Here is a 55,215-nt window from a genome sequence, read left to right as displayed (position 1 = left end):
GATATATTTGAGTCTTTAATTTATATCCTGAATTTATATATGTCTGTAAATCTGCTTTGCATTACATTTACAGCATTTGGCAGATGCCCTTAACCAGAGCGATGTACATAAGTGCTTAAGTCTCTACAACTGGATACATTAACCCTGGGTCACTAGGTTACGTACTTAAGATACCATGAGTCTAAAACATTGTCAAAGTTTTTTGTTTGTTTGTTTGTTTTTTATAAACATATATGCAACAAACAAGGAAGGAAGTTCTAGTTGAAGTGTTTCATGAATAAGTAGGTCTTTTGAAAAGTGACTCAGCTGTCCGGAGCCCTAGAGGAAGTTCTTTCCACCACCTTGGTGCCAGAACAGAAAAGATTCTTGTAGTATACTTGCCTCTTACCCTGGAATTAGTCGGGCAGTGCTGGTAAATCTGAGGGTGCGGAGTGCAGTGCGAGGCGTAATGAGGGCTTTGAGGTAAGAGGGAGCTGGTCTGTTTTTGGCTTTGTAGGCCAGCAGCAGTGTTTTGAATCTGATGCGTGCAGCTACCGGAAGCCAGATGTGGAATCGCAGAGAACATAGGCAGGTTGAAAACAAGCCATGCAGCTGCATTTTGGACCATTTGCAGAGGACAAATTCCGTTCATAGGTAGACATGCAAGCAGTGCATTGCAGTAGTCCAGTCTTAAAATGTCAAGAGATTGAACAAGTACCTGAGCAGCCTGTGTGGACAAAAATGACCAAATACTTCTAATGTTGTAGAGAAGGAACCGACATGAGCAAGTCACATTAGCAACATGAGAGGAAAAGGACAGTTGATTGTCCATGGTTACCCCAAGGTTGCAAGCTGTGACTGAAGGGGAGATCAGATTGTTATGCAGGGATATTGCAAGAGCATGACCTGGGGATGAATCACCTGGGATGATCAGCAGTATCATTTTTGCTAGGATTGAGCTTTATCCATGATGATATTTCTGACAGACTTGCTGAGATCCGATCAGAAGCTGTGGTATCTGATGGTGGGAAAGAGAACATAAGTTGTGTATCATCAGCATAGCAGTGGTAAGAGAACTCTTTTGAGGTAATAACTTCACCAAGAGAGTGAGTACAGTGAGAGAAGTAGAGGACCAAGTACTGAGCCCTGTGGGGCATTAGTGGAGAGTCTGTGTGGAGCAGACGTCACTCCCCTCTATGTACCTGATATGAGTGTCCTTCCAGGTAGGAAGCAAACCATTCCCAAGCTGATCCACAATTCCCAAGACTCCTGAGGGTGGACAAGAGAGTCTTGTGGTTGACAATATCAAAAGCTGCTGAAAGGTCAAGGAGGATACAGATGGATGACAGCTGAACTAGCAGCATGTAGTTTCTCAGAGACATCCAAAAGGGCTGTTTCTGTGGAATGAGCTGCTTTAAAGCCAGACCGGTCTGTAGTTATTGATGTCTGATCGATACAGAGCAGGTTTCTTCAGGATAGGAATAACCCTTGCTCATTTGAAAGTAGTTGGTACCTGACCAGATGCTATGGATCTATTAGTGATAGTGGTAATGAAGGGCAGAAGGTCTTGCGAGATGGTCTGGAGCATAGTGGAAGGGAGTGGATAAAATGGGCAGGTGGTAGGATTGTAAGACTCGATGAGTTGTAAAATCTCTGCTGCTGCTACAGTTGAGAAATGCGACAACGAGGGAGTAGGGGAATCCAGACTGGGAGATGTACAGTAAGTGCAGTTGGGGCAGAAACGTTGTCCAATATTAAAAGTTATAAACGATTAAAATTGAATTGAATTGAATTGAATTGAATAGATCCATATACCAGAAATGTATTGACAAGTTGAACAGCTCAAACTGATTTTTCAAATGACTTAAAAAATATATATATATATATATATACTGCATATGTGTATTTCTCTTAATGGAGCAAAGTGTCCTGAATGTGTCTGGTAAAGCAATGACAGCTACATAAATAGTAATGGCAACATTCCATTCTTGAACATTTGAAGTGATCACAAACAGATACAACTGTCAGTGTTTAATTTATATTTCAGCAGTGCAGCAGTCTCAGACCCCATACACCCACAACTTCATGACATGCGCATCCCTGTGCAAATGCCTAGCTTACTTTTAGCTTTATCTTTACTGTGAAACAAAACTGGAGTCAGCTTTTAGCCATTTAGCTGCAGATTGCTCATATGCACCCACTGTTAACCGAATAGGCAGAATTGAGCAGATATACAGGATGGAAAAAGTGTTATTTGTGTTCATGACTGTAAGAAAAATGTAAAGACATAAATAACACAGGCAACTCATCAAACCTGACAAGTAAGCTAGACTGTTGGCTTTTCATGCCTTTTTTTTAACCTCTTGACAGTGTTGTGTGGAATCAATAACTGTCAGTTATCACACCTCTTCTCTATTCTGATGTTTCACATCATATGTTGTGCTCTTTATCAAGATGATTATATACATTGTGCTGCTGCTATGTCAGCTGATTAGTTAATTGCATGAACATGTCAGTGTATAAGTGTTCCTCATAAAATATTCATGAGTGTCATTTCTGGAAGAGGCATAATGCCAATTTTTAACCTTCATACAGCAATATTTTTAAGATATCTCCTTCTGTATCCATGCAAGATTAGACTAAAGAGATCTAAAGACTGCCTTTTTGCTAGAAAATGTATGTTTGCAGATATAAGCTTGTTTTATGGTTCTATTTGGATCAAGTGGTCTATTTGGGGGCAGTGGTGGATCTGGGGTTAAGGTTGTTAACCAGAAGGTCAGGGTTCAAGCCCATCACAACCAATCTGCACCTGCTTCACCCTTTAGCAGTTCCCTTAACCATCTCTGCCCCTCGCCTGACCCTGCGCTCTGACCCCAACATACTTAGCTGGGATGTACTGTATAAAGCAAATCATTTTACTGTGCTGTGTTGTATATGTCAAAAAATAAAGGCTTTGTCTTTTCCTTTTTAAAAGAGTGGCAGTAATTCAATCAACATTGAGAGCTCAACTGTCTAAATAGGGAATGGTGAGGTTTTTATATGGGATGGTGGAAGACCATATAAATGACACACCTTCTCCAGATTCTAAAGTCAACTGTCATGACATTGGGGCATATTTGATCAAGATTATTATGCTAGTTACGTCTAACTGTGATTGTATTAAAAGAAAAAGCCAGTTGCTAAACAATAATAACTGACTTCAATGAGTAACTGAATATAAGTGAATATTATAAGAATGAATAAAATAAGTCTATTTTAATTAGTCAACTCTAAACAATAATTATAACAAATCTACCAATATAATTTCTGTTAATAATACTGCAGCAACACAACACTAAAACACTTACCACATATACTCCCAGTACACTGTGGTGCAGTGATAATAGCAACATTTAAAATAGGACCGGTGAGTTTGTGAGCAGCATCCTCTACTTCTCACAGTGAAAACACCTCAAAGGTCAGGTGCATGTGTTCTCTACATTCTCTACAAAGTATTATACAATGTATTTTTCAATGTATGTTGTGATGTTTAGTACACAGTCAATTTATGTAAACTGAAGAAGGAAATGTCAAGTAGATAGACTGATGTAGATAAGTACATCATGAAAAACACTGCAAGGTTTATTCTGCAAAATAGGCTGCAAGATTTCTTTTGACTGAAAAGACATCACGAACAGCTACACATATCAGAGTGATAACAAATTACAGATATTGCATGATTATATGATAAAGTTCCTAAACATGCTGCTTTGTTATGGTACTTAATTATCTAGTATTGAATAGGAGTGAGATGACACTATTGCTATCCATATATGTATTCCTGTAATTCTTTAAATACATGTCATAGGTTTCCATCCCACTTACTGAATCTGAAAAATGTTAATAATTTGAAAGAAATTAAATGGATATTATAAATTTTTTAATTAAGCTTATTATTTTGAATAAGCTCATTTACATAACAGATGTTTATATCTATTCCACAACATAAAATAATAACTCAATTTATCCAAATGAACCAGCTCAAAAGTTTACATCTCCTTGATACCGTATGTTGTTACCTGGAGGATCAGGGACTGTTTTTATTCATTCATTCATGACTACCTCGTGTCAGGAGTCATCGGGCATCAAGGCAGGATACACCCTGGACGGAGTGCCAACCCATCGCTGGGCACACACACTCTCATTCACTCACACACTACGGACAATTTTCCAGAGATGTCAATCAACCTACTATGCATGTCTTTGGACTGGGGAGGAAACCGGAGTACCCGGAGGAAACCCCAGATGCACGGGGAGAACATGCAAACTCCACACACACAAGACGGAGGTGGGAATCAAACCCCCAACCCTTGAGGTGTAAGGCAAACATGCTAACCACTAAGCCACCATGCCCGGACTGTTTTTATGTTTTGTGATAATTCTTTATCAGTCTCCTATTTGTCTTGAGCAGGTAAACTGCCCACAGTACTTTAGAAAAATCCTCCAGTTCCTACATATTCTTGTTTTTCTGAGATGGCAAAAATTTGAACTGGTTCATTTATTTATTTATTTATTTATTTATTTATTTATTTATTTATTTATTCGTATGCCCGCAAATCTTTTTAATAAAGTGATTTTCCTGTTTATATCTACACTGAGATCCATTCAGAACACATTATATTGTATTCACTTACATCCTGGATCCAAGAGGACAAAGAAACAAGAGTGTATATTTGGAATGCAGCTTTATTGGCATAACAATGAGTGGAGTTTGGATGTCCATAAAACAAACTCTCAGTCAATCCGTCCATCAGCATTCAAGAGGATTCGGTGTCTGCATCACTGATGACCGAAGTCTCTGTGTGCTCTATTGGTATGATAAAAAGTATTGTATGTCACATACTGACAGATAATAGTCACAAACTGAATAGTCACATCTTTAAGAAAGGTTAATGTAAAATTTGTCATCTTCTTATATGAAGCCATGTCAGACCTGTGACCATCTGTTATGTTGAGCAATGCAGTGAAATAAAATAATTATCTGAATGTGTGCCTCATACAAACCTGTGATTATCTCTTTGACTTGAATCCCACCTCCTCCAGCTGGAATGAAAAAATGCACAGAAATTGAAGTTTATGTTAAAAATGCAAGTGGTACAAACCATACTGAACTGCATTCTGTGCTACCTTCAATTTACCAGCTAACTGGACCCATCTTAATATTACTCAGTAACTAACAACAATTTTACAAAGTTCTTAATCTTTTTGTCAGTGTGCCTCACTTTAAGAAAATTCCATGACCTCACTGCTCCCACCCAGAATGTTATATGGATAAAGCTCAATTATGAATTGTTTATGACTACTGACTCAGCTGGATGGTTGGACTGGGACAGCAGATGCGAGGCAGTTCAGTAATGGCTGAATAGTGCTGAGGAAAGGACGCAAACTATTTTGAACCAAGACCCTGTCTCTATACTTGTGCTTGATCTTGACATAAAATCACTCCCTAATCAGCAGTCTGACTATAAACCACAAATATAACTATACATTTCTAAGCCCATGTGACTCTTTCAGGGGTTAATGAGTATTTTATACACTTGTTCATATGAAAGGTTTCCTGCAACCTCCCCGCAACTGCTTTGTGGCCCCCTGGAAACCCACTGTTACACTATAAACAATGACAGTTATGAGACAGAGACAAAAGCAGCCATGCAGACGAACACTTTACTATTGTGATTGGTAGGCATGTTGGTTATCTGCTAAAAAGCCCCTGCCTATTGTCCAGTACTCTATATTTCATGTTTGGTAAAAGATGTTTATTATATTATCCAGTTTCTTTTACTGTAGTACATCTATTTGTATTTTACAGATATTCTTACAAGGTGCTATGATTTGTGCACACAAAAGGACATGGAGCAGTGAAGTGAGTACACGTGAACTTTCACATGTGAGAGCACTTCAGTTGTGCAAGCAATGAGCACTGAGACACAGAGACTTCCTTTCCAAGTGCAGTTCATGGCATCTTGCATTCATTTTTATTACTGATACTGGTACACGCTCAGATAAGGTCACTTGCCTTTGCGGATGTATCTAGTGTGTATTTCCATGGAGACCTGGGGTGAGTCCTGGGGCGTGCTGGTTTTGGGCGGGGCACTCCCTACAAGATGGAAAAGTGTAGGTAAGAGAGGGCCACCCCCACTCCACGCCCCAGGACCCTCGTCAATTTTGTCCCCTTCACAAATGTGGGTGAAAAACTTGTACAATGTCGTAGATTTAAACATATTGCAAAGGCAAAGCTGAAAAGTGTGTAAAATGTGATAGCTTTAGTCCTTAGCATCAGCATTTTTATGAATGTTTGGGCCTATTGCATTATGGAATGAAGTCTAGAGTACTGGATTCATTCTTACAAATATGAGTTGAATTTTAAAAAAACTAGCTGTAGGTCACAATTAATGACTGTGTTTTGTATAAATGTGTTATCAACAAATGATACAGCAAAACAGTCAGCTAAAATGTTGCGTATCATGCTACTGTTAGGTTGTTGTTTTTTTATTGCTGTTGAATAATGGGTTAAAAGAAAAAGGTGGTTATTGGCACAGAATATGTTCCATTAGCCGGAGGCTGGAGACATTACCTGAGAAAGTGTAGGATGATTCTGTAAATTCTGGCAATCTAAAATAAGAAAGAGATAGTTTAATGCATGTCATACCTCAGGATTTGGTTAGCAAATGATAAAGCCTTCACAATTCTATTGGTTTTATGTTTTGAGTCAATTATAACAAGGCTTACTTGAAGTCATCTCCCTCCAGGAGTTTTCTGTAGGTGGAAATTTCCACATCTAGGGCAAGTTTGACGTCAAGCAGCTCTTGGTAGGCCAGAATCTGTTTGTGAAGGTCAGCTTTAGCTGCCTCGATGGCAGACGTGAGGCTGGCGATTTGAGCCTGGTATTCAGCCACACCTACACTGGACTGGGCATTAGCTTCTGCCAGACTCTGCTCCAGGGCCATGTTCTGGGATAACAAACATAGAGCATTATAAATTCTTTACTTTCAATTCAAAAGATGTCTCAAGAACATGGAATCAAACAAGTTAAGGAATACTAAGAAATTTGTTAGAAAGCTTGTTGTCTTATCCTGTGTGCATTAACCTGCCAGAAAATACCGTGCTTCTAAACATTTTCTGCATGTGGTACAATCGAGTCAGTAATGCAGTCAGAATGTTTGTGAGCTACATTTGCACTTTCTCTGAGAGAGATCACTGTGAAAAGCAGCTCTGCTTGTCTTGTGGTACTGACTTTAAAACCACTTCCTGTGACTTCTGTTTCCTGTACCGGTTAACTGTGATTTATGGTAACTCCACTAATCGATAAAAATTAAGCTGTGCTCTCTTATGTGTGCAGTATCTTTGTCTCATAACTGCACCTACACATGCAAAGAAAGTGTTTACTTTCTATTCTGTTGGTTTATAGAAATGCTAAAATCCCCTGAATGAAAAAAAAATCCCCAAGAAAATTCAGGAAATTACGTATAAATGACAGGGGATAACCAAGTCGTACTTGGTAACTGAAGGGATTTCTGGCTGATTCAGAAGTCTGATTAAAGCATATCTATTACAATACAACAGCCATCACATTCTGAATGACAAAGTCACTGTTGTACCAACTGATAGTAGTTCTCCCTATCATATAGTACTGTATATTTAAAAAGGTGTTATTAAATACATTGCAGTTGTTTTTATAATCAACATCAGTAAGAAACTCTATAAGACTCTACACTGTAAATATATTACAAATATAAGATATACTTATTAACCACTTCATTATAACACATGTATTACTGCTGGTACATGAAATTGTCCAAACCGCCAATCGTCTGCCCAGCATAATGCAGTTATGGGTTAATGGGTTAAAATCAGATCTCACAGATTTTGAGAGTAGAATGGGTGCCAGATGGGCAAGATTAAGTATTTCGGAAACTCCTTAGCTGAGATTTTCACTTATCACAGTTTCACACTCACTGGTGGATTTGTGTTTTTCACATTTTTAGGGAAACTTTAGAGACTGTAGAAAATCCCAGGAGATGATCACTTCCTAAACTAATCAAAGCAGTCCATCCAGAACAAGTAACCATGCTACAGTGAATATATCAAGTGTATCATATAAGTGTATCAGATAAATGGAGCAAATGGAAATATTTTACACAAATGATTAATTTAGCAACATTACCTTGATTTAATTTCCATGATGTTGTGCGTTATCAAGTGCTACTGCTTTCATTTAAGTTTTAGTAAGTTTAATGTAGACCTTTGACAATGAAACAATTTTAAAAATGTCTGTATGTAAATATGTATGTATTAAAAACTCACTTGTGTGACAAGACCTTGTAACTCTAACCCGAGTGCCTGAAGCTCCTTCCTGGCCGCTCCAATCTCCGATTTGGTTGCTGATACAGCTTCCGTGCTCTTTGCATTGGCAGTCTGCATTTCATCCATCTGAGCAAGGGAGAGAGTATGGTTTGTTTCTGGGCTCCGAACTGGTTTAATTCGGATCACCAAATTCAAATAGGCAGTAACATAACATAAATTGTAGAATTGCACACAAATATACTAGCCTTGAGTTTGTAGTAGGCTTCAGCTTCTTCTCTGTGTTTCTGGACAGATTTCTCATACTCCGATCGCATCTTATTAAGCGCTGTAGAGATGTCAAAGGACTTGCCAGTGTCCACTTCAATCATGGAGACAGAAGTGTCCATGGTTGTTGTGCCCAGTTTGGACTGCAGTGAAAAGAGCTCCTGCAGAGAGATATGCAGTGGGTAGAGATTTATTATATATTAAACAAACAAACAAACAAACAAACAAACAAACAAACAAACAAATAAATAAATAAATAAATAAATGTATTAACTAAAAATAGAAACTTTAGAAAGTGTCAAAAGCAGCTGAATCTTAACTAATAGTCTACTGTATATTTTGGTTTAAAGTACCTCTTCCTGTGTTTTGGTGACAAAGTCCAGTTCATTCTTAAGGCTGGAATTCTTGGCATCCAAATCAATTCTTAGATCAGATGCTGCTTCAATATCCTAAAGACAGAAATAATGATAACTAAAGATAACTGTGCACACAGTAATGGAAATTATTCACATTTGTTCCCCTTACCTTTTTCATGCTACCGATGTCAGACTCAAGCTGAAATCGGACCCCTTGTTCAAAGTCAAGCCTTTAAAAAAATATATAATAATATTGTTAATAATAAGAAAGAAAATGTAATTTAAATATATTAAATATACAAAAACACTATGCAAAACATTTCGATTTTTTTTTTTTTCGTTCTTTATAAGAAGACAAACACATACTTGGCCTTAAGCTCATGGGCAGTGCCACGCACATTGTCAAGCTCTATCTCCAGTTTGATGGTGTCAAGTGTAAGGTTTTGCAGAGTGGCACGATACTCGTTCAGCTGGGTCTCGTATTCCACCGTAGTAGTGCTTGAAGATTCTGGGGACATATCGGTTCCGCCTGTCAGCTGGGATAGCTTAGCCTCCAGTGCAGCGTTCTCCTGCTGCAGTGCACGTACTTTGGCCATGTAGGTAGAAAATCGGTCATTCAGGCCAGACAGCATGGTTTTCTCAGCCGCACGAGATAGAACAGGAGCCAGGGATGGGACCATTGCAGAGCCGGCAGACATAGCAGCACCTGCAGTCAGACCACCAGCTGCCATGGTGCGACCCATGGCAAATGCTGGGCTTGCAAATAGTGCTCCTGCACCTCCACCACCACCACCACCCATTGCGAACCCTGCACCACCTGCACCCAAGCCCAGACCAAGACCAGAGCCCAGACCAAGACCAGAGCCCAGATCAAGACCAGAGCCCAGACCAAAACCAGAGCCCATTCCAAGTCCAGAGCCCATTCCAAGTCCATAGCCTAGTCCAAGTCCAGAGCTCAGACCTAGACCAAGACCAGCTCCAGCTCCAGCCCCAGCCCCAGCCCCAGATCCCAGACCCATACCAAGCCTCATGCCCGCTCCAGCTCCACCAAGCCCTAATCTGGCTCCACCACCTCCAAATGCTGAGGCACCAGACCTCCTGGAAGAGTATGACACAGACATTTTAGATAGATGTGGATCACTGGAGCTAGCACAATATGAATGAAATGGTGAACACAATAATGCAGGGAGCTTGCAATGGTTTAAATAGAGGCAGTGTTGAATAGGGAGGAGGAGAAACTAATCTGTATCATGCCCCAGGACTTGATGCTAAGCTTTCTGTGCCTCCTCCCACATTCCATTGGCTTTGAATTTCCCTGAGGAAAGTGTCTATGCTCTCACGTACTGAATGATTAATTATGCGCATGAACCTAGTCAAGCACACTTATGATGGAAATTTTCCTCATATATATTATTATATATTATCCACAAATTGCGAAAACCTAGGAACAGTGATAAACCTTCCCAGGAGTGGCAGGCCGACCAAAATTACCCAAAGAGTGCAGCGATGACTCATCCAAGATGTCACAAAAGACCCCACAACAACATCCAAAGAACTGCAGGGCTCACTGCAGGCCGCCAACATCTTGATGATCCCAAGACTTTTGTGAAAATACTCTGTGCACTGATGAGACAAATGTTGAACTTTTTGGAAGGTGTGTGTCCCATTACATCTGGTGTAAAAGTAACACCACATTTCAGAAAAAGAGAAATCATACCAACAGTAAAGTATGGTGGTGGTAGCGTGATGGTCTAGGGCTGTTTTTCTGCTTCAGGACATGGAAGACTTGCTGTGATAAATGAAACCATGAATTCTGCTGTCTACAAAAAAATCCTGAAGGAAATGTGGCCTAGTCAAAGTCCTGACCTGAATACTATTGTGATGCTGTGGCATGACCTTAAAAAACCCAGTTCATGCTCGAAAACCCTCCAATGACTCTAAATTACAACAATTCTACAAAGATGATTGAACCAAAATTCCTCCACATTGCTGTAACAGACTCATTGCAAGCACTTGATTGCGGTTCTTGCTGCTAAGGTTGGCCGAACCAGTTATTAGGTTTAGGGAGCAAGCACTTTTAAACACAGTGCTATGTAGGTTTGGATTTTGTTTTTCCCTTAATAATAAAAACTGGACTGGTTCCACCATCTCTCAGGGTAAGAGGCAAGTATACTACAAGACTCTTCTCTGTACTGGCACCAAGGTGGTGGAATGAACTTCCCCTAGAGGTCCGGACAGCTGAGTCACTGGCTATTTTCAAGCGGCGGTTGAAGACCTACTTATTCAGGAAGCACTTCAACTAGCACTTCTTTCCTTTATCTTTTGCATTTAAAAAAAAAAAAAAAAAAAAAAAAAAAACTTTGACACTTTTTCATTGTAACTTTGAACAAATGTTTTAAACTCATGGTATCTTAAGTACGTAACCTAGTGAACCAGCATTAATGTATTCAATGTTAGAGATTTAAGCACTTATGTACGTCGCTCTGGATAAGGGCGTCTGCCAAATGCTGTAAATGTAAATGTAAATGTAAAAACCTTCATTTAAATACTGCATGTCATGTTTACGTGTGTTATCTTCAACTAATATTTAAATTTAATTTGTTTGATGATCTGAAACATTAAAGTCTGACAAACATGCAAAAAATTTATCAGGTAGGGGGCAAACACTTTTTCACACCACAAATAAAAGTCTTATGTGCACCTAAACAGAGTTCCGAAACAGTTTTACTTTATAGAATAACTGTCTTTTATCGGGATCTGCTGATACATCAGAAATAGGTCTCGACAGAGTTGTTCATAAAATCTGGAATTTGATGGAATTTAACAGGTTCTGCCTGGTCTTGAAATCCTAAAGTGGAGATTTGAGGTGTGCTTGCTGCCTGAAGCATTGGCATCACCTGTTTATCTCTCCGTCAGATGAAGCATAGCGTCTCTCCTGTCAAAAACGTTGGACCCTGCCAAAATATAATTATATAACTTTTCAGCCAGCCAGAACTTGGTAAGGAGCAAAATCAGTAACTCTATTCGAGTGAATGCCACTACTTCTACGTCTACATTTGTCCACTTCTTAAAGTTCATTTTGATCTTTAAATTACTTTGCTTTTGATGCAATACTGATTTATATTTTTCTTCAGTTTTCTGCAGTGTGTTAGATCACTCAGAAATTTAATTGAGCTAAAAACAGCTGGTAGTACACATGCCATGCTAACTTTCTTAAGAATATCATAATAATACTGAATATGACAGTGGAAACTGGTGCATTAAGATGGTTTATTGTGGAGTCTCCTTAATTTGTAAAGAGTATTTAAAAGGTTTCATAGGTGGTACAAAAGTTCTGTATACGTTTTGTCAAGTCAAGTCAAGAGTCAAGAAGCTTTTATTGTCATTTCAACTATATATAGCTGTTACAGTACACAGTGACATGAGACAAAGTTTCGCCAGGATCGTGGTGCTACATTTAACAAAGACAGGGCTAAGGACTTAGTAAGTAGTCCTAGCCACATAAAGTGCATCTGTGTGACCTGGTGCAAACAGTGCAGGACAAGACAGACAAGACAGTGCAGGACAAAAGACAATACACAAAATACAAAAAAGACAGTACGCAAAATACACAAAAGACAGTAAACAAAAAACAGCGCCGACCGACCAGTGTCAATACTGTATGTAAATACTGTAAGTTCAGACAATATTGCGTGCAGTAATAATAGAATGAACAGTTTCTTAGCAGCAGGTCCCTGAGATAGTGTATAAGATTGTGCTAAAACAGCAACAACTGAAATATTGTACAGTACGAGCAAAATTACTGAAATGTTAGACAGTGTGTGCAAAGAGCAAAAAAAGTAAAAAGTGTGCAAAACAGCATGTAAACAGTTTGTAAACAGATAGCTTGCAAACATTTCGATGAATGTAAGCAGCAATCTGGCATCTAAAACCAGTTTTCACTACCTTCTAAACATGGCCTTTCCATCGGAAGACTTGTCACTCAGTCAATGTTATGTTTGTTTTTCCCCCCTACACCATTCTGTGTAAATAGTTGTGCTTAAAAATCAGAAATTTCTGAAATGATCTACCGGTCACATCTTCTTACATAACAAGTACTTAAATGAATACATAAAAGAAGAAATGGTGAGTCATGTTAAGCAGCATTGCTTTTGTTTCTTTTTGTGATGCTTCTGCAGAATCAGCAAGAGACTTTTTGCTTTTAGACGGAGAGGCAACGAGTGAAAATGGTTCTAATTGTTATTATTTCAAATGCAAAATCTGTTAGCTTGTACAGAATTTAGTTCATGATGTTTGCTGATCATTGTTCTCATTTTGCCTTACACCCTTCGGTAAAGTGTGTGTGCTGCAGATCCGAACATGTTGCTGTAAGCAGTGCCACATCAGCAAGCTTTCTTCACAAGTACCACCTGCAAAGCAATGAACAGGTACAATGCCAGAACTTGCACTTGGAGATGATGTGTCTCTGCAAGTAGCAATGAAATTGGCTTTTTTAGTTTGTGTGTAGAGGGCAACACAGTATCGAAAGTGTGTAGCAACATGCAAAACAAAGACAAACAACTTTTGCTTTTGTTTAGAATGTAAATGTGAATTTTTTCAGCCACAGCAGTAGCCATATATATAAAACATGCAGTTTGGTATTTAGGTGATGTTTAAGGATGTACAATAAAACCATCAGTAAAAGATAGACAAATAAACAGACTAGTAGTAAGGAACAAGGATTGGGCTGATTTCCTTTTGGCCCAAACGGTATGCATTGATGCATTACATGAATACACAGAGGGGGGCACGGTGACTTAGTGGTTAGCACGTTCGCCTCACACCTCCAGGGTTGGGGGTTCGATTCCCACCTCCGCCTTGTGTGTGTGGAGTTTGCATGTTCTCCCCGTGCCTCCGATGTTTCCTCCGGGTACTCCGGTTTCCTCTCCCGGTCCAAAGACATGCATGGTAGGTTGATTGGCATCTCTGGAAAATTGTCCGTAGTGTGTGATTGTGTGAGTGTATGAGTGTGTGTGTGTGTGTGTGTGTGCCCTGTGATGGGTTGGCACTCCGTCCAGGGTGTATCCTGCTTTGATGCCCGATGACGCCCGAGATAGGCACAGGCTCCCCGTGACCCGAGGTAGTTCGGTAGTTCTGAAAATGAATGAATGAATGAAATGAATACACAGAGTAAAATGCCTCTTAGATTTGTGTGCATATTTTTCAGCCCATGTTGCTGACATGTCCAGAGTATTCAGACCATGCACATTATTTGGCCAAAGATATGTGGACACCTGATCAACACACCCACAAGTGGTTTCCACACAAATCCCCACAGCTCCATTCTAGTGGAGGTAGAAATCCTTACCAGAAGTGTGAAGCTTATCATAGCAGCAATCATGGGCGACGTGGTCAGGTGTTGACAAACATTTTGGCATATAGTGTAGTATGTATGCACTTAACATATAAAGTGTAAAACGAGAGGTTCTCACGATGTCTACATCCGCCGTATGTTCAACTGTTTCTGACACTCGTCTACTTTCAATTTGAAGCAATACTGTAACAGTCAACGAAAGTTTCATAGTGTCACTAGAGTTTACTCAACCACGTCTGAAACCAACAAAGACTTAGGCTAGCAGCACTCTTCCTTTCTCATGGTAGAGTCAGTTCTTCTGAACAGGAAAACAAGACTTAGTAACGATTCTTTGAGAGACGTTAAGCATAACAGACTGTGAGCCATTATTTCTCATCACAAACTGACAAAAAACCTCAGTATGCTTTTTGGTGTTGTGTCTACCACAAGCCCTGAATGAGCAATGGGGAAAAAAATAGATGAGAAAATGTCACCTGAAACCCATAACTGATAAAGAAAAAGAAAAGACTTGTGTCCCAGCATTCTCAGGGTAACCTCTGTCTCCACCACAGAAAGGACAATGACGTATCTGAAATTAATGATTAACTTTAAAAAATTTTTATTAATTTTTATATAAGGTCAATGCTTAGTTCAATGCTTGTGTGTATTGTATTATGTGGCGTTCAGTGAATTTTCCCTGCGGAAAAGAGACCACAGCGTACTTATGCATGGTACCATGGTATTTGTAAGACCACAGTTTCAGGCTTTGTATAGTTCCATGAAATGTATTTAACTCTCTGACATTTCATATCAGCAGTATAGCCATTTTTCCTGACCATGTTTTTTTTCCACAAGGTTTTAGAGTAATCTGAAATCACAAGATCACAAGTCATCAGACCATCAGCTGTCACTAAAAGTTTCCTTAAACCTTCTAGAGAATTAGGAAGAAACCTTTAAATGAACCAAGGTTTAAAAGGTGAAATCCAGTCCTTATGTATGGCAGTGTAGTTTTATAAGTTTTCAAAGCTAGATTTTATGATAATAATGCTTCCAGCATTAGTTGTTTTATGTTAGTCATTACTTTTTACATTATAATGATAAAGCTTAAGTAGTGTTTTAAAGATTCGTAAGGGATCACAGGGTACCATGGACACACATTCATACACTCAAACAAACCAGTGAACAGTGAGAGAGAAAATCTGGAAATCAGAAATTTGAAAATCTGAAGGAAACCCAGGTGAACATGTGAAATTCTTCACAGACAATAACCTGACCTCAGGAGCTACCACAGACAAAAATAAAGGAACATAAGAAGCAAAAACAAGTAAGCGAAATCATACTTTCTAATACTTATGTCATGCTAAAAAGGATGAGTCATTTAGCATGGGTATAAGTCAGGTGGTGTTTACTGGCCCTGGATGTGGTATGTGATTTGTTGCACAATGGTCTCTTGCGCACACCAAACCAAGGGATATGATGACTGCACACTTTCCACTTTTATTTATTTACCCCATTTGAAGCATGTGTTAGAGTTTGTGGCCTGAATTTGTCACGGGGCCTGTAGAGCTTTCCTGAGAAACACACAATGCTTAGGCAGCCAAAAAAATCATTCAGCCTGTATGGACAAAAAGTACAGGCCACTGTTACAATGGTGCTAGAACAAAGGCTCTACTTTCTGGAAGCCCTGGCCACCATAAAGAGGCATGTGATAGAAGCTGTTGCTGTCTTGTTAAGTTAAATAGAAGTGGTGTGCTTTTCAGCAATGCCTCTGAGTGCATAGTTGGTTTGTCAGATACCAAATCGGGAAAGAAATGCCTCTGCCAAGACGCAGATCGTCCATCCTGGGCCAGGCTGGTGCAGAAAGACTAGAAAATGTGAGCAGAATGAGCACAGGCAATACCACAACTCGTAGGAGCACGTTCATGGGCTCAGCAACATCTGACAGCACCAGCTACCTGGGGGCCCGTGTGTCCCGCAGGGCACTGGGCATCAGCAGCATCTTCCTGCAGGGCCTACACAGCACCAGTGCCCCAGTGCTGCCCAAGCATGCAGAAAGGGGTCACCTGTTGGGTTCTGAAGGACTTAACAGCAGTCTGCTTGAGTACCGTGAAAAGGTACATACACTTGAGCAACTCAATCAGCAGCTGGAAGAACAGATTCATAACTACCTGGATCGCAAGGCCTCCAGCCCCAAGATGTGGGCCTCACTGAAGCAGGAATGGGAGGACATCTACAGACAGGTGGGCAGAACTGCAGATCATGAGGGAAATCATTTTAACTATAAGTTCAGATGTAGTACAGTATATCAAGGTAGTTTAACATGTGCTGTTGATCAACAAGGCTATGGAAATTGGAAGTTGTATATGTTTGAGATTCTCTATCACAGTTCCTTTCTGCTACGTATATCTGAATACAAATGTTACATCTTTGAAAAGTAAGATAAAGAAAAGGTATCAGACTAATAAATGCTTGCCATCTGGCAGGTGAGCGAGGCCATCCTGGACAATGCTCGACTTGTACTTCAGACAGAGAACATCCAGGCCAATGCTGAAGATCTTAAAGAGAGGTATATGGGGTTTAGAAAGACTCCAATAAAACCTGGAGCTATCATCATCTAAACTTTCTTATAAAAATGAAGAAATGACATAATCTAAAATCTCAGTCTGCATGTGATTATTCAGGTTTGAACATGAGCAACCTTTCTGTAAAGCCATAGAAGAGGAGATCAGCTCCCTCTCTAAGGTGATTGATGATGCCAACTTTATGAAGGTGGATCTGGAGAACCAAATTGACAGCATGAATGCTGAGCTTCTAGAACTGACCAAAACTCACGAAGAGGTAAGATTTCAGACTACAGCAAAATATTAGTCTTGTTTTTCATTTGGCTCCAAACCTGATTTGAAAAACCTGTGCACTGGAATCACTTTAAAATCGCAACCAACACAAACTCTAACATTTTGTAGGAAGTGAGGCAGCTATATAACCAGTTGGCTAGCCATGAGGGTGATGAACCTGATCTGCCTACTGAGACCAGCCTGGAACAGATATTGAATTGTATCCACTCCCACTGGGAAAAGGTCATCGAGAAGACACGGGCAGAGACTGATGCTTACATAGAGTTCAAGGTGAAATAAAAAGACCTGAAATGCAATTCACAGGAAAACAAAAAACACAGCTCACTGTGCATGTATAGTTATGGTGATTGCCACTCTGATCAAGAAGAGGCAAATGGGTTTTCATAGATCTACAAATGATGCAACATAGCTTTAAATAGTGAGCTCCTGAAAGTATATTCACCTCAAACAAGGATGGACTGTTTTTTCCTTGTATCATTCTTAAAATTATAACTCTGTATGTGCCTACAGAAGGAAGGCAATGTCGACAAAAAGCTGAGTCGGGAGGAAAAAGAGCTGGAGAACCTGAAGACAGAATGTACTGATGCAAATGCAAAGATCCAGAGCCTGCATGCTGAAACAGAGTCCATGAGAGCACTGGTATGAATCTTTATTTTCATTCACATCTATGCCTTCATTTATACAGATGCTATCTGATCATTTTTGCTTATGAAGTCTTCAAAAGGTTCCTCTGTTTATTGATTACCGGCCCATTTAAATTGCACCATCGATCTATGTCCCTACTTACAGAAACGAGGGCTGGAGAATTCCCTGAATGATGCAAAACACTGGCATGACATCGAGCTTCAGAACTTGGGCTCGGTCATTGGGAAGCTAGAGGCAGAGCTCAATGATGTGCGTGGAGACATTGAGCAACAACAGCGTGACAACGAGACACTTATCAGCAAAAAAAAGAGGCTTGAAATTGAGATTGAAATGTATCATGGGATCCTGGATGGAGAAGAGAACAGATTTCAGCCATCAGTGTAAGTTTCTGAGCTATTATCCATATATACTTTGTCACAGCCCACATATTCAGAATTGGTTAGATTGATTATGCAAAATTGCTCCAGTTGTGAATGTGTGTGGTGTATCCATGGTGTATTCTTACCTCACACCAAGTGTTACTAGATTGACCACCACACTGACCAAGATCAAGCAGTTCCTGAAGATGAATGGATGTTGAATTCCTTTCACATTTTACTTTTTCTCACACTCCTCTTTCTTTATTCCTACTTCCAAGTTAAAGGAGTCCCAGTGATGTTCCAGTGTGGAGAATTTGGTTAAGACTGGAATGTTCCCTGACACTGATCCACAATAACAATTAGAGCATGCTATATTGTACTTGTGTCTCCCCCTACAGGTCCCTGTGTGGTGGAGCAGAAGCTGTTGGAAGAACACAGCATTCTCTTGAACAGCGGAAAGCTACAGATACTTATAGTACTGAATGTACCTTTTGAAGCACTGTATCAAATCCAGCTAAGAGTACACTCTTGGAAAAAAAGGTTGAAACTTTGGTTGAATTTTTACACCTTCAGTGTGAACTTTATAAACTGTAAAGTGAACAACGATACGAACAATTTTCAGAGGAATAAAAAAGGACAAATAAAAATATTAAAATAACATACTTGCATAAATGTACATACCCCTAAACTAATACCTTTTTTTTTGTTAAAGAAACATTTGATGTTCTATAAACTGACACCATTCAGTCTGTTTGGGTAAAAATATATAATAACTACTCAAAGTTCACAAAAAATTCTTCACAACATTTTTGGTAAACAAAGAATTGCAGTAAACTGTAAATAAATAAATTAAATAAAGAGGCAGTTAGCTAAATTCAACAATAATATTTTGAACTTATTAACTTCCAGTAATTAATAATTAACTTCTATGCTACAAATTCACTTAATATTTCTGGCAGTACAATTGTTTCTACAGAAGTGATGAGTTTATTTAACAAACATAGCTGATAAAACGATGTGTAACGTTATTATGTAGCATTGTGTTTATTGTGTAAACCTTTGGGTGCAAATCGAAAACAAAGTCGGTTTATCGAAATGATTAATAAAATCATTCATTCATTTTCTACCACTTATCCGAACTTCTCGGGTCACAGGGAGCCTGTGCCTATCTCAGGCGTCATTGGGCATCAAGGCAGGATACACCCTGGACGGAGTGCCAACCCATCGCAGGACGGACACACACACACTCTCATTCACTCACACACTACGGACAATGTTCCAGAGATGCCAATCAACCTACCATGCATGTCTTTGGACCGGGGGAGGAAACCAGAGTACCCAGAGGAAACCCCCGAGGCACGGGGAGAACATGCAAACTCCACACACACACAAGGCGGAGGTGGGAATTGAACCCACAACCCTGGAGGTGTGAGGCGAACATGCTAAACACTAAGCCACCGTGCCTGCCCCCCCCCCACTTTAATAAAATCAATATTATTATATTCTTTCAGTAGGTCTCTCTTAAGTCATTTTAGTTTAATATTTTCCCACAGATTCTGAAGTGAAAGAGGGGGAAAAGGGCAAAAGATAAGAATTGGCCTTTATAAGCATGGCTTCACCCTGCACTTGCAATTACAGACACTTCAGGAAATATTTTTATAAAATGTATAAATTTCACTTGTACTAATGGCCCTTTTGCTCCATGACTTGAATTAATTATATATTTTAAAAAAGTGAGATATATTTAATGACAATAATAAACCACATGGATGTAAGTCACACTCCAAAACATGCCTTGCATTTTAATTGTATACATTTAATTGTATACTAGATGTTTTGAACAATTTCTCAGAAAGTAAGCAAAACCTCTCCCTCCAAAATTACAGCCTGGGATAGAAAAAGTGTCCAACGTGAAAAATGACTGGTCAAGGTGGGCTGAGAGAATAATCGCCTTAATTGTCGCAGACCACACCTCCAAGCATCATAATAATACTCTGTGGTCGTAATGACACAGCGCCAAACCAGTCGCTCGGACGTCAATCTCTAATCCATGTAATTACGTGACAGTTTAGGAAATCCACAAATTACAGGTGCAGTAATGCTTTGGTTGCAATGAAAAAAAAAGAACAAATATACATCACATAAAAGTACAAATACATAAAACACTAAAAAAAACAACACTTTTTTTTAACAGAAGATGATAAACAGGCGTGTTTTATTCATCAAAGCTAAAACTTAATAGTTGTATACATATAAAATACTCCAAGTAAAAAAAGTTATAAAATAGAGTCAAATTGTTTTTTTTTTCCTCTTAGGTTAGTTACTGCTGTGGTCTGGTTGGGTCACCGATGACAGAGAAGCAGCCAGGACAGAAACGGTCAGGTGTTTTTGAGATGATGAGGGTCTCTCTTCTCAGCCGAACACCAATAGACTGAGCTATCCCATTCTGTAGAAGACGAAATGCAGTTGTCGTTTTGTTTTGTTTTTGGAAGAGTGAGCTTCTATCCTTCTCCTTAAACAGCTTTTCTACATTTATTTCCTGATCATAACTGGTAACTTGTGATTCTATCAGATTTACTCGAAATCACACCAGTCCAGTTCAAAAGGCATTAGTAACAAGTTCACCCATGTCGCTTCCAGTTTAGAAATTATAAACTAATTTCAAGAGAACAAATTCTGTAAAGCCTGTATTTTATCATGCTAATATTTTAACAGGTTGATAATCTGTGAATTCTGTGTTTCCTAGGCAGACTCCCTTCTAAGGAAAAGTATATTACATATTTTATAAGCTCACAAAGCTAAGTTTCAATTACTAGTTGAAGCTCTGAGGCTCATGTTGAAAACATTTTCAATTAAAAGTTATAAAGTTCTAATAAAAACGTATAAATATAAACTTTATCGCTTTAACTGTCAAACTCACCTGAGACTCATCTAAAGGTCCGGTCTCCACAGCTTCTGTCTGGATTTCTGGCTGAAGTGTCAAGAAAATGAGTTTAGCTAATATCAACTTATATTATTGGATTTTTTGTAAGGATTTCTTTTTTCGCTAGGCTATTAAATACATTAGCAGAATAGATTTTACCAGGAATCCAATTCAATTAGTAATTAATAATAGTAATTAAGCAACAGCATTTAAAGTGCCTCCATATATAAAACACAAATGAAATGAAATAAATCATCGTACCATCTGAAGCCTGTCCAGGGGCCCAGCGAGAGAAGAGCTTTGAAAAAGGCCAATCAGGAACAGAAGGATAAGCACAGCTCCTTTCATCATGACTGTTCTTTCTGTCTACCTTAAGTCGGGGTGTTAATGTTATATTTGTCCCTGCGCACATGAAAACACCCACCGACTGACGGGCGCAACTCACCGCTCTAATGTCACTCCTGCGTCACTCAGTCTCGGAGGCCTGTCCATGAGATGAATGACTGATTAAAGACTTGGAGAGACAACCACATTACTAAATGTTTGTTTCTATGGTTTCAAAGTATCTACACGTCAGAGATAATATGCAAATAGAGCAACTTACAAAGCACTTTTTTAAAAGTATCCTATACATTACAGCTCAGTAAAATAATTTTTTTTTGCATATCCCTGTTTGTTTCGAGGTTAAGGTCATAGCACAAATTCAGCATCCTTTTATCATAGAGGATTAAGGACCTTGCTCCAGAGCTCAAGACTTTCTTATTGTTTATGTATTTATGTATGTATGTATGTATGCATGTATGTATTTATTTATTAATTATTACACAGTTCACTGTAAGACGTCTGTCTGATCTCAGATTGTGATCATGTTCTGCGTCTGATCCACGTAGATATTTAAGATTCCAGGAAAGTTTTTTAACCATATCACATGACGTTCATCAAACATTTCTTAAACTAAACTCTAAAGTACACTGCTTGGACCCTGATGTCTCACTAAACCTTCACTGCCTGTAATCATCTTGCAGTTCTGCTCCACCCTGTACAATCTGTTACAGTACATCTTCTCTACTATGTATACAACTACCGATCAAATTAAACTATAGAACATAAACTGTACATAACTGCAAAAGTCTGCATAGTTATTACACTAAATGCAGGATGCCATTCAGTGTGTCAAGTATGACTTATGTTCATTAGGATTGCCAAGTGACCAGGTTTGGTGTATACAGAAAATTTGGTGTAGGAATATGCCATTCTGGCTATCATTTTGATTCTCTCATTCTAAAACCTGCTTTTAACCTCCTGGTAGAGGAACATTTTGCAATTACTATTTAGATGCGAGGTTATCATTGCTTTTTTACCCTGGGTTATGCAACACTTCACTTAATCTTGGTTAACAATTCCTGGGAGCACTCTAGGCACACTAAGGTCAGTATAACATACCTATGGAGAATCTAAAGTCATTATAACATAGTGACACTCTAAAGCCAAAATAACATGCTTGGAGACACTCTAGGTACAGTCTAAGGTCAGAGTTACATACCTAGGTACAGTCTAAGGTCAAAATAACATACCTGGGGACACTCTAGATACAGTCTAAGGTCAGAATAACATACTTGGGGACACTCTAGGTACAGTCTAAGGTCAGAATAACATACCTAGGAACTCACTAAGGTAAAAAAAAAACAAAAAAAAAACATCAGGCTAGGAACTCGGAACACCGGGAGCGGCATATATAGCTTGAAAGAGAGAAAGAGAAAAATTGCTAGGTATGACTGTAATCAGTGATGGACAGTGTAAATTATGTGCAAAGTGCAGACAGGGACTCTGGCAAGACTAGCTATGACAGCATAACTAAAAGGCTAGGGCCAGAAGGTGTGACCAACATGAGAGCTTCCTGGGATGTAAAGCATCCCACCACTCCACAGTCTTCAAACCTGAGCGACCTGCGAGGGTGGTAAGCTGACAGTATACAGGCATCAAACATGCCCATGAACCCTCCAGATATACTACTTTATCTAAGAAAAGCTATTCATAAAAAGATAGACTAAACAAATGTGTTTTTAGCCTGGACTTAAACACTGAGACTTTGTCTGTGCCCCGAACACTAATTGGAAGTCTCTTCCATAACTGTGGGGCTCTGTAAGAAAAAGCTCTGCTCCCTGCTGAAGCCTTTTGTACTTGAGGTACTACCAATTAGCCTGCACCTTTTGTTCGAAGCAGGCATGATGGATGATAAAAAAAAAAAAATAAAAAAATAAAAAAAGATCTCTCAGGTACTGTGGCGTTTAGGTTTAGGTGGTGCTTTATAGGTTAATAATAGTATTTTATAATCAGTGCAAAACTTGACTGGGAGCCAATGCAATGAGGATAAGATATATCTTCAGGTGATATGTTCATATCTTCTGGTTCTAGTTAGGACTCTAGCTGCTGCGTTCTGGACTAACCGGAGCTTGTTTATGCTCCTACTGGAACATCCAGACAGTGAGGCATTACAATAATCCAACCTAGAGGTAAAAAAAAAATGCATGAACTAAGTGCACCAAGGGGTAGCATATATAGGGAGAAAAGCAATGGGCCTAAAACAGAACCTTTCGGAACACCGAACATTACCTTAGTTTGTTTAATGTGGTCACCATTTAGATCTAGGAACTGATATCAATCTTTCAAATTAGACCCGATCCAGAAGAGGGCTGTCCCTTTAACATTAACATGTTCTAGCCTATCAAGTAGAATAGCATGTTCAAAGCATGGTCAAAGAGACACAACCTTGATCAGAGGCCAGTAGCAGGTCATTTACAACTTTAACCAGTGCTGTGCTGGATGAGGCCTAAATCCTGACTGATGCATTCATGAATATTATTCCTATGTAGGTATGAGCATAACTGCTGAGCTACAACCTTTTCTAGGATCTTGGAGATACAGGGGAGGTTTGATATTGGCCAATAGTTGGACAGCTGGGTTGGGTCGAGGTCAGGTTTTTTAATCAAAGATTTGATAACTGCTAGCTTAAAATATTTCGGCACATAGCCAGTGACAAGAGAAGAATTTATTATCTTTAGAATGGGTTGGATAGCTATTGGTAATATCTGTTAAGAAGCTGGTAAGAAGCACGTGGGTAAGGGATCCAGCAGGCAGGTTGATCATTTTGAAGAAGAAACCAGTGAAAATAAGTCTTCTGAAAGGGATTCAAACAGTGTAAATACAGAAATATTATCTATTGACATTATCTTTAATCTTTAAAGATCTAGCAGCACTAAGAGATTTTTTCTTTCCATGCAAATCAAAATACTGATAATTTAGATTGACACCATTTACATTCTAATTTCCTAGCAGATTGTTTTAAAGTTTGTGTGTTGATGTTGTACCAGGGTGCAAGTTTTTTCACTCTAATTAATGGGTGTAAAAACGGGTGTAGCTTGATCACCTGATCAAGTTCTGTGGGGTCAGATAGCGATCCAATCATGGATGATGATTCTGGAAGACTGTTGGTAAATCTCTGCAGTAGTGGGTGTAAATGTATGTTTAACAAGGTGACGTGGCAAATTGCAAATATCCGAAGCACAATTTAAATGAAATGAGATAATGGTCAGAGATAGCTTCTGATTTAGGCACTGTGACTATATGTTCGATATTTAATCTGAGGGTTAGCACGAGATCAAGTGTGCGACCTCCATTATGAGTGGGTCCTATTACATTCTGATTCACCCCTACTGAATCTAAGATGGAAACAACTGGTGTTCTCAGAGGATCTTCTAACTTATCAAAATGAATATGAAAGTCTCCAACAATTACTGCTTTTTCTAAAGAAAAATCTAGGTTTAAAATGAAATCTGCAAATTCACAGAGGAATTCAGAATATTTTCCAGGAGGTCTGGAAATAACAATAAGAGGAACTGACTCAGTACTTATTTTTGTAGCTACATATATTTTAGTATGAAGTGTCTAGATCAGTGATGTCCAATCTTATCTGGAAAGGGCCAGTGTGGGTGCAGGTTTTCATTCCAACCAAGCAGAAGCCACAGAAGCCCTTTGTGGATAAGATTGGACACCGGTGGTCTAGATTCTTGTTTGACATCAAGCTTTTCATCATGAATAACTGCATCACCTTCTCCCCTGCCTGTTAGACGTGACCTGTATAAAACTATAACCGGGAGGACAAGCTTCGTTTAATGCGACAAACTGCTTTGGTTTGACCCATGTTTCTGTTAAACACAGAACAATAAACTTCTAATCATTAATCAATTCATTAGCCATAAGAGCTTGAGATGCAAGAGATCTTATATTTAACAGTCCTAGTTTCAGATCAAAGGTGCTGGCTGTACATTCACGATGATCTAATTTTATTAATTTTTGTTTAGCACAGGAAACAGACACAGTCTCAAGATTGTGAACCCTGGGTGACAACTCAATGTAGTTAGGAAGCGGTTGGATTGGCCTGCTTGTCTGCTCCCTGGCCCTGGCTCCGGATTGTCACTGATTAACTAGGCCTGTTATTAAACTATGTGTTATGCTGCAAGAAATGAGAGCAGCACCTTCACGAGTGTGATGGATACCGTCCCGTCCTAACAGGCCAGCCTTGCCCTCAAAAGTGCTCCATTTATCTATGAAGCCAATATTGTTTGGTGACCATAACCTGCTGTAAGCTACATCGCTACACCGCATTTTGATGGGGCCAGAGCATACTTCAGCATCAGACAACATCTTTGCCAATTTACATACCTTTACAATATTACTCTTAGTAATCTCTGACAGATGAAGGCATATATCTTTAGCTCCTACATGGAAAAGTACCTTCGAGTATTTATGCTTGCCTAAGACCCTAAGATTACCTACTATGTTCGGTGCCCTGGCTCCCAGAATACACCTAACCAGTGCTGCTGGAGCCCCTAAAAGCCTAGATAAATTCACATGCCTTAAGATAGAGTCTCCTATATTCCGAGCTCTTTCAGGCTTCTCAGCAGGTGCTTCACTGAGGAGAGCAGACCTGTTAGTCAGGTGAAGCAGAGAGGAGTGGTGCTCCCTTGGGCAAGCGATAGTGTTAACTTTGGCTTTGTGACTTTGCCGCCAAGTCATCACCCAACCGCTCCACTGTGAGGGCTCTAATGCTGGAGTTGGAGGGTTCTACCTCCTCCTAGGGCATCCAGATGTTCCCCTACAGTAACTACACTACTACAGCTATCCCTCTCTAGTGTCTGGATGTGCACCTCTAACACTAGTATCTTCTCCGTCGGAGAGCTAAAATACACTTATCACTAGTAAAATTAACTCTAATGATGGAGGAGGAATTACTAAACATGCTGCAGCTCATACACTGGACAAGCAGAAAGTTTGCTTAATGATTATGTACCTTTGACTTGGATCAGATCGGAATATTAAAAAGAAGCGTTTCCTCCGCTAGCTGTTTGAAAACAGGAAACAAACAAGTGTCTCCCGAAGAATAGGAATAAAATTAACTGCGATAGCAAAGTAAAGAATTTGAAAAACTAAAGCACCAATGTAAAGTATTAACCAAAAAGACAAAATAAAAAACAGTATAATTTAAACTACGAGAAAAGCACGAAAACTCGAGGCAAACAATTCAAGTACAGGAAGTGACGACTACACCTTTTTTTATCTAATTCCATATCACTACTGTCAACTAGCAATGCCTTCACTTTATTCATCCTACCTGTGCATACCCAAAGCTTTCATGTAAGTATAGCAATAAGGGATGCTCCACATTGCTCAACAATTTCATTTTGGGACATTTCATCAGTCATTCTTTCATAATTCTCTGAATTAACAGGGAACAATATGCACATAAATATTGACTTTTTGCAACAGAAATAAATAAATGCATTTCCCAAGGTTACTCACAAACTGAGGACATTCTAAGTACACACTGTGGTCAGAATAACATAGCTGGGGACACTCTAGATTCACTCTAAAGTTAGAATAAGATACCTAGGGATACTCTAAGGTCAGTGTAACATACCTAGTGACACTCTAGGCACACTTGGTGGTATGAATAACCTACCTAGGGTCATAATAACAACATACCTGGGGGGTCAGAATAACATACCTGGGGGCACATTAAGATCAATATAACATACTTCAGGGCACTCTAGGGACACTCTAAGGTTAGAGTAAGATAACTGGGGATACTCTATGGCCAGTATAACATACATGGGGACACTCTAAGGACACTCCAAGATCTGAAATAGAATAAAATGCACACATAGCTCATCCTTAGACCAGAAAAATGCCAAAAGAACCAAAAACAGTTCCTAAAGTTTGGGCTTCTGAACATTAGATCACTTGCACCCAAGCACTTAATGTAAATAGAATCATCGTGGAGGTGGTGTTACCACTATCGTTAGTGATTTCCTTACTGTTACTCAGAAAACACGTTATAGATTTAATTACTTTGAAGTGCTTGTTCTTAATGTTGAACAAGCACAAAAAAATCCATGATGTCTCTTGCTCTAGCAACCCTGTGTAGACCCCCACTGATTTGCTTAGAGAATTTGCAGGTTTTCTTTCAGACCTTTGGGTTTATATTAAAGTGTTAATTGTAGATTTTAACATTCATGTTGACAATACAAACAATGCTTTAGGACTCAGATTTATGGACCTACTAAACTCATTTGGCCTTAAACAAAACATCACTAGATCAACACATCGTCTTAATCATAAGCTAGATTTAATATCACAATAATAATTACATATCTAGTTAATTTATCTATGCAATTATTATTGTGATATTAACTCTAGCTTATGATTAAGATGATGTGTTGGTCTAGTGATATTTTGTTTAAGCCCAAATGAGTTTAGTAGGTCCATAAATCGGAGTATATCATACCTCAAAGTGATGACATCACATACCATTACCTTATATTGTACACACTACCTATAAGACAGACTAATCTTGTCTCACCAAGTTATTGACTTGGTAGAACTATTATTCCGACCACCAAAGACAGATTTACAATATACCCTTAAACAAAAACGATCTAAATGTAATGACTAACAGCACAGGAACTATTTTCACTAGCACATTAGTCACATTAGGCACTGCTGCCCCCATCCGATTAAAGGTTAGAGACAAAACACCTGCACCTTGGTATAATAGTCATATTCACACCCTCAAGAGAGCAACCTGTAACCTCAAGCGAAAATGGAGAAAAATTAAATAAGAGGTTTTTAGCGTATAAGAACAGTATGTCCAGATATAGACAGGCTCTAAAAGCTGCTAGGGTTGAGCACCTGAGCAAACTCATAGAAAATAACAAAAACAATCCCAGGTTCTTATTTAGCACAGTGGCTAGATTAACAAAAAACCAGAGATCTGAACACGCTATTCATTATTAGTGCTGCATTCGACACTATGGAATACAACATTCTAGTAGATCAATTACAAATAACACAGGTATCCAGGGACAAGCTTTAAGTTGGTTTAGATCCTACCTGTCTGATCGATACCATTTTGTAGAATTACATGGTGAATCCTCTAGGTTATTGGCAGTTAATTATGGGGTCCCTCAAGGATCAGTTCTAGGACCTCTGCTTTTCCTGATATACATGATTCCCTTAGGGGGAAGGCATTATTAGACACATTATTAGAAGGCATGGGGTGAGTTTCCACTGTTATGCTGACGATACCCAGTTATATATCTCACCAAAACCCGATGAAATAGCTAAATTGTCCAAATTTACTGAGTGCGTTGAAGAGATAAAAGATTGGATGACCTGTAATTTTCTGTTGTTCAACTCTGGTAAGACAGAAATACTACTTATCGGTCCAAAACCAGTACACAGAAGCTCTTACACTTCAAGTTCCATTTAGAGGGATGTACTGCTACTACTATCTCAACAGTAAAAAAACCTGGGTGTTATATTAGACAACTTGTCTTTTGAAAATCATATCACCCATATTACAATAACATCCTACTTGCACCTTCCACCTCCTGCATTTTTAATAAATAGGCTACAGTCCAAAATGCAGCTGCCAGAGTTCTTACCAGGACAAGAAAAATTATCATATAACCCTGTCTATCATCTTTACACCGGCTACCTGTAATGTACAACTCTTAGTGGTTTAGCTCATGTATCTAGCTAGTCTTCTAACACGTTACAATCCTTTGCGCCATCTGAGATCACAAAACTCAGCCTTTTTGTATTTAGCTCCCAAACTTTGTAATAGTCTTCCTGATGGTGTTCGGGCTCAGACACACTTTCCCAGTTTAAATGTAGATTAAAAACTCATCTCTTTAGTCAGGCATACACATAATACTTCCCATAATTTTGTGTTCTATTACATCAGACCAAATGCACATTAACATCTAGTGCTTGCTAATATTATGAGCAGCAGCTACATTAATCCCATTCCACTGCTTCTCTCTTTCTAACCATCCCGAGCCATCCAGATATTTTACCAGCTCCGATTGTCTTCAATGCAATGAAGATTTTGGACATCCACTGAGATGAGGCTGACTCTGTTAAGATCCTGAGGCATCTAGAGATTTACCAGCTCCAGTTAGACTGCTATACTAAAGAAGAGATGCCAATTCCATGTAGTCTTTGAGGACAACAATCTCCTCATCAATACAACATTTGTCGGACTGTATATTTATATTCACACTTTAGGGACACTCTAAGGTCAGAATAACATGCCTAGGGACACTAAGATAAGAATAACATTCCTGGGGACACACTAGGGACATTCTGAGGTCAAAATAATATACCAAGGGATACTCTACGAACATTCTGAGGTCAGAATAACATAACTAGTGGCACTCCAGAGACACTCTAGGATCATAAAAACATACCTGGGGACACTCTTAAGGACATAAAATATACCTAGCTAAACCCTAAGAAGTCACAAACTAACACTCAAACACACAAAAAAGACCTGGGGACACTGACAGGTCACAAAAATAGATCTAGGGACACACTAGGGTATAAAAAAAACTTGTGGACCCCCAAAGTCACAAAAACATAATTGGGACATTCTAAGGTGACAAAAACAGTAGCACACACAAAAAAACCTGAGGACACTGACAGGTCACAAAAGTACAACTTGGCACACACAATGGAAACATAAACCTTTGGACACCCTAAGGTCACAAAAACAAACATGGGGACATCCTAAGATTAGAAAAACAGCTGTGGGAACACCCTAAGCATTCAATAACAGACCTGGGAACAAATCAAGGACACAAAAACAAATCTGTGGACACTCTAAAATCCCAAAAACAAACCTTGGAACAGACTAAGGTCACAAAAACAGAAGTTGGGTCACATCGAGGACACAAAAACATTCATGGGGACATTCTAAGGTGTCAAAAGCAGATGGGGGACATTCCATGGACACAACAGAAAAAAAGGAAAGGGAGACAATCTAAGATCACAAAAGAATACCTGGAGACACTCAAAAGTACTAAAAACAGACCAAGGAACACCCCAAGGATACAAAAAAAAAAGACCTGGGAATAGCATAAATATACAAAAACAGATTTGGGAAAGCCCTATGGACACAAAAACAAACCTTAGGCACCCTAAGTACACAAACACTAAGGACACCCTGTCTATACAACAGACTTGGGGACAGTCTATGAAAACAAAAAGACTTGGGAAGACCCTGTGGACACAAACAAACCCAGGCACAATTTAAAAACGGTCCTGGCGACACTCTAAGGACACAAAAACAAATCTGAGGACAATCTAAGAATATCACAACAGACATGGAGATCCCCAAAGGACACAAAAAAAAGTTTTGCTCTTACAATTTTTTTCCTGAACAATTAAGACATTTATTTGTTCTGTTATTTGGCAGGAAACTAATGAATGATAAATGGCAGTCAAAAGATTTAACTTTTTTCTGAAATTTGTATTTTAATGCTTGAGAAGGAATCTCTCTCTTCAACCCCGACATGCAGTTTAGATTTAATGCTCGGTGTTGTGGCTACACTGTAAAAGCTGAAGCCTAATGCATTTGACAGGCTAGAGATTTTAAAAAAAAAGAAAGAAATACAGGAACACAGATCAGATAAAGTGAGAAGCAGCTAGATATTTTGGTCTTATCCAGGTAGTCAGTTACTGAAGATGCAGAAACCTTGTTTTAATAAATCATAAATGGGGAAACACAGTACTTCCCCTTTTGTCATTACACCACTGCGTTATTACTATTTAAGCATACACGTTAATGTGCATTCTGTGGTTTGGAACAGAGCTCGTTAAATTAACATTATGAAACAGTATTTTTCGAAATAACAGAGAGGGAAAAATTAAATTTCATTGTGTAGTTTTCGCTGTTGTGCTGTTATCCTGTTATTCAAGCTGTTTGTGAGCATAAATTCATTAGGGGAAAAAAAAAATCACGTCTTACCAAATGTTTGTTCAATAATAAAAAAAACAACAACATGATTTATTTCGGAAATTTACAAAACGATGTCCATGACGTGAAAAAGACTCACAAATTCAAGATTTCAGTCACTGATTTGGAGATCCTTCAGTCGAAACAGAAACGGTGTTAGCAGAGCGACTGCCTCCGTCTCCCAACTACGCAAGCTCGAGCTCTCCCATCTGAATCAGAGGTAGCTAAATATGCTCAGAGAGATGTCAAGACCAGAGATTCATTCACTAGGCCTTATGAACCTATAGATATATATAAATAATATCACACTATAAGATCTATAAACTTCGTTCTCAATATTAAGATAGATTACTGAAGTCATAAAAAAAATAATAACCTAAAAAAATTGTGATCCGGAAATAAAAAAAAAAATAATAATAAAATAAAAGTAGTATAAAATACTGCACCATGACTGAACGATACAATACATCATCTAGGCTATATTTCAAATTAAACATCGATCAAGATCAGCAGAGGAATGGGCAGGAAAGGAGGAAAGGTACAGACAGACATCAAATACTCTAAATTCACAGTCAGTTATCCCAAATTAGTTGTTACTTGTAATTACACAAAGCAGCTGGCTGGGAATTTAAAAAAAAAATAAAAAAATACAAAGCCCATATTTGCACACCCAAACCTGGGGACTTTCCCCACTAGGAATTAATGCCACCTTACAGATAAAGGACATAATGCTGACGATGCTGGTCGTTGGTTAATTCCACATCACCACCGCGTTTCACGTCTTTTTGGTATAAAATGCATTGATTTCTATCGGAATGTAGAGCTATTCAGGAGGTAAGACAGGTCTCTGTTATCGACATTCTCGTCAGTCCCAAAAGATTCACCAGGAGGCACCACGGTGTCTCAGAACAACGCAGCCTCTTCAGTGAGAGCTCAGAGAAGTGGTAGATTATGACCCTGGAGGAGTCTGGTGTGATGGCTGTATGAAATATGGCACGTCTGGTGGATGTTTTGCACAGTTACATCGAAGTACTTTTGGTCTGCCGATGCTGCGTTTATTGCGACGCTCTGAGCAAAATATAACCCCCCCAAAAAAAATAAAAAATCAAGCACACACACAGTAAGTAATCTAAATAAGCTTCTGATATCCCTATAAATAACGCAAGTATACTCTCCCAAAGAACATATCTTTTTTTGTCAGTGGTTAGCTTGTACCATCCTGCAGATATCAAGTACGCTTTCAGGTCATAAAGCGATTTCATCCCTTAATGTCTCTGTCTCTCTCTGACACACACACAAACACACACAAACACACACACACACACACACACACACACACAGAGTGGTCTGTATCCTAAACTGAAGAGCCCTAATACACAAACTGTCGGTCTTACGGTCATTACATCTTTTTCTCTCTTTCTTTGTTCTTTCCCTTTTTTCCTAAACAAACTCCCACTCATTCTGTTCAAACTTGCCAACGTCTCAGCAGAACGTAACCGCACAAGTGCACAATTTAATTTGACGACACCTGCCAAAGAGCTCCCCAAATGAAAGTACGTATGACTTTAAAAAAATTTGTGATCAGAATAAAGACATTACACCACGTCGCTATCAAAATGCTGCACAGTGGGTACGCTGTGTGTGTAGGGTTTTTTTTTTTTGTTTTGTTCTTTTTTGGAATGGCAAGTACAACAGCACAGCCCTTCCAATGCAAATGTGAGTTGGGAGAGGAGTGCATTATGAAAGTGATCAGCTTAGGAAAAACTAGGTTTTGGCTAAGCTGGTTGCAGGGGTATACAGCCCACCCCGACACCACCTTCATGGCACACCATGGGTGCCATAAACATCCAGCGGTTGGTCTCTGGGTCATACATCTCCACCGAGCTGAGGTTGGACTGGCCATCGTAGCCCCCGACAGCGTACAGATGGCCACAGTTGGCTACCAGTGAGACTCGACTGCGTCGTGTGTTCATGGCCACTAGATGGCACCACTGCTTGGCTACAGAGCTGTACACTTCAGCACTGCTCAGGAAACCAGAGCCGTCATAGCCTCCCACGACATATAGTTGACTTCCCAAAGCTGCTGCGCCATGCCTGCACCTCTTGTTCAGCATGGGGGACAAGGGATGCCACTGCGATGTGTGCTGGTTGTAATACTCCACCTAGTGGACAGGAGGAACGAATGTTACGCTTTGGATAACTCAAGCTACGGTCACACATACAGTGATGTATGTCACTGTACTATGATGTCAGCAGTTGGTGTTCCTACTAATGATCGTCATAGATTCAAAATATTTATCAGTGGGTGGCATCAGTGATAAACTAGCATTCAAAATCATTTGCTACTAAAATAAAATATTCTGGACAGTGATTTGGTGTTTATAAAATTCACTAGTGTATAAACATGCATCATATCATAGAAGATAAAGGAATGTCTATACCCGTATTGCACTCAGTCATTACATTTCTGCGTAAAGTTAAACTTTGCTTAATTTTGTCCCATTGCTATAGGTCCCATATAATCGCCAACGGTTACTAGCAATCAATAGAATTACATTACAAACCAAAAATTAGAAAACTTTATTTAAAAAAAAACAACAACAACACTTGTAACACTAAAATTGAACAAAGTTTTAATCAAGTAGCAAATTTGAAGTTTCACAACACTTTTCCATTTCACGATTTCACAATTACGCAAACAGATTCCCATATTCACAATCGTTTAGAGTCGCCGCACTGACCGTGTTGAAAATCTGCAGACCGTCGTGACCACCGGAAACATGAATCCTGCCTTCAAATATCGTCACGCCAGCAGCACTGCGACTTGCACTCATCTCTGTTACTATTGTCCATCTGGAGAAAACGCACACACACACAAAAATGACAAATTTCATTCCGATGTTGTGATCATGCATCATGACTAAATAACAGTAACAGAAGGTCAGGCCAACCTGTCCGATTCTGGAGAATAGCACTCTACTGAATTTAGTGAGGACTTGCCGTCGTAGCCACCGCAGACGTATATGTAGCCATCAACCACCACGGTTCCCATCGCACTACAGACAGAGAGAAAACATAAGCAATGGTCATAAGCAATATCAGTAATCAATATTCACAGCCGTGACTAAAGTGCTTTATCTCCACTATGACCAGGAGAACATACTTACTAAAGATAAATAAATGCTGTAATGAATTATATAAGTCAGAACTAAATGTTGTGGAATGTCTTGGAAGGCAAGTTCATTCTTTTCACTTGTGCAATCAAACTACAAACATGACTTTCATAAATGTCAAAAACGCAGTTTTTCACACAAGTTAGAAATTGTAGAAGTGCAGAATTCTGTATTGAAAGCGTCCCCTGAACAGTTTTACCCTTCCTGAAGTTCCCATGCTGGATGGAGACTCCTCATTTAAATGTAAAAAAAAAAATGACTGTGTACTTACAGAAAGCTTTAGAATATCAGCTAGACACTAACAAGCTTAGATTATGTTGCGAGTCCACCGTTGGGGTCCCTGTGAATTAGCGGTTACTATAGAAGCCATAACATGTCAGCATGGGCATGAAGATAAACCTGATTACTATTCACTATAGTTGTGATTTTGTAGAATATTAAACAGACAAATTCTGGCCAATAAGAATCAATAATTCTGCACTCATATATATGTACAACTTAAAAATATTTTTCCCTGTATACTTTCTTCACTTTAACGTCTGTATAGTTAATACTATATTTAGCTCCCAGGTGGTCCAGCAGCAGGATCCCTGCGCTCTCATTGCCGAGGCATTGGTTCGATTCCCGAGCAGGAAGCTAACCCGGCGACTGACTCTCAGTGCCGGTCCAAGCCCGGATAAAAACGAAGGGTTGCATCAGGAAGGGCATTCGGTGTAAAACCCGTGCCAAAGCTAATATGTGGACAACACGACCTGCTGTGGCGACCCGAAAAGGGAGCAAACGAAAGAAGAAGATAGTTCATTGTATTTTTAGTATCTATTTTTTGCTGTATTCACTTAATAATTAATTAAATGTTTTTGTATTAAATTGTTTCATTAAATTTTATTGTGTTTTTTTTTCGATTCTGTTATGTAAGACACGGACCATCAAAAACCATTTCACTACACACTGAATATGTCTCTGATAGCATCTGTTAGAGAAGAGGGCTTTGGGCAGAAAAATATGTGCCTTATATTAATATTCATGTTTAAAATCACACGCCTGAATCTGTAAAATACAGCTGTGTGAAAAACCTGGCACTTCTACAAAGCACGCCGTCCCCACCTGCGCTGACTGTTCATGCTGGCGACTTTACTCCACGTGTCCGTCTCCGGGTTGTAGACTTCCACCGTGCTTAGACGCGACTGGCCGTCGTAACCCCCGATAGCATACAGTAGCCCGTTGACCACGGCCACGCCCACTCGACTACGGGCCGTGCTCATTTGCTGACAGCGTTCCCAACAGTTAGCGATTGGATCAAACACTTCCACCACATTTAATGAGTCACCTGGAAATATAACAAAGAGTTACGGGAACTCACAGGTTTTAACTAGTAACGTCTGAGCGTTCACTGCTCACAGTCTCTATTACATACACGTAGCAATCTCTTTTGAAACAGAATTTTAGTCAAGACTGTCACTATGAAGCAGGAAAGCACCTGCACTGTTGAGACCTCCGACAGCGTAGATTAGCCCGGCGATGGACGTGCAGCATCGTTGCCGCGTCTTATACGCAGGCAGGTGTGGCCGTCGCTCTGGCATTAGGTGATAATCCTTTGCTTCATCGACCAGATCCCTGTTGGAATAGCAGCCAAACTTAAACTACATGCAAACGAACAGATTATTCAAGATGTGGCGCTCTTTAAATTAGCGTTTGTAATTAATTACGAAACAACATCCGAGTTCTTACCAAAAAAAAAAAAAGTCAACCAAGGAAAAGGAATATTTAATCATAAGCAACGCGAGCAAAGCGGCGCCATCCATTAACTAGTGTAAAAGTAGCACGACACTTTGGATATTTTTTAGCAAGAAGGGTTAGCTAGTAAGCTCAACGTTTAGAAAATAAAATGAACCGTTCATAGTTACCATGACAACTGGCTGCAACAAATATACCAGAGTTCCTCATTTATTCAAACAATTTGTTTTGATTATAATTATAATAAACTCCCCGTTTTCAGTATTTCAGCATCTTTCAAGCTGTAGGAATCTCCATTCAGCTTTTCCTATACACGATATCTAACATTTCCACTACAGTGAGCTCTTCAGATTTAACAGGGGACTTAAAGCAGTCTCTAGGTACTCAGCAACTCCACAGAAACAAACCTGCATTTGTGGCAGCAGCGCACCAGCTCGTCCTGTTGGACTCGATCAGCCAGGAACTGGGGTCGGCAAAGGGGCAGTCGGGTCTTGGAAAGCAGCTCGGGTAAACAGGTCTCGCGGTCTTCTCTCTGGTGTCTCACCCATGCAAGTACTGCTTCAAAAACCTACACGCAGACAAGTGTAGCCATGGTAACAGAGCACACTTTGTTCCTTATCTCATGCAGATTAATAAAAAAAAAGAGTGACGATAGGCGTTTCCTTGTTTGGAAAACATTTTACATAAAGCAATTGAGCCAAAATGGGGAAAAACATCGAAGTCGCAATATTATTTAAAAAAAAAAAAAAAAAACAGCTATAGCAACTATAGCTCTTAACTCTTTACCATTGGTCAGGAGATTTTGATTATTTTGCCTAGAACAGCACAATACAACAGCTCTTACAGCGATTCAGTTATGTTATCTTAAACTGTACTCAAATAAGTTTCTGCCTTATTCGTAATATATTCTAGTCTATACATTGGAATTGTAATGTGTTATACAATTAAAGGTGGGGTCTCCGTTGTTTGAGAAATGCCGACAAACTAAACAAAAAACAAAACTAACGTGTGGCCAATGAGCAGAAAGGGGCGTGTCTTGTCAATATGGGCGGAGAGTGTGTTCAGTGCGCATGTGTGGCGTTAGCAGAAAGCGGTATTAACATTGACATGGAGGATAAAAACAAAGAAAGAAAGCGAAGAAAGGCTTACGATAAGGCAAGAAGTAGAACGTGTTAATATAGGATCAGCTTTCCAGCGCTGGAGAGAACTGAAGGAGCAGGAAGTTGGCGCATATTCACAGACTGGAGTTTCCCGAGTCAATAACTACTGAGCTAAACGCTGTTACTACACAAATAAAACCTCTTTTCTATCGTAGTAATGTAGAGAGGCAGCTACTACCGCGTTTTGTGTAGTAACAGCGTTTAGCTCAGGAGTTACTGACTCGGGAAACTCAACTTAAGACGCCGAGACGCTTTTTTCCTTCTCGATAGGTGAGTAGCGTTGGTTTTTCTTTGTTACACAGAACTAATATATGCCTTTGTCCTTTATATGATTATGCTTGTGTGTCATTTTTGCTTGTTTGTTTATCTGCAATTGTTTTGTTCTTCCCTTCAGCTATGATAGACACATTTCTTTCCATTAGTTGCCTGGGTTACATATGTATGTGTGGGCGGAGCTATCGATACAGGGGTGGGACCCATTTGGGTTAGGGGCGTGTTTGTTTTGGTGATTTTATGTCAACATTGGCTTTCAAACAACGGAGACCCTGCCTTTGACTGCTGTGACAAAACAGTTTCCCTCAGGGACCCATTTTTTCTCTCCCATGTATTTTCTCTCCATTTCTCCCTGTCTCTTTCTGTCTCCGTCTGTTTCCCTCTTGGTCTAATGAGGTGGTTATATCAGTGCAGTGGTAAGTAAAATCTAAAATCAGACCTGCTCCTCATCCTTGACATTGAGCTCATCGCAGCCCACCAGCTCGAGCACCTCATCTGACCGCAGGCTCAGAAACTCCTCCGACACGGAAACTTCCACAAAGTGCTGATGAACAAAGCTGTTGGCTGCATCATACAGCGTCGTGCACATCATGGTCTCTGCGAACTGACGCACACCCAGGCAGTTCTTTGGATGCAGCCTGGGATTTCAGTGAGGAAGAATCCCTGTTTGTCTATAAGCACGAAAGACCGACACTATGCACGTTAAAATGTTGTGTTTGTGCAGTACTACCTCTCCTGGAGGAAAGAGCAGCAAGCGTCTTTAACGTTCTGCAGCTGTAGGAAACTGGCGCCGATCAGGAGTGCTTGGACGTTCTGCTGGTCTATGGCTATGTGTCCATTATAGGCAAAATTGATCAGCGCTTCAAGAGCACTTTGAAGGGATATAGAAAAAGAAGAAAAAAAAAAACACACACACACAAATCACTGTATTGTCAGCTGTTACAGACAGACACACACACACTAATATATATATATATATATATATATAGATCTCAATCCACTGAGCTTTAAGCACATCAAGACCTGACAGTGTTTCCTGTTTGGCTTTAATGGTTTTGGAGATTTCTAAACACAAATGAAAAAGTCATTTTAGAGCAAAACAGATGCGCAAAGGGGAAAATGTTCCCTCCGGTTTTATAACCAGTTACCTGGGATCCATGCCTTGCATGACAATCTCATCTTGTTTGCACTCAACCATGTCGTTGGTGAACATGGCATGAAAGTAGGGAATGGAAGCAGCCAGAACAATCCTGTGGGCACTAAACTTGTGCTCTCCCACCTACAACACACACACACACGAGAAACATCATCATACGCGCCTACATTCACATATCCGCTTTACTCCTCCTACACATCATGGAGTGTTCGATTTCTCTGAATTCAGTTCCATCTCATAGAAAACTTTCCATTTATGTCACAAACCATGAAACAGATTTAATAAAATATATCGGTATTAAATGAAGACAAAACATATAACGATTTTTCGTTCTCTTTCCAACAAGAAGTCTCTCGAAGAGATCGACTACTTCACCGAGGGATCGTTTAGAAATGACACAAAAGCTGCATCAAAGAAAAAACAACACCACAATTTTAAAGCAGCATGTTTGTAAGCATGCACGTTAACAAATGTAAAAGTGTGAAGGGTTTTGGCTGTCAAATCTGTCTTGTCAACAAAAAATGACAGGTTAATTTACATTTGAATAACGTGACCAAAATATGTATCAGACCTCCTCGTAGTGGTTTAAATGGAAAATCTTGCTTACCATTAGACTTTCATCTGTAGGTGTGGATCATTTCCATACATGTATATTACTTTCCCAGATACTATTTCCTTTCCAAACCAATTTTGTCTAAGATTACTGAGTAAGTACAAAACATTTAATATATAAAAACGCTGCTTTTCACCAAAAAAAAAAAAATTTAATGATACAGAAAATGATTGAAGCAACACACAACAAATCAGGCCATTTTTCAGACAAAATTAAAACTACTTAGCAACATTCGGTTTAGCTGTTTTTAAAGGCGTCTTTGCATACATGCTGTAGACATAATCCGTAAGAGGATAACATTTATCAGACTGTATATTTATCATCACACCCTCTGGTGTCACTCATATGAGGATGAGGTTCCCCTTTGTGTCTGGTTCCTCTCAAGGTTTCTTCCTTTACCATCTAAGGGAGTTTTTCCTCCCCACAGTCACCTGAGTCACCTCAGACTTGCTCATTGGTGAGAAATACATACACATTTAAATAGATATCTAATATTAATCTTCATTATAGTTTGTATTCTATTAATCTTTGTATTAACCTTTGGTTTTATGTTTCTGTTCTGCTTTGAGACAACGTACGTTGTAAAAAGCGCTATACAAAATAAATTTGAATGGAATTGAATTGAATAAAACAACCTAGAGGAGCTCAAAGAATGTTGTTTAAAGAAAATATCGTGTTTGTTTTTTTAAATCAAAAAGCTAACAGAGTTCAACCATTTCTAGCATTTAGAACATTCTAGGCTGCATGGCACAACAATAAAGCGCACACAAACACACACACACACACACACACACATATATATGCAGGCTTTAACAGACTCTCAGGAGTAAAGTCGCCGCTTTGGGTGATTTACATAATCCTCTCCCTGGTGGCAGGTAGGAACGACAAGGTCATGGGAGCAGTCAGGTGAGAGACACAATTACAGGATTAATCAGCACACAGCCTATAAAATAGACTTTGGGTTCAGTTGGACAGACACAGCTGGAACAAGTAGACAAGGGTCATTTAAGCGTTTTAATCCAACACTAATCATAAACCAGATTAGCACAAGGACATCATGTCACACGCATCGCCCTGACCGTGACAAACGTACGAGCAGATATAAACAGCAGACAACCAAAAATGAAATATTTTCATAAGCAAATCATCGGTTGGGATAAACAAACGACTGCTGCGGAAGCATGAGGCATAAGCCAGCAAACCATAAACAAATATCTGAAGGGTAAAAAAAAACATATGATTTTAAATATTAACTCAACAGTGCAGGTGCTTTCTTATAAAAACAACAGATGAGATGAAAGCATTTTAAAACTGGACAGTTTTTTTCATCATAAAACAAAAAAAAAGTCTTTTTTAGAGATTTTATTGATCATCTTTTGGTCAGTTTAACCAAAACAAAACACAAAAGTTTTTCTCCTAACCACAGAATTGTATTATTTGTCCTGCTGCTGAAGTGTCGTGTCATTTTAAACATGGAATTGTTTTTAAAATGTCAAGGAAGCTGATCCCAGATCTGGTTATCATTGTTTGTGATGTTCTCATACATATAAATCCTATCACTTACTAACGTGTAACTTTAATAAGAACTATAAGTGACAGTATTACATTAGTGTAAAATCAGGCAGCAGCTCAGGCTGATCTACAGAAGAGAAAAGCAGCTCGTTATCTTTTACATTTCAACCCAATTTGTTTATTTTTATCCGGAACAATTACATAAAAAGCACGAATCTGATCTAAACGTTATACAGATACATTTACACCGACGTTAGCTCTGGGTGTTAGCAGTATGTTAGCCGATGCTAGGCTAGTAGGATAAACACATGACCCAAAACAAATAAGCACATATCTGTCATCGACATTTTTAACAACGTACAAATCTACAGTTACTGATCTGTAACCCTTTATATGTTTATCTCCCTCGCTGTCGCTAGGCTTCCTCATGCTGACAAGCGGATCATGTAGCTTAGCATAAACTGGGAAATAAGCAATTAGCTCAAGACACAACAAAATATTTTGTACCTTCAGGGTAACATCACAGAGTTTCCCCTGCCGTCGGATTTCCTCCATGACCGAATAACCACGAGTTGGTAAATCGTGGACGGAGAAATGCATCAAATCTTCCAGTTCCTCGGATATCATGTCCCCCATCGTCATTGAAGGAAGGGAAAGCTAATTTTTAACAACGCGAGACCGCTTCCTGAACTACGCGGGACACCGTAGCCAGTGAGATACTGAAGTAGCCGGTGGCGCTGAATTACAGCGTCATGGACGCACCAGCTGTGTGTCAGTGTAGGCAAAATAAAACAAAACAAATCAAGCAAATACTGATTTATTTATTTATTATTATTATTCGTAAGAGTAGATTTATGTCTAAAGCTGAGATGTACTGTAGTGTCAGCTTTCACTTCTTTCTAATCCGCCTGTATTATTGTACTTGTCCTGCAGGGATTAAACTCTCACATGGTGTCTTTCACCAGCAGGATAATAAGATTAGATTAATAAACTCTTAAATCAGCTCCTGTTCAACATTTACTGCCTAAACATTTATACTGTATATATAATAAATCACATACTCTCACACACACTCAAATACACACACATATCAATCAATCAAACTTTATTTATAAAGCACTTTAAAAACAACCACAATTGACCAAAGTGCTGTACAGAAGAATATATAAACATAAAATACCCAACTCATACAAGACATAAAAACAAGAAAAACAAACTAAGAAACAAAATGTCAAAATCAGGTGTTAAAGGCCAAGGAAAAAAGGTGGGTTTTAAGAAGCGACTTAAAAGAAGACAATGAAGAGGCCTGTCTAATGGGCAGTGGCAGATCATTCCACATTTTAGGAGCTACTACAGCAAAGGCACGGCCCCCTCTAAGCTTCCGTTTTGGGCACATTCAGTAGCAGTTGATCAGCTGACGTAAGAGAACGGGTGGGTCTATGAATGTGTAACAGCTCAGAAGTGTAGGGTGGGGCAAAATCATTTAAAGATTTAAAAACAAATAAGAGAATTTTAAAATGAATCCTAAAATGTATGGGCAGCCAATGAAGTGACGCTAAATGTGCTCGTATTTGCATGTTCCAGCTAACAGACATGCTGCACCATTTTGAACCATCTGCAGACGAGCAACAGAAGACCCACTATCCCTTACATACAGTGCGTTGCAGTAATCCAGCTGAGTGGTGACAAAGGCATGGATTACTGCCTCGAAAGAAATGGCTTTACTTTGGTCAACTGACTCAATCAAAAAAAACTTGATTTAACAACTACCCTGATCTGACTGTCAAGCTTAAGGTCAGCATTGATTTTAACCCCTAGATTAGTTATGGTTTGTTTGTTGTACTGGGCCAAGGCCCCCAGATCAACCAAAGGAGTCCCAGTGGTGACACCAAAAACCATCACCTCTGTCTTTTTTTCATTAAAACTCAAAAAATTAAGAGACATCCAGGCCTGTATATCAGCAATACACTCGAATAACAGTCTGACAGTGTCATTCTTTTTAAGAGGCCCATAAATCTGGCTATCATCTGCGTAAAAGTGGAAAGACATGCCAAGAAAAAAAAGAAAAATATATCATTAAAAACTTTTAAAAGAGCAGATTCTGTGCTGTGCAAAGTTTAAAGCCAGACTGGAAATATTCAAGAATATTGTTGGCTTTCAAAAAGGCCATTAATTGACTACAGACTATCTTTTCAAGATTTTTTAGTTTTAGTTTTTAGTTTGGAGATAGGCCTAGATAGACCAGGTTTTTTAATCAGAGGTTGCACTACTGCGTGTTTACATTTTTTTTGGAACCACACCTGAAGACAGACTGCTATTAACCACTGCAAGAACAGATGGCCCTACAGTAGGAAAGACCCCTTTACAAAGTCAAGGAGGAACAGCATCATGTGGAGAACCTGAAGGCTTCAAATGATCAACAGTCTCCTGTAACACAGACAAGGTTACAGGCTCAAACCTGTCAAAAACAGCAGAACAGAGGACAGGGATTGAGGGATCATAAGCAGAAGGTGAAATTAGAGCTCTAGTGGAAGTGACCTTATCAATAAAAAAGTGCAGAAAGTTTTCACAAACAGCAGCAGTGGCATCAATACAGACAGTTTGCGGAGCATAAAGAACTGAACCAATGATCTTAAACAAAATATGAGGCTTGTTACAGTTTGACAGAATAATTTCAGATAAATATTTTCTTTTAGCATCTTTTACAATTGTCTGATAATGACACCAGCAGTCCCTTAGCATTTGAAGTGATATATGCTGTCTGTCCTTTTTCCATTTGTGCTCAGCTCTGTGACACTCGTATCTGCGAACACTAGCCGTGTTTCTTTCTTTTTTCTACATACGCACACAGACATGCACTTTTCTTTTACAGAGACAAGCCAAGTCATCATATACTAGGTCAATTGTTTAAATGTGTGCAATATATCAATATATATTTTGGATATCATTTAAATGTATGAATCTACCTTAAAGAAGAATATATATTTCTATATACACTTTCATATGTGTCAATTTGAAGTCCAGTGCATTAGTGGGCAAAATAAGAGGTTTTTGTATGCTTTTTGTAAAAGTAATATATTATGTAAGTGAACACATTTCAGTAAAATGCTGTCTGTGGACACCTGCAGAGGTCAAAGCAGGAGCGAGACAAAGTCTGTGGCAAATTCTGCAAGATGCATTGAACAGCTTACCAGCCAAACTACAGGACAGGATAGAAAAATACTTTAAATTAAATGTAGTTTTGAAGAGTCAAGATCTTAGTCTGTTCTCACAAATACTTCGGTAAAACAGTATATATGTAGAAAAAGGCCAGGGATTAAGTTCTCAAACTTTTTTTTACAGTTATAAAACATTTTTATGAAAAGAAAGAAAGAAAGAAAGAAAGAAAGAAAGAAAGAAAGAAGTAATTACAAACTCATTCAGTGTAAATTCTTTGAACCAATATTAATTACTTATTAATTAATATTAGTATTAATTAATAAAATATTAGTATTAAGTACAATAACATGTTGGCTGTTTATTGGGAGGTTTTCTGAATGTTCCACTAGAACTAACCAATAGAACCAACAGAACCAATAGAACTAATTTGTGTTAAAATAGTGGTTAGAATTCACTTGATATTATTTATACTGATCATAAGTTTAACAATGGTTTTTAAAAACCTGCTTCATGCTTTATGAAAGCAGAAGCAGAGTCAGAATCAGATTCAGGTTTATTGGCCAAGTGTGTTGACACACACAAGGAATTTAGTTCCAGCTGTTTGACTCTCTCATGCTTTTGTGCAATATGCAGCAGCAGTACTGTGTGTAACGTATACGGATGATGTGAGATATGAAACAGGGAATATTTTTGGTGAGTTGTAAATCAGGGTGATAAGGGGCCTGGGGAAATAAACTGTTCCTCTGTCTGCCAGTTTTGGTAAACAAAGCTCTGTAGCGCCTGCCAAAAGGGAGGAGCTGAAAGAGGTTGTGTCCAGCGTATGAAGGGTCAGTAGTGATTTTTCCTGCCCTGTTTCTGGTTCATGTATCATAAAAGTCCTGGGGAGTGGCCAGGGGGGCACCAGTTATTTTTCCTGCTTATTATTCATTATTTTGATGTCCTCTTACCCACTTTATAAATGGCTGGAGTATATTTAGATAGCGATGTGGCCTTCTGCAGTGCAGTGTGGAATTTAATGAGAGAACTCTCTATATGTTTTGAGATGTGAGGTGATTTTTTTATGACCAAACTCCCTGAACCTGTGCTCTGTATGGTGAAAGGGGCGTGGTTTCGGATATATAAAGGCTTTTCAGCGGACCAATAAGCAAGCTGGAATGAGGGGAGGCTTAATTCAGCTGGCACTTAAACAAAGACCTTATATATATTTTTTGTTTGTTTGTTTTCTAACTTAAATATACACAGTAATCTATGGTACGGTGTATAGGATGGAGTCAAATGTCAAAATCGAAGAGTTTTTATATGTATAAAATTTCTTGATGTTTTTATTAACACTTATCAGAGCAAAGGAGAAATAAAAAAAACAACAATAATTTGCTGAGGATATAAAAACATGAAATGAAATGTAGGTATAATGTTTTGTTTTAGAAATCAATCTAACGCGACTAAGACTTTTGAAATGCTAAAAGCCTGTTCTGTTTTTTGTTATTTTTGTAGTGAACAGTTTTGGTCAGCAGGGGGTGCTAAAGATTTTTAAACAGAGAGTAAACGTTCATTTGTTGAAGTTGGGAAGAAAAAGAAAAATGTATAAAGCTTTTTAAGTTATTTGAGTCAGAAAGACCCTGGAGCTTATCCTGGAGGACTCAGGTAGAGTATATAGAGCCAACCCATATGAGAGCATGAACACACACTACTTCATACACTGCAAACACATTAGAGATGCCAATATGTCTACAGTGCATGTCTTTCGACCCTGAAAGTGAAAGAACATAAAAACTCCATAGACACAGGTTCGAATTAAACCCCCAGCCCAGGAGATGTGATGCTAACCACTAAGCCACCACACCACCCCTTCCTTATTTATAGTCATTTTTGCTTTCTTGGAAACATCTACTAGGGCTTCTCAAAGCCAGAAACACATTTATCTGTTTAAATAAATCCGTCAATAAATCACAAACCCACTCAGCATGGATTTTTCTTGGTGATTAAAGATTGTAATAATCTGTAAACCATAAATCTCTTTAGACCTATGTCATATGATGTGAAAGTCTATACACAAGTCTCAAGCTTATTTGTTTTTCCATTTGCTCACCACTGAATAGAGCTTATCAAAAAAATGCCTAGAGACTAATACAGTGTACTGATTATACTGTTGAACAAGACCAGGGCATGAAGTGTGGCTTACTGCAGTATGGACAGGACCAGATTAAAATTAGGCATGAAAGAAATTCATCAACAACGATGAAAACATCAATGTACAAATGTAAATGTTTAACCATTATATATAGTATTGTGTCTAATCATCATCAATATTTCAGGTTTTTAAGTTAGATGGCATTGCTTTTAAACAGGAAAGACTGAGATTTTCATTTAGACTTCCCTTTTCACTATTCTATTTAACTTATTTGTAATTCGTTATCTAAGTATAACTTCTTTTTGTAGGAAAATAGTAAAAGAAATGCAAACTTTTTCTTATACACTGTCTTTAGTGGATGTGCCCTAAAACAGGAAATAATTTACTGAATATTAATACTAAATATATTGATATTATAGCAATGACACATTGCTTCTTTTATGCCTGAAATTTGAAAGATAAAAAAACAACAAACTTGAGACAAATGTTCTTATATATATATATATATATCGTGTTACAATTGTACTTTACAGCCATAAAGAATATCACCCAGACATTTTTTAAAGTATATTAATTTAATTCATTTGAATTTACAGCTCATATGTGTGAGTCGGTTCACTAAAAAGAGCCGACTCGACTGGTTCATTTGCTAACTGACTGTAAAAGAGGAATAAAATACCATTGGGATATTTATGACTTTCGTTTTTATTATGATAAATCACTCCTGAAAACGAACACAATATGTGGAAATATATTAGCTGTACTTTAACAGGAAGAACGAATTGCGCCATTTACACACACACACACACACACACACACACACACACACACACACACACACACACACACACACACACACACACACAGACAGACAGACAGACAGAGGGAGAGGGAGAGAGAGGGAGAGACAGACAGACAGAGAGAGAGAGAGAGAGAGAGAGAGAGAGAGAGAGAGAGAGAGAGAGAGAGAGAGAGAGAGTTACTGCGCCGCTTGTGAGATATTTACGGTAACAATTTTTAAAAAGAGGAAATTCTGAACGCATTCACACACGGTCTGAAGAGCTGACGGGACAGAACGATGCTTGTAGCCTGTTAAAATGGAGGTGTGTGTATTTTGTATGCTAAGGGGGAGGAGGTTATCTGCTATCCAGTAGCTCACACACGTCTCACACGTCCATAACGAGGATGAGGGGAACGAGGGAATATATACACGCGCTTTACTCACACACCCTCACCACAGTCGTGCTGTTCTGCTTGAGCTCCGTATGTCGTGTCCAGCTGCGTCCTGCACACTGATTCGGGCTGGGAACGTTTCTCTTTAATCTCCGTGTATCTCGGACATCATCGATCGCGATGATCAACAGTATATTGTAGTTTAATCACAAGGACTGTAGTTTCGCTACAAATCTAGTGTGCGTAGTTCGGGCTGTAGACAGAGCCAGCAGGAGGAGGAGGAAGAAGAGGAAGAGGGGGTATTCACCGCGTAAAATGACCATGTCGGTCCCAGAAAGGATCTCGGAGTCTGGAGGAAAAGAAGAGGAGAGCGAGGATGAGAGCGAGATCCTGGAGGAGAGTCCATGTGGCCGCTGGCAGAAGAGAAAGGAGCAGGTAAGATGTGTTCAGTACACCATCTGATGATGTGATTACATGCACTACACAACCACACTAAGTCAGAATGCACAAATATGGCCTACATCTCATCTCTCCGCCTTCCAAAAAAAACCCCAACACAGTAATTGATCGATCTTACAAAAACACCACATCTGTGTGCATCATGGATGTGAGCAATACTCATAATATCAACGCGCGTAACAGGACTTTAAGGAAGCTTTAACTCGAAACGACTTGTGCAGACACGTCCCCCGAGACAATTCTGTTTATTTCTTTATTTTTGAAGGCTGTAAACAAACAGGCGTGAGATTAGACTAGGTTAATTGGACCACTGCGCATGCGCAAGGTGATAACGTGGGTGGGGAGTTGTGTATGTTGCCGGGTGTTAAGTTGAAACCCACCCCAGAGTTTAAAGGCTTTACTGACCGCGATAAGTGGTAGCTACAAAGCACTGAAACCTTATCTCTGTCTACACGCGTTCACACTTACACACACACACACACACACACACACAAAACAGTGTTTTATGGCAATGTTGTCATGCCTTAAAGACCTGTCGGAAATTTCTAAATGTCACAATAGTGTCGTAATTCAGTCAATTCTTTGTAGTCTAGGCTATTTCAATGGACACCTGCAGCAAATTCTTTCTAGTTTTAGTTTTTTATTTGTTTTTTCATCTGTTATTCAGTAAGGTGGTGGTGGTGGTGTTGCTGGAAAAAAACGTGAATGAATCTAAAAGATGTTTACTCACATTGTTTATTTTCTGGACTAAAATGACCATCTTACGGTCACAAAAAAGGGGTAATTTTTCCCTGTAAAGCTACAGTATACAGACCGTGGCAGTGACAAAGTGACAAAAGACCATTAATTGTCTAGGCGAGATGGTAACTTAATTTGCTCTATAGCCATCAGTGGCTTCCAGCTCTGCTTTTAAATGAATGAGCTTCAGTCGCTTTATTGCTGCCAATGTCTGTATGTGTGAATGCAACATTACAGGGATAGAGGATTTGTGATGAGTATAGAAATTTGGTTGGTTTGGTGTAGTATATCCATTAGACTAGTGAGAGTTTTGCAACCGTCTGCCACACCGACTATTATAGTGGCATGTAACAGCCTCTCAGACATCAGGGATTTTCTACTCCCTATTTTCCAGTAACAAAACGATGTCAGAGTAGTGGAGAAAACAAACTCAGAGATCTCAAATGCGTTGTCGCTTTATTGCTGATATATGATTGGGCCAGTTAAAGATTTGTGAGATTTTTTACAGTTTTGTTTGTGCAGCTTTGGGGTCTGATCTCTTTTAGCAGAGTGTATATAAAAGGATGAGAGTGAGCCTAAAGCTCTCTGCATCATGTAGAAAGGATGTCTATCAGCAGGAAGTCAAACAACATGGTGGTTACTGTTGGAAATTGGACAACGTTGAGGATCACATCGTGTACTTTTGTTTTAGAGTGTACAGTACATCTTCTGTGTATGCTGTAATGTACGTTTCCTTTGAAGGTTGATTAGTTTTTTGCGTCGTCTCTGCGATGCGAATATATCTTGTGTTGTTGTGTGTAGCCTCGAGCTGTGACATGCAAGTCAAAGTTTCTGCATATTTCCTGTGCTTTGAATTCGAATGAGGTTTGAATTGAAAACATGTTTTGGAGAACATCTGTTTTTATCCTAATGGCTTCATTTAATTAAGCATTTAGGATTTCTTGTTTGTCAGTTGCCTTACGATGAAATGAATACATGCACTTATTCATTCCTTGCAAAGTTACATGATCTGGTAAAGCAAATGCTCAGGATTCTTCTTGACTTTTTCACTGTACACATCAAAAAAAAAAAAGCACTATTGTAGGGTGTTGTGTAGGGTTCTCTGTACAACCAATAAGGGTTAATGAACAACTCTTAGGAGTTCTAAATTTTGTAAGAACTTTATTAATTTCTTTATTAATTTATTAGCGTCTGCTTTATTCTGGTCAGTGACATGATGGATGTGGAGCCTATTGCGACCCTGGGTGTGAGGTGGGAATACGCCTTGGAACGGCCACAAGTCATGCATTCATTAATGCACACCTGTTGGATAAAAAATTTAAAAAAAATGAGACCCTTATTGTAGGCATTTATGAGTTAAAAGCTTTTAATCTGAGGCCTTGAATATTGCAAGATGCTGATTCAACAGGGTGTTAAACACTGCGGTTGATAAGTTCATTAAGTTAAAGTCATGTTAAATACTGCATGTTAATTTAATACTACTAGAGTCAATACTAGGTCGTAGGCTGCGTTCACGCAAGTCTCCGTTGCTATACTATGAGGACACCAGTATGCGTTTATACTTTAGGTTGACATCATAATTACATTTATCAGTGGAACAACTAGCTACCAATTCAGTTGGTAGCTAAAAAAAAAAGCAGTGCATCAGATCATACAAGATGAAATCAGTGTGTGCTCTTCACTATCTTTTCTACACAGAGTTGCTCCATATTTGAATGAAGTTATTATTGCTCATGTCACCAGAAGTCGTCAGCTCACATCGACAATAAATGCTTTCCGGACGCTTCGTCTCTGTGAGCCACTGTACATACTAAGAACATGGCATAAGAGTTAATGCAACGCTGTATGTCAATTGGCTTTTTTTATTGTTGATTCAATTTATAATTCAAGGACTACCACTGATGAAGTTTGGCATCTCTGGTGTTGTGTAGATCAGTTACAATGTTTTGCTCAGTGTACTGTTTTACATCGGGTGTTATGGTGTGGGCTTGTAGCGGCATGTTCTTCCATAGTGATTCCCAGTAAACTACAGCTATAAGGCCTATAATTAGAGAAATGCGCAGGAGGGAAGTGTGTGTGTGTGTGTGTGTGTGTGTGTGTGTGTGTGTGTGTGTGTGTGTGTGTGTGTGTGTGTGTGTGTGTGTGTGTGTGTGTGTGTGTGTGTGTGTGAGAGAGAGAGAGAGAGAGAGCATTCAGTACTACAATTTAATTATTTGCTCCACATAAACACGCTGCATGCTGGGGAGCTAGCAGCACACACAAATTTCAGAGTTTTTTTTAGAGTGTATAAAATAATGGTTATTCTAGCACTAGCCTGCATGTCCGTAGCCATTTATGACTGATTCTGATTCTCCTGTGAATTATAGAACAATGGCTGCTGTTCTTATTTTAAGAGTGTTCGCTTGTAAGATTCTGCTTCTTAATTCTGTTTTCTAGGAGAATGCTTACATCATTAAACAAGATTAGTGCTTTAACTGGAATTCCAGGGCATCCAAAAAGTCAGAACAAATGGGAATATATTGAGCAAAAAAAGCCAGAGAAACATGACAGGGCATGTAATGAGAAAATGTAAAGGTGAGCACGTAGAGCATACAATATGTTGTTTAAAAATAAATAAATAAATAAAATACAAGATTACATGTATGTAGCCTTTTTTCACACTGGGTTATAAGTTTTTTGGACACTTTTCCAGGGTAATTTTATGCAAATAATTAAAAGAAGGGAAAAAAAAACTTGTACAGTCTTGTACATAACAAAAGTACTTTAATACTTAGTGAGAAATCACTCAGTTATGAGTCTTGCATGCCCTCAGCTGCATTAAACATTGCCTGACATCTTTTCCTGTAGTGTATCTCCTTCAGCTTGTTATACTGTATGTTTCTCACGGAATCAATCCCAGAATCAGTCACCCTGAGTTTTGAAACCTGGCTTGGGTCAACGATCTCTTTTTATGCTTTATTGATGCTATTGTGGAAATGGTTTTGTGAAGTGGCACATTAAAGGGACATTAGGGGAGCGACTGTGGCTCTGCTAGAATGTCCCCTACTAGTTGTAGACCTCAATCGACAGACAGTAATAGATTCTCATGAGGAAAATCAGGGTGCGGTTTTGTCACCAGAATTTATTTGATTCATATGCAAACTACTGCTTTACATGTAAACACCACTTATTTGAATGTGTGTTAAGGTACAAGGTACTGAGCTGGTATATAGTCCCTAGATCACTTCTGTCAGAGCACGTATTCAGCAAAGAGAACTTGTTTTGTACAGGCTGACTGGCTGCCTTGTGTTTCGCTGTGATATGTAGAGGCTGTGTGAAGTAGCTCACCTTTCATTCAGCGTCACAGTGTAATTAACCCTACAATTCACATAATACCGTGATGGCCAGCTTCAGCTGACTGCACAGCAATGCAAAGTTGCATACTTCAGGAACTCCTAACTACAATTAGGAACTATGTCTTCATAAAACGCATACCACCAGCACTATAACTAACGGAGTTAGGAGTATATTTTCATTATTACTAGGCAATTAAAACTTTATAGTTTGTCCTGCACTGTTATTTATTTCAAATGCTTTAAAAATACACTTTAAGTGTACAGTATTTACGTGTAGGGTTTAAGAAACACTGAACGTGGCCCAAAACTTGCGTGTTCATTTATCTTCAGTAATTAGCATGTCCTGGTCACAGCTGAGATCTAAAATAAGTATTTATTTTGGAGGACTGATGCTGAGGTAGAACCAGTGCCTAAGATTACACTTGTGTGAGGATTCAGGAGCAGATCAGCATGTATCATATTCTGGCACTGCACAAGGGTGAAGTAATACAAGAAAGCTGAATTAAATTATATAAAAACTTAACGAAATAAGAAATTCCAGACCATGAACTAACTTATCGGATCAGTAGCTGTGATAAACCCAAGCACATTCACAACATGTGATTGGTAGTTTCTGTGATGTCAGCGTTTTTCAAAAACGCATATTTTTTCCCATCCATATGAAAACAGTGACTTTCTGAAATGATGAAAACTTCACTTCTGAAGGACTCGTCATTTCCTGCGATCCAAAAAACGGATAAATCGGTGTTTTGTATCGCTGGAAATTGGGAAAATGAAAGATCTTGGTTTATAACTGGTTAATATAATGCTAGCTATTACAGTGCAAATGGTTCGGTTTTTATAACATTTAGAATAATATTCACTGAAACTGTTATTTAAAATATCAAATAAACTTTGTGAAGTCTTGAGCTACACAAGACAGACTTTGCATTCAGGGTCAAATCCTTAAGTTTATATACTGAGTATTTTGATGTAGTGTCGGAAATTTTCCAAACCTAAGTCCTCGCAAATCATTTCATTCTGTTTAGGAAATTGTCCTAAATCCTGCATTTTCTCTTTCACAAAACAGAACTGTAGAATTAAGTAATCCAGGCTTATGTGAAATAATATTGCTTATTTTATCCTCATTGCTTTCTACTAATAAACTCCAGATGTGACCTGAACTCTGAACCGAATGTTGTAATTTAGGCAAAGAGGAAGGCCAAAGAGGAGGTATATGGATGTAATTAATGAGGATTTGAAGTTAGTGAGTGTGAGTGTTGAGGATGCAGAAGATAGGGATAGGTGGAGAGAGATGATTCGCTGTGGCGACCCCTGAAGGGAAAAGCCGAAAGAAGAAGAAGAAGAAGAAGAGGATGCATGTGAGGTATACTGTACTGTAGAAATGTCAAAATCTCAGTTAATCTCTGAATAGGAAAGTCTGTTCTAGTTGTCCAACATCACACTAGCCGGTATTACTGGCACCCTCAGTAAAAGTCATTTAAAAAATTTGTAGTTAAGTAATTTAACCACACATTTTCAATTAAAAACTTGATACTTTTATTATTTATTTATTTATTTTTAATGCCATTTATTAATGGTGCTTACAAAGCAACATTATTAATATCCTGCATACTCTTCGGTGTGTAACTTGTCCCGCAGCTTTTGTCCTAGACCCATGAATGAGGTGTCAAATTGACCAGTGTGCTATGACTTTTCTAAGCGATCTGTGTACCGGTACTTCCGGTACCGGGTCTCAAACTGGCCTTTTTTCCCCATAGATTCCCGTTATAAAATTTGGAGGTTTATAACTCAGCAAGCTTTCGAACTATCTACACCAATCTCGGCCAGCTCCTTTAGGGTGATACTCTGAACAAAGTTTTAAATCGGTGTATCGACTGGCCTTCCGGTTGTGCCGCAGCCCCACCCCCAAAATATGCAAAACCTTATACAACATGGACATGTGACATATCAAAACACTCAGAACAATGAGAACAGGGAACTTCCTCACGTGTAATTTGATGAAGTCACGTGATTTCACGTGAAAATAAAAAAATTTGCACAACATGGACGTGACATCAAAACACTCAGCACAATGAGGGAACTGCCTCACGTGTATTCTGGTCACGTCACCTGACGTCACGGGAAAATCAAAATTTAGCACAACATGGACATGTGACATATCAAAACACTCAGCACGATGAGGGGAACTTGCCAGGTACAAGCACCATTCACATTTTCTTCAAGAAATGTACGTTCTAGTTTGTTATTACTATACTAAGTAGTTAAGGTTTAAGGGCTCAGATGAAGCTTAGTGGTGCTGGGATTTGAACTCTTCATGGAGTATAATATGATGCCATGTACCTTCCTAAGGAACAAGGTTCCTAAGGCCTTTGAGGGGAAAAAACAGCTCACATTACACACGCTCCAGCATGGTTAACACTTGGGATAAGGTTCTTATCTGGAGGACTAAGTCCATAGTGACGGTTGCTAAAAAGCTCTTTTTGCTCTAATCTACCTATAGAACATGGGAAGTTCCAGTAGTGTTCAGCAAACCAGACTGCAGACATTTATTATATATTTGTGGCTAGATGAAGTCTTTTTCACATATTGGCATCAAGATGGTATCTAATTGTAGATTTGCTAACTCGGTGACCTCAAAATATTGCTATCTTCTGGAAATTTTCAAACATAATCATTGGGAATTTTTATTTTTTTACCCATGCTGCTCACTGTGTGTGGGTGCAAAATACACTTAGACCTCTAGGCAGCTTAATTAATGATCTGCTTATTTGAAATGTAATTATTACCTTTACAGCAGATATGAAGGATTTTAGGCAACTATTTTTAGCTTGTGTTTGATGTATGGGTTAGCGATGTTATGTTAGTAATCTCCCCCATGTTAATAAACGACTAGGGCAATTTTCGCCTTGCATCACTTTTTGATGCAATCTGTAAATGATCCAGTGTTGAGAAGGAGTTGGTATGAATACATCATACACTATAGGGTATGTGCTTCCTCGGCCATAAACTTTTACTGGAGGATATTTTATAAAACCTGAATTTCAGCTCTGTTTGCAGTTTGCTTCATGGCCTAGTGAATCTTAGTAATATACATTATATAGTAATATTCAGAAAATACATACTTTTCTTTTTATAAAAATTATTGTTTCACCCATAAAAGCTTGTTAGGCTACACATGGTAAA

The 55,215-nt window shown here is 38.9% G+C and overlaps 4 protein-coding genes and 1 long non-coding RNA gene across 6 annotated transcripts in view; 2 read left to right on the top strand and 3 right to left on the bottom strand.

Annotated features, from left to right (window-relative positions):
* Positions 1–4,686: 4,686 nt before the first annotated feature.
* zgc:136930 (uncharacterized protein LOC563946 homolog) lies at positions 4,687–10,132 on the bottom strand. Of its 2 annotated transcripts, XM_027169086.2 has the most exons (10): positions 9,309–10,132; positions 9,112–9,172; positions 8,940–9,035; positions 8,568–8,747; positions 8,323–8,448; positions 6,748–6,968; positions 6,593–6,630; positions 6,035–6,115; positions 5,023–5,061; positions 4,687–4,825 (listed from the first exon to the last, which is right to left on the bottom strand). In XM_027169086.2, the coding sequence occupies exons 1-10, from the start codon at positions 10,061–10,063 to the stop codon at positions 4,776–4,778; spliced, it is 1,647 nt and encodes a 548-aa protein (XP_027024887.1). In that variant the 5' UTR covers positions 10,064–10,132; the 3' UTR covers positions 4,687–4,775. The 2 variants fall into 2 exon arrangements, with proteins under 2 accessions (XP_027024887.1, XP_027024888.1); XM_027169087.2 differs by lacking the exon at positions 6,035–6,115 and having other exon boundaries at positions 9,309–10,129.
* Positions 10,133–15,812: 5,680 nt separating this feature from the next.
* On the top strand, positions 15,813–19,101 carry bfsp2 (beaded filament structural protein 2, phakinin). The gene is made up of 7 exons (XM_027169510.2): positions 15,813–16,514; positions 16,758–16,840; positions 16,956–17,112; positions 17,238–17,399; positions 17,640–17,768; positions 17,919–18,154; positions 18,532–19,101. The coding sequence occupies exons 1-7, from the start codon at positions 16,086–16,088 to the stop codon at positions 18,626–18,628; spliced, it is 1,293 nt and encodes a 430-aa protein (XP_027025311.2). The 5' UTR covers positions 15,813–16,085; the 3' UTR covers positions 18,629–19,101.
* Positions 19,102–19,597: 496 nt separating this feature from the next.
* LOC125139643 lies at positions 19,598–23,155 on the bottom strand. Its single transcript, XR_007138706.1, has 3 exons — positions 21,318–23,155; positions 21,054–21,104; positions 19,598–20,579 (listed from the first exon to the last, which is right to left on the bottom strand). It is a non-coding gene; the product is annotated as an uncharacterized LOC125139643 (long non-coding RNA).
* Positions 23,156–31,431: 8,276 nt separating this feature from the next.
* klhl18 (kelch-like family member 18) lies at positions 31,432–41,740 on the bottom strand. Its single transcript, XM_027169475.2, has 10 exons — positions 41,542–41,740; positions 38,902–39,032; positions 38,484–38,624; positions 38,193–38,391; positions 36,728–36,888; positions 36,064–36,200; positions 35,691–35,913; positions 34,365–34,469; positions 34,155–34,266; positions 31,432–33,575 (listed from the first exon to the last, which is right to left on the bottom strand). Exons 1-10 carry the CDS (start codon positions 41,674–41,676, stop codon positions 33,189–33,191), a joined length of 1,731 nt encoding a protein of 576 aa, XP_027025276.1. The 5' UTR covers positions 41,677–41,740; the 3' UTR covers positions 31,432–33,188.
* A 5,542-nt stretch (positions 41,741–47,282) lies between these two features.
* The window catches only part of nrbp2a (nuclear receptor binding protein 2a), a 42,164-nt gene continuing 34,231 nt past the window's right edge, over positions 47,283–55,215 (top strand). Inside the window, exon 1 of the mRNA XM_027169476.2 lies at positions 47,283–47,932. Coding sequence (XP_027025277.1) covers positions 47,813–47,932 — 120 coding nt within the window. The 5' untranslated portion in view covers positions 47,283–47,812. The remainder of the gene's footprint in view (positions 47,933–55,215) is intronic.

This window comes from Tachysurus fulvidraco, chromosome 1 (genome assembly GCF_022655615.1).
Source record: "Tachysurus fulvidraco isolate hzauxx_2018 chromosome 1, HZAU_PFXX_2.0, whole genome shotgun sequence".
Taxonomy (NCBI): Eukaryota; Metazoa; Chordata; class Actinopteri; order Siluriformes; family Bagridae; genus Tachysurus; species Tachysurus fulvidraco.
Note: the sequence above shows the minus strand (reverse complement) of the source record. Positions and strands in the feature narration are given on the sequence as shown.

Excerpts from the sequence above, each read along its gene's own strand:
- klhl18 (XM_027169475.2), bottom strand. The coding sequence starts at position 41,676 with ATGACGATGGGGGACATGATATCCGAGGAACTGGAAGATTTGATGCAT. Across the intron at positions 36,201-36,727 it reads CGCTGCTGCCACAAATGCAG|GGATCTGGTCGATGAAGCAA; the intron begins GTTTGTTTCTGT and ends CTATTCCAACAG. Across the intron at positions 34,267-34,364 it reads TATTCTCCAGAATCGGACAG|ATGGACAATAGTAACAGAGA; the intron begins GTTGGCCTGACC and ends CGTTTTCTCCAG.
- zgc:136930 (XM_027169086.2), bottom strand. The coding sequence starts at position 10,063 with ATGTCTGTGTCATACTCTTCCAGGAGGTCTGGTGCCTCAGCATTTGGA. Across the intron at positions 9,173-9,308 it reads GCCCATGAGCTTAAGGCCAA|GCTTGACTTTGAACAAGGGG; the intron begins GTATGTGTTTGT and ends ATTTTTTTAAAG. Across the intron at positions 4,826-5,022 it reads AGTCAAAGAGATAATCACAG|AGCACACAGAGACTTCGGTC; the intron begins GTTTGTATGAGG and ends TCATACCAATAG.
- bfsp2 (XM_027169510.2), top strand. The coding sequence starts at position 16,086 with ATGCCTCTGCCAAGACGCAGATCGTCCATCCTGGGCCAGGCTGGTGCA. Across the intron at positions 17,113-17,237 it reads TGACCAAAACTCACGAAGAG|GAAGTGAGGCAGCTATATAA; the intron begins GTAAGATTTCAG and ends AACATTTTGTAG. Across the intron at positions 18,155-18,531 it reads AACAGATTTCAGCCATCAGT|GTCCCTGTGTGGTGGAGCAG; the intron begins GTAAGTTTCTGA and ends CTCCCCCTACAG.